The sequence below is a fragment of the Martes martes genome (genome assembly GCF_963455335.1).
Source record: "Martes martes genome assembly, chromosome: 5".
Classification (NCBI taxonomy): Eukaryota; Metazoa; Chordata; class Mammalia; order Carnivora; family Mustelidae; genus Martes; species Martes martes.
In genome coordinates, this window is record NC_137892.1 from 92,459,954 (window position 1) to 92,532,042 (window position 72,089).

The window sequence follows — 72,089 nt, forward strand, 5'->3', positions numbered from 1 at the left end:
GCAATCCATCAACTTCCGTATACCACTCCATCTACTCCTCTCCATCTCCACAACTGCATGAACTCCAGCTTATATTCCAATGGCTTCTCGCTGTCCTCAGGATTTAAAACAAAGACTTAACCTTGGCCTTCAGGACCTAGCACTATGTAGCCCCCACGAACTGCTCCAGCCTCATCTCCTCACACTCCTTTGTACTCCAGACTCTATAGTCACCGTGGCCTTTCAAGCCTTAAGTTCTCCTCCCTGAGCTATTTGTCTCCCATCCCTCGTCTTGCTAGTGCTTTCTCACCCTTCAGGTGTAACTGACCGATCTCCTCCTCAAAAGGACTTGGCTGAGTCCTCAGAGACCAGTTCTCTTTATTCATAGCCCCCAATCAGCTCCCTTATCAAAGCTTTTAAATGACTGTGCAATTCGGAGCCTAATGCTACTCTCTCCCTACTGCCACGTAAGTCGTATGAGGTCAGGGATGGCATCTGCCCTGTTCACTGCTGCTTTCCCAATCCCTAGCAAAGTGTTAAACACAAAAGAGACACTGACTCTTTGTTGAATGAAATAGAGTGGAAAGACAGAGCTAGAGGTTTAAGGTGAATTTGCCTGTGGGTTCTTCATTTGAGCTCTTTGCCTTTGATTTTCTGCCTTAAACTAAACTTGTATCAGATAAAATACTGAGCTGAACTCTCCTTACTGATTGGCCCTTCAAGTGCCCACTTTCCTGGAGGGGGTAATCCACAAAGTTGCTAGCAACCGACACTTCCTGTCTCCATCTAGGTAACACCTCAGTTATTATTGGGTCTCCTGCAGAGACTAAAGAACATGCAATTTAAGTTTGTACACTTAGCTGTTTCTGCTTGAATCACTCTTTTTCCTGCAGGGAAGCAGAGACCTTTGTAGGATCGTTCATGCTTTCTGGACTGTCTTGACTAAGAATCAATTAAACCACTGCTTCACACATGCACTTCCTCACCTCTTCCTGAACCTGGATCAAAGATTTCCTTCTTAATGCAACCTTCTCTGGGTCATTGATCTAAAACTTCAACCATTTTCCCCCCTTCCAACCTTCGATGTTTCAAAACTCCCTTTCCTGCATTTTCTCCTTAAAACTTCCCACTACCTCTATGTTTTATTGTTCTTGTTTTGTGTCTCCATCAACCAGAATCAAGATCCTTAAAGGAAAGAAGTTTTGTTTTATGCAATTTGCCCTAAGCCTGACATCTAATATTAGTTGAATGAATGAGCAAACTACCTGGATCCTCTTCCATACCAAAAACAAAACAAAAACATTCAAGAAAATAAGAGCAAAGTCTATTTCTGCAAGTCTCCTTCATTCTCCATCTCTGCTTCTCCACCTTCCAAACAAACGGGATAGCCCTAACTAGATAGGGGTCGAAAATACTCAACTATTACAGCTTTGCCTTCCGCAAGGACAGCTGACGCCGGTGCTACAGCTCTAGTGCCTGCCTGGCATAAAGCTCGGCCTGTGATAAGAACTCACGGAAGATCTGGTTAGAGTTAAGTGAATGAGTCTGAAGTGTCCTAACAAAAAACTCTCCCCATTCCGAGTTTCATTTTCACCCAACCTTCCTGGTGTAGCACAGCTTTGTCACCCTCATCCCTGGGCTTCCACATACATTTCTAAGTAGCTACTCCAGTTCCTGCCGCCATATTTACATTCTAGCCATTGGGAAGAGGCAAGGGGCAAAAACATTCCCCTTTGGAGCCTTACGCCAAATGGCACCTATTTCTGTTCCTATCCTTAGTCACATGACCATTATCTAGCTGAAAGGGAGGCCAGGAGGTGTGGCGTACTGCTGGACATAGGTGTTCTATAATTAAGGAAGGGGAGGATGGGTACTGGTCAAATTCTAGCAGTTTATTACATAGACAATAAATGCTTTTCATTTCCAGTTTTACCGTCTGTACGTAACTAGTTTCTGTTTGCATTCGGCATCTTCACCCTCACTGCTATCACTAAGTAGGCTGAAGCAAATTTTGTAAAACAGAATTTTATGTGAAAAGAAAGCAATCAGGGAATGTCGACTATTAATCTTAACAAATGTTGGGATAGCCCTTCAAACTCCTCTGTGCTTTTTTTTACCCACAACAATCCCAGACACACTCTTCAGCAAAACTAATCTTGTATTTGGAAGTACAAACATGGCCACTATATTCTGTCTCTCAAAGGTGTTACTAGTGCGGCCCTACCTGAATGCAGTTAAAGTCTTGTCCCTCATGCCCAACTGGGGATGCTGTTAGGAGATTGAAAACCAGGGTGCTGAAGTCCAACTGACTGCAAGGTTCTTCACCACCACCCCTGCAAGCACCCTTCGGTTATTTCTCTGCTCAAATTTATCAAGTAAACTGTGGCCCTTTGAGTTTCTCTGAGGAAAATATTAAACATCAATCAACAGGCTAAATCTCCAACTTGACTGTCAATTTTGTAGGTTCTCTGACCAACAATTCCAGGAACCTGACAACCTCAGGGCAAAGATCTCAAAGTTCAAAGAGAAAGAACAGATACTGATCTCCTAATTTCTTAGTTGAGTCTCCCCTTCTTCTCTGATAAGACATGCAATAAGCAGATCTAATATTTAAAGGGCTGAGCTATAGACCATTCAACTAAGAACTACCATGTTACGTAATTCGAAAGAGGAATTCTAGTATTAAAAAAATCACATCTGACTCTGTCGCCTCATTCATTCCACAAATACTGGCATGCTTACAATTTATCAAGAACTGCCCTAGCAGCGGGAACACAGGTCTGGCCTCAGAGACCTTACATCCCCATGAGACGAGACAGTCAGTAAACAGAGTAAAGAAATAAAATCTACAGTATGTCAGATGGGGATAAATGCCATGAAGAATGAAAATCTTTTCTCTCCTTAATTTCCAATGTCTTCTTTTCCTTCTTTCTGAAAGTCTTCTCAGATTAATCCCAATTGGCTTTGTCACTCCAGCAATCTCATAAAATATCTGGATAGCAAGGCTTGATGTTGTACATTTTGCAAAGTTTGCCATTCAACAAAAGATCCTGAAGAGAGGACAGTGTTCTCTTGGGTATATAAAATTCAAGAAACACTTGGCACCAATTTCTCTGAGTGCTTTCAGAAAAGGAGCTATAACTCTACTCCTCCTAATCAGCTAAATTTTTGTCAGAGAAAGGAAAAGGATTCATGTAGAGCGACTACGCCACCAGGTTAGAAGGGACCACGCTACACACGGAAATGTTTAATGGTTAGCTATGGCTTGGGGTTTTGTTGTTGTTGTTGTTGTTTATCCTTTTCTGTACTGTTAGAATTCTCACCATTTAGCTCAGATAAAACCACTATTTAAAATGTGCTACGGGGGCGCCTGGGTGGCTCAATGAGTTAAAAAGCCTCTGCCTTCAGCTCAGGTCATGATTCCAGGGTCCTTGGGATCAAGCACCACATCGGGCTCTCTGCTTCCTCCTCTCTCTGCCTACATGTGATCTCCGTCTGTCAAATAAATAAATAAAATCTTTAAAAAATAAAACAAATTTTAATAAATAAATAAAATGTGCTACGGTGAGTACTGTGAAATGTGTAAGACTGATGAATCACAGACCTGTACCCCTAAAACAAATCATATATGTTAATAAAAATAATTTAAATTATTAAAAATAAATAAATAAATGCGAATTTAAAAATTAATTAAATAAAATGAAATAACACATGAGGTTTTTATCAGATAGGGAAGGGGGTAAGAGATTAAAACAAAAGTATAAAGATACTTTCAAAATCCAACCCCAAACATCAAAACCCTGCCCCAGAACTGCCTCGCACAGAAATTCTACACATACCCACTTGATATGATATGAATAATACAAGTCTAAAATGCCCCTTCCACCATTCATCCCACATACACAAGGATGATTAAGGAAGCTACCAACAACTCTACCTTATACTTTCCTATAGTCTCATCCTCCTTTCTTTAAACTACAATCACAAAGTGATTTAGATTAGAAGAATACACAACCTTTTTTTAAAAAAAATCAAGTCTTCATTAACGAAAGGTTTACAAATTCAACAAAGAAACAGTAATATTTAACATGTTAAATGGAGGAAATTTTTAAAAAATGCTTCCTTTTTTTGAACCATATATACTACCGAGCTCTCAAGAAGTACCTTCTTAAAAGCCTACCCCAGCCTCCCGACAGCCTTCTTATAAATATGTATAAAATCTGAGCTACATCAAAATTGCTGTGATGTGGAGGAGCATTAGCTACTGAGTCTCTTGTCTAAAAGAAAACCAAAGCAGCTGTCACAGCTGATCCCCTCCTCGCCTGAACTGTTTGGGCTACAGCAATCTGAAAACTAATCACCTTAAATCAGAAAGAAGCCAACACCTCTGTTTACTAAAATCTTGTGCCAGAACAATTTTTTTTTTTTAAATATGCTTCAAAAACAGCCATTGAAGTCACTACTAAATACCTTACACTTAAAATAAAAAGCTGTAAGAAGGAGCTGATTTGCAGAAATGGATTCTTTGGATGACATCTTATCTCCAAAAAGAACAGTAAGAGCTTTTATATTTATTCTTTTGGCTTAAAATGCTTAGTTTGGGTCTTCCTCCCTTCCTAAGGGGGAGCACACAGATTTACACCATCCCTTCCTAATGAGAATGCGTTTGCACTTCTCTACACATCACTCCTCTACTTCTATGACTCCTTTATACAGTGGTAAAAATATGTACTTGGTGGGGCTGTAAAACTAATCTGTGACTTAAAAAAAATTTTTTTTAAGAAGAAAATAAAACTAACCAAGGGTGGACATCCTAAAGTCAAGCAGCATCAGAAATAATTCCTCTCAAAGCAGCAGAAGAAATGCAAGAGACAGTAAGAATAAATACAAGTTCTTGTGTGCCAGGCACTGCTGTTAAGTACTTTATTTGTATGACTTTATTCAATCTCCCCCAAAATACTATGAAGTAGATGGGAAACTGAGGTACAGAGGGGTTAAGCAACTTGCGATAGGGCACAGAGCTGAGAGAGCTATGAAGCCCAGGACCCCCGTGGAGGAAGGCAGAACCCAGAGCCACTTCCGCTAAGAGCTACTCTATCTCCTAATCATCAGGTCAACATCACTCATTTACAGAAAGACAGAGAGAAGGGAAATTAGTATTTAAACAAAATTACCCCAGACTAGATCTAAATACTTCTTCAAAACACAACTAAATTAAACTCAACCAACAAAGAAAAATACATGGATTCCTTTACAAACAGAATGGAAAAACACTGATCATTCTGATTCAATCTCCTGCTGAGTAGAAAGGCATGGTATATCCATTTTCTATTGCCAAAGCACACACAGATAACATAGCCAGTCACAGCAACTGGGGATCTCATACTTTTTATAACTCCACTCAGTGAAACATGTTAAGTTGAAAGAGAGTCCAAAAAACAAACAATAAAAACCCCCCCACACACATTAATCAGGTTTTGAGATTTATTAAAATAAAGTATTAGCAAACAATACACAAAAACAAAGTTCTTAAGAGTTATGGCTTTGAAAAGCACAATATAGTAAAACCTAATACATTTTTATAAGTATCAAAAAGGCAACAGAATTGAAGCATGTTGCTAGAATTTCATTTTCTACAACATAAACAGAAGCAGAACAAGTACAAATAAGAAGCAGATCTATAGTGCAGCCATTGGTTTGGTCTTTATCATCTGCATATGACTATCTTTTTAAGAGAAGATGGGCAGGTGCATACAAACATCCAGTTTTCTTGATTACAATCCTATCCAATTTTAAAATAAGTGATTTTCAAAATGCAATTTTAACCCACCAGATTAAGAAAATCACTTGCCCAACTATTATCTTCAAGAGTCCCTACACATAAAATATTTCATGAATAAATCAAAGCAACATCATCTCCAATGACATGAGAAGGGAAAATCTGATTCTAAAAAATTCCTTATAAAAGTAAGGAATGTGGAACCATCTGGCCTCACTGTAGTTTTATTACAGTTAATACCAGCTCGTAGCAACAAGGCACTACTTACTAATTAGGGAAAAGAACCTACCTGTACACAAAATCCAGAACTTTTTAAGAACACTATCTTCAAATGGATCCTTAAAGGACAACGGTTTACGATGATTTCAAGAATTTTCAGAATTGAATTATTTGGACAAAAACCACACCGACCTTTTTCACTCTGCCATGAACGACAGAAGAATCCTGCTCTTGGATCTTTTCACCAAAACATCCCATCACCTGTTTTACAGCAAATGCTAACCAGCAAGTATTGTATCATAACCTCTTCCTTAAAAAAAAAATCTTTTTTGCTATGTAAAAATCCCTCTTACTGGTTTTTGCACACCATCCAATTTCAGGTTAACACTTCAGTTATAACACAGCTATATTTTAGAAGGTAAGTTTCTATTATGAATAATCCAATTAATAAAGGCTTGATAAATACTGTTACCTCTTGTAACTAGGAAATGCTAAACTGTAATCCAGGGATTCCAAAGAACTGTCCGGCAGGCACACTGCTTATGCAGAAGAAATGCCTTGAATCGTCACTTTCCATACATGCATCTTCTGTAAGCAGAAAACCTCCCCCAAATCCTGCCTGTACCATCGAGGAAAATGGCTGCTGCTCCAGAGGAAACAGGCCTCAAACCTGAGATTACCCCCCAAAAGCTGCCCTATTTAGTATCCCAAGAGACCACCCATAAACCAATGTTCAGGAAAAGTCCCTTCCATGAAAATCACCAAATATGCCTGAAACCACCCTGCTATCTACTACTTTAAAATATCCTTGCTTTTCTAGCTCACTGGCATAATGAGGACACATATTTATACTCCTAGCTGAGAGAGTGAGCGAGGATTTAATAAGACAAAGAAGGACTCAGACCCTCTGAAAAGTTAACAGATCCAAGCTGAAATCATCACTGCAAGATGAGTTCAAAATGATCAGAAGAGCCTTCCTTCTTAAGCATGAAGGATATTAATATATTTTAAGTGGGAAAATGATAACAATCCAAAGTAATACTGAAAAACAACTAAAAAGAGTATAAAGAAATGGATCTAAGCTGACGTACAGATGCTCTCTGTAACATAAAGACAGTACTTAAGCAGGTACTATCAGACTTTTTTGGAGGTTCTCTGCTACTGGTAGGATTTTATTTTTTGTATAAACCTTCTCCTTCAACAGAATACTATTACAGGAGGACTGTTTCCCACAGGTACCCTTGAGGATTTTATAACGTGAGCCCCAGTTCTTACCCTGACAGGAGTTTTCAATCTGAATACTTATTGATCATTTTACATCTTAAACGGATATCTCACTGTCAAATGTTATGAACAGCATAAAGTAGCTACATCCTCTTTCTGTACTATGAGGTATACAGCTCACTGAACTACTTAGTAATCTTACTGTGGATTTCAACTCAGAAACCCAAATTCTATTACCACAGTTTCCTTATTTAACAATAAAATGTGAAAAATGATTTATACTCTGATGTATATGACTTGACATTTTGATTGATGTCTTCTTCAATCTCTAAAGAAAAAGTGTTAGCTTCAGTAGATCAATAACACGCCTACTAGTTGACAATCCATAACTTAAGCCAAGCAATACCAAAAAGACCATAACACTTTATTTTAAAGAGATGCTGATCAAATGCAACTTTTAATTTTTTTCCCCAACCATCTTTCTGTTGCAATAATTCATTCCTCAGATTAATTTTGATTCTATGTCTCTTTCTGCATTTACCAAACCAGTTGTCATTTTATTATTTCCAGACTCCAGTCTTTCCAGCTCACATATGTTAATATGTTGTACACTATAAAACATGATTGTTCCAGTGGTGTTGATGTTTCCATAAATTTGACTATAAGCCATTCTAGAAATCAAATAAAAATTTAAAACTGCATTTTTCTGAAAAGGTTTCTTTCTGAAGTGTCTTCTTTTCATTGGTCACTGGCAATTTTTATTTCCCATCCATAGATTTGGGGCACCCTTGGGAATTAGAGAAGCAGTTACACTGAGTACAATTTTCACTTATAATCCAGGCGTGCAGAGTTAATCACTTTTAGGAAATACAACAAGCTTATACTTTTCCATGAAACTCTCAACAGTTAAGGGCTTCAGTACTGTCCTTCACGAGACAAAATCCCTTGGGGAAAACACAGAAAAGGCCAATCACATGAAACCTTGCCAACTCTAAAGGCTGTGGCATGAATAAAAACAAATTTTAATTAACTCAACTGAAAACATCAATAAAACAATTCAATAGTTTCTACCAGTTCAAACCCACTAAAGTTGACTACATGTATCTGTCATTCAACCAGCGTGCTTTGGTTTTTTTTTTTTTTTCCTTATAAATTTGTTCCAAAGATTGTGCCATATGCCTGGTAAGTAAAAGAATAATGTGGGTAGCTAGGTTCAAATACGGAGCAAGTAATTCTCTTTCCTGATGCACAACTGGAAGATGAAGAATGCATGCCATGTAAAACTTACGTTTAAGCCACAGGTGAGGTTCAGAAAGGATCCTTTTACCCAACAAAGGACCATGAACTGAAACACATATGGCGCCTCACCCAAAGGAACTAAAGCCATCCACTGGCCACACTTTGTAAAAGCAATAAATAATGCCACAGAAAACAAAATGAACCGCATTCTCTTCTCCTCAAAAAATGCATTTTTTCTTCTCTTAAAAGCAGAAAGGGCAAAGTAGAAAGTCAAACCAAACTAACATTTTAAATAGAAGACTGACATGGCTCCATATCCTTTCAAAAGGCACCAGAAAATAGCTTTCTCCCATAGGTACATTAGGTCATTTTTTTTTTTTAATAATGTCTCTGTTCTCATGCCATAACAAAGTGTCCATCTGACTGCTCTCTAGAAAATGAGGTTAAAAGTTCTTTACCCAAAGCCCTCCAGCATGACTGACTCAATGGGTATTTTAGAGTGTTCCTGTCTTTCCTCTCTTGAGGACTGTTCTGAGAGACTAGCATCCACAAAACTACCAAAAAAGGAGTGGGGGGGGAGAACCAGCACACATGTTAACAGAGAGAACAGTCTGCAGTCTTTCATATGTGACTATTTTAAAGTCAACTATCTCCACAACCACTGCTTATTCATTCAAGCACCAGACCAGGAGCCTCAACTCAGGGCCAGACTGAAGAGGCTCTTCTGGCTACAGTACACAGGTCCTTTCCTTGCTCAGGGCAACTGATGCCACTCAGAGCAATGGGATTAAGTGTGTGATTTTCCAACATGAGTAACACCCATAAAGCAGTAGGGAATTAAAAAGGCACCTTAAGTTGGAGCTACAGAATAACAGTCTTATAATCTAGGTTGAAAATACACCAAAAGCTAGAAAAAGTGTAACTTCCTACAACTGTCGTCTATAAACTGCAGTGTTTGTTAATACAAAAGGGGTACCAAGGAAGTTAAGGGTGAGCATCCAAGTCCAAGTCACTTGAGCGTGTTTCACAAAAGGTTACACTAAAAACTTTCACCCATCAAAGTGCAAAATAAAAGATTAATGCATGTCAAAATTAGAGTTCTTGCAACATTGGCCAAAAGCAGCAAAGCTGAACAAGGCCGCGCGTGCACTGTCACTAGCTATAAAGTAGTACTTACGACAGACTCTGGGTAAATGACATATACTGGAGATCTGTTGTTTACAATAATTTTTTTTTAAAAAAGGAAATGTTTTACAAAAGATATACTGAGTGAAGTCACAACAGACTGACAAACATTTAGCTGTATTAAATGTAAATTTTATGACATCACCTAGAAAACTATCACTTTGCTTTCACTGAACACTACCTGTTAAGAGCAGTGCATAGTGTTCCTTCAAATAAAAGGGTGTTGTTGTTTTTTTATAGTTTCTTTTCAGCCCTTACCATATGCTTTTACGAAACAATGAATTACACTTTCTTCACATTGGTAGGACAAAGAAACTGGTAAAAGTAGAGCTTCCGTAGGGTTAAGAGGAGGCGGGAAGACTTTTCATGGCATACCTTCTTATACTATTATAACTTGTCATCATGTGATGTAGTACTTTTTAAAAAAAAAAAAAAAAAAAAAAAGAACAAATAACAAGTCATTTGGGACAAGAAGGCAAAATTATGTCCCAGTTTAAGCTCAATGCCAAACTTGTGAACTGGGGTACAACACTTACTTTGCATTTCTCACAACACTTTTGGGAGTTAATCACACGAACATGACTAACAAACAAATGTAGATTCATCACAAATACAAATGTATTGGTCACAATTATGTAGAAAAAAAAATAAGCTGTAATATCTGTTTTCCATGTAAGCTCACAGTATCTGTACTGAAAGTTTCCCTAAAATTAAAACAAGTCCACTAATAATATAATTGAAAAGACTACTTCTACACTATGAGACAGAAGATATGGGGTTCAGAGGGGAGCCCATCTGAGTCAGGACTTTATCCAGCCATTGAAGAGGCCCATGAAGATGAATCTCAATCCAGCATGGGGTGCTGGTAACATCCTGCCGGTGATATTCGGCGCCCCAGCCCTAGGAAAATGAAAAGATATCATAGCAAATCCCTCTTTAAACTGTCAATCAGCCTGTAACAATTTTAACATACTAACAAAGAGATACTTTAACAGTAGAGACCACAAAACCAATCTCAGAATTTACCATGGAGTTAAAAGCAACAGAGTTACAGTAGTGAAAGAGATAGGATTCCCTTAATAGAAACCCTTGGAGCAAGATATGTTTCAGAATTCTTCCTCTTTTTGAAGTTTGTAAAGTTTGTACTTCAGAAAGTACAGTATCTCATAATTAAAACACTATTATTTCCGCAGTGAGATACATTCTCCCTTAGTGGGATAAATAAAACCCATAAAGAGCCTCATATAAGTTCACATCAGATTTTGCTATGAAAAAATTTTGGGTTTTCAGGTTTGGGACTTTTTTTTTTTTAAGAATAAGGTAAGACACTATAGATCTGATCAATGCATGCAACTGTAATTAAAGTAGCTGGGATGAATTAAACTGGGAACACTTAAGCTTAAAATTCTAAACAGAATTTTTTTCAAGTTTATTTGCCTGGATTCACCAAGCTCTCTGCTTTACAGCTTACGGTAGTGCTGGCCCAGAAAAATAAGGCTTGGGAAGAGGGAAATGGGCAAGTAGAGACTAAACATATAAAAGTTATGTTTCTAGGGCACCTGGGTGGCACGGTTGGTAAGAGTCCTGGGATTGAGGCTCACATCCCTGCCCCGCTTCTTCACATAGTCAGGCTCCCGGCTCAGTGAGGAATCTGCTTCTCATTCTCCCTCTGCTCCTCCCCAACCCTCATACTCTCTCTCTCTCAATCAAATAAATAAATAAATAAAATGTTTTTTTAAAGAAGTTATGCTTCTATGGAGGATTCGGGAATGCCTTTGGGGCTACTGATGCATAAAAAAGACCTATAGCAAAGCAGCAAGGCAACACTGGACTGTGGGTCGGAATGCCAAAAAGAAAAAGCCCACTCAGAGCATTTCACAGTTGTTCTTCTTTGGCTAAATCCTTAAGGACCAAATGGATAGAGTACAAGATGCTTATACGTGTCACTAAAATTCTTCCCTAATTTTACTCACAAACCATCATCTTCAGAAGGTCAGTAAAATCAGGCCAAGAGCAAATGATAAATTTGAAAAGTTCTTTCAACTTTGCAAATCCTTAATAACAGAGGTTAAATGCAAGGAAGATAATTTTAGTCTTCTAAAGAATTTTCTAAGTCACCCCAGTGGGATCTAATAATAATTGAAACTGCTGAAGCTAAGGAACTTCAAAAGCAATTTTAATATTAAATGCTTTCTAGCAATTCAGTCTTTAACCGAAGCTCTTTATAAACTCAGCCCCTATTCAATATCAAAATCAGTATCAGTATCATGGATTATATAATGTCTGGATTATAAAATTAAAACTTAGACCTATCGTGTGGTTTTAAAGCTTTAAATTCAAGAGTATCATTTAAAAACCTATGAAGTCAGGTCAAAAGTAAATGCTTTCATTTTCACAAAGGCATTTTAAAATCATAACCTAGAGAAATATAATATACATATTTACAGTGACTCTAATTAAGCTACAGGCTACAACCCACTCACCTTGACAAAACTCATTCGAATAGTACACATTTTGGTGAGCTCATACACTGCCTCAAATCCGTGGTTGACAGACTGAGCCAGAAGCTGAGCAAACTCTTGGTTGTTAAAAATTTTGAGGCTGCAACTGCTGGGAATCTTACAGACAGTGGTAGGATGAAAGCCGTGATGGAAGTTGCAGTTCCTACTCTGAACAAATATGCTGCTGTCACTGAGGCACTCCGCATACACCTCTCCACCAACATAGTACAGGTGAACACCTTAAAAAGACGAGCATTACAAGACTCACCTTAATACAGCAGTATAATGAAACCAAAGAGATAGTATAAGGTGCAACCAAGAATGCCCACTAACCTACAGCAAATGCCCAGCAGTCTGTAGACAGAAGCTACCACTAGAGGGCCTTACACTGCCGAAGAGAATCAAGAGCTCTACGACGGTCCTTAAATAACTAATAAGACTTAAGCCTCAGGTTTATCAGTTCTTAGGTTATTTTCTCTTTGCCAACAATCATTTAATATCTCTGTGAGAGAAAGCAAAGGCAAAAAGACAAAAAAGCACCTATGATCGTCTTTTCAAAGGAGCACTTGGTGCTAAGTTAATTTAACTATCACGAAGAGTCAACCGGCAAGATGCTCTGCTTTCTTTTTACTAATGGAGTACAGGAGCAATTAAAAAAGACCCTAAGTCACATATGTAATTTCAGGTCACAGAAAAGACTTTAAATGGCAGATTTATTTTATTTCCCTTTAAAAAGAGTGGTTTGGGTATTTTAAAAATATGTATGTAAGTAATATGTGAACACAGTTTCAATATTAAAACTTCAAATTATACAGCTAAAGCTGAAGTTATTTCCAACTTTTCGCCACTACAAACAGTGCTAAAAAGATGATTCCTGTACACTCATACCTCATACACATGTGAGTCAAAGACTTATATTAGGCTATGGTACGAAAAACTATGTTTTGTTTTTGTTCTGAGCAAATAAAATGACCCATGGAGGAAGGGATCCTAGAACTAGATACTAGGAAAAACGGGAAAACAGATTGTAGAATTTAAGGATTCACCAGGTAGATTTCTCTTAAATCATTCTCCTGTAGTGGGAAAACCAATACATAGAAGTGAGGCATTTCACCCACAAAATCAATGCCAAGTTAGCAACAGAGTCAAAAAAGAACAGAAATTTCTTTTCAACTTATTTTTGGCCATAGTATTTTGCTGAATCTCTTCTCTAAGAAATCATATCACAATTATAATTGTACCTCCTGTAGGTACAAATAAAGTTTACTGTTTGTAGGTAAAGGGTGTAAGTGTACCTTTTGTTCTATCTAACCTGGACTAAGACTTTCTCAAATCCAGGAAACAAAACAGAGCTAGAGGCAAAAACTAAACTTACAAGACAGGCAATACACTCTACCTGGGAAAGGTTTCCTTCCTGACCACTTGATACATGAGACTCAGACATTTCACAGAGGTGGGAAAAGTTCCTTGTTTGTTGTGGCAACTGTCTTGTGGGATGAAATGGAAATAAAACCTAGTTACCTGAATTTAAAAGGTAGGAGGGGTGGTGATGAAGCCACTGAAGACTTGCTATCATTCAAACTGGACTTCTTAACTATAACCCAGCTCCTCCAACATAACAGGAGTTGTTACAAGGCACCTCAACTCAAAATACCATAATTAAAAAATTCTAAACCTTCACCAGCATTCATATATTTCACAAATACTTGTCTGTATTTACTATGAGCCAGGCACTGTTCTAGCTGCTGAAAATAATGCTGTGAACAAAGCAAACTTCTGTAAAGCTTATATTCCAGTCAAGAAGGCACTCAAAAAATAAATACAGAAATAGTATGATTTCAGAGACTAAGTACTATGACAATAAGGATAAGGAAAAGAGGACTGATCAGGTCTTGACTTAATACACTCTCAGGCACCTGCAACTTGAGGGCAGAGCCCATGCCTCAGGCTCATGGTATAGACGACTTTACACAACCCACGGTACACAGTGAGCACAACAAATGACTGATTTCAACTGAATGCAGGGAAATGACGAAATTACCTTTTCCAATATGTCGCCTAGTGTTTTCAATTGTTGAATTACGATTAACATTTGACAACAACCCCAAGCAGAATCTACTTTTGTTATTCGAAGGGTCTGTGAATCCATCTACTAACACGCTAGTAGAAGATGCATGAAAAGCCTCCCCAACACGATTGTTTAATTCATAGTAGACAATTGAACACCAATGTTTGGGCTCTTCATAGGCAACAGGCTGAACATCTGTAAACGAACCAGACAGAATAAATGATTAGTGAGTAAATAAGAAACCCAGGATCCTTTGTGTTTCCCTTCAAGTGAACCCAAGCACTCTATGAAAAATACTTTCACATATTTCACTTCAGTCTTGCTGTCCTCTCTGGAGGACAGTCTCTTCACTCAGTAAGTGGTATTGGGAAAAAAGTCTGGATCTTTAAAAAAAAAAGAAAAAGAAAGAAAGAAAACTCAGTAATGCCTTGAATAAGATGATTTTAAAACTTATCTAAATACAAACGTAAGGATGGATATCACATTTATTTTATTTTTTTAAAATTTTTTATTATTAGAGTTGACATACAATAGCATAATGGTTTCAAGTGTACAACAATAGTGACTAGATATTCCTATATCTTACTCAGTGCTCACCATGATAAACATAGTTGCCATCTGTCACCGAACAACATTGTACAATATTATTATATTATTATTCCCTATGCTGTACTTTCCATCTCCATAACTTACTTCATGTGTTAACTGGAATTTTGTACCTTTTAATCCTCTTCTCCTATTTTGTACTCTACCCCCTCGAGTAAACATCAGTTTGTTCTATGTATTTATGAGTCTGTTTCTGATTTTTTATTTGTTCATTTGCTTGGTTTTTTAGATTCTACATATGTGTGAAATCACATGGTATTTGTCTTTCTGTGTCTGACTTCATTTAGCATAATACCCTCTAGGTCCAACCATCTTCTGTAAAATGGCAAGAGCTCATTCATTTTTATAGTTGAGTTGTATTCCATTGTGTATGTATCTCCTTTATTTGCTTATCTATCGAGGGACACTCAGGTTACTCCCATATCTTGACTATTGTATATAATGCTACAACAAAACAGGGGTACATTTATCTTTTCAAATTAGTGTTCTCGGAAAAAAAAAAATAGTGTTTCGCTTTCTTTGGGTAAATACCTGGTAGAATTACTGGATAATATGATATTTCTTTTTTTTTTTTAATATTTTATTTATTTATTTGACAGAGCGAGATCACAAGTAGACAGAGAGGCAGGCAGAGATAGAGAGAGAGGAGGAAGCAGGCTCCCTGCCAAGCAGAGAGCCCGATGCGGGACTCGATCCCAGGACCCTGAGATCATGACCTGAGCCGAAGGCAGAGGCTTAACCCACTGAGCCACCCAGGCACCCTGATATTTCTATTTTTAATTTTCTTAGGAATCTGCATAATGTTTTCCACGGTGGCTGCACCAATATATACTCCCACAAACAGTGCACAAGGATTCTTTTCTCTCCATATCCTTGTCAACACTTACTTAAGTCCTTTGATACTAGCCATTCAGACTGGTGTGAGGTGGCATCTTACTGAGATTTGATTTGCATTTCCCTGATGATTAGTGATGCTGAACATCTTTTCATGTGTCTGTTGGCTCTCTGTACGTCTTCTTCAGAAAAATGTCTATTCAGCTTCTCTGCCTATTTTTCTAATCTAATTTTTATTTGATGTTGGTTTTGGGTTTTTTTGAGTTGTGCAAGTTCTTTATTTATTTTGGATATTACCCCTTATATCAGATATATCATTTATAAATATATTCTCACATCCAGCAGACTGTGTTTTCCTTTTGTTGAAGGTTTCTGTAACTGTTACAAAGCTTTTTATTTTGGTGTAGTCCTAATAGTTAACTTTTGTCTTTGTTTTCCTTGCCTGAGGAGACATATCCCATAAATATGTTGCTAGGCTGATGTCCAAGTGATAACTGCCCTGTTTTTTTAAGAAGTTTCATGGTTTCAGGTCTCACATTTAGGTCCTTAGTCTGAGTTTATTTGGTGGATGGTTTAAGAAAGTGGTCCAGTTTCGTTTTTCATATGTAGCTGCCCAGTTTTCCCAACACCACTTACTGAAGAGACTGTCTTTTCCCTATTGTATATTCTTTCCTCTTCCGTCACAGATTAACTGACCATATAAGCATGAGCTTATTTCTGGGCTCTCTATCCTGTTCAAATGACCTAAAGTTGACCCTGCAACTTTACTGATTTCATTTCTTAGTTCTACTAGTTTTTTTGGTGAAGTCTTCAGGATTTTATACACACACCCCCCACATAATTTGCAAATGACAGTTTTACTTCTTCCTTTCCAGTATGGGTGGCTTTTCTTTCTTTTTCTCGTCTGACTGCGGCAGTTAGGTCTTCTAGTACTATGCCGAATACAAGTAAGTGGCAAAAATGGACATCCTTATCTTGTTCCTCATCTTAAAACTTCCAGCTTTTCACCAATGAGAATGATGTTAGTTGTGGGTTTGTCCTATATCATCTTTACTATATTGAGGTATGTTTCCTCTAAATCCACTTTGTTGCATTTCCGTCATAAACAGATAATGATTTCTGTCAAATGCTTCTGCATCTACTAAGTCAATTATATGGTTTTTATCCTTCATATGTTACGAATGTATTGTAACACATTGGTTGCTTTAAAGATACTAAACCACCCTTATACCTGTGGAATAAATTCCACTTGACTGTGGTGAATGATCCTTTTAATTTACTGTTCAATTTGGTTTAATTTTTTGTTTAGCATTTGTGCATCTCAGTTCATCAGGGATATTGGTTCATAGTTCTCTTTTTTTCTGGTGTCTTAGTCTGGTTTTGGTGTAAGGGAAAGTTTGGCCTTGTTGAATTAATCTGGAAGCTTTCCTTCCTCTTTCACTTTTGTAACAGTTTGAGAATAGGTATTACCTCTTCTTTAAATGTTTGACAGAATTCACCTCCGAAGCCATCTGGCCCTGAGCTTTTGTTTGTTAGAAGAGTTTTTTGATTACTGATTCAATTTCATTACTAGTAATCAGTTTGTTCAGATTTTTCTACTTCCTCCTGATTTAGTTTTGGAAACATGTCATTTACATGTTTCTAGGAATTTAGCTATTTCTTCTAGGTTGTCCAATTTGTTGGCACACCATTTTTCACAGTAGTCTCTCATATTCCTTTGTATTTCTGTGGTTTCAGCTATTACTTCTCTCTTGTTTCTGATTTTATTTATTTGGGCCTTTTCTCTTTTTTTCTTGATGAGTCCAAGGGTTTGTCAATGTTGCTTATCTTTTCAAAGAACCAACTCTTGGTTTCAATGATATTTTCAATTGTGTTTTAAGTCTATATTTCATTTATTTTCACTCTGATCTTTATTATTTCCTTCCTTCTACTAACGTTGAGCTTTGTTTCTTCTTTTACTAGATCTTTTAGGTGTAAGGTTAGACGGTTTATTTCAGATTTTTCTTGTTTCTTAAAGTAGGCCTGCACTACTATAAACTTCCCTCTTAGAACTGCTTATGCTGAGTCCCAAAGTTTTTCAACAGGTGTGTTTTAACATTTTAAATTGTTTTCCTAGCACAATCTAATCAAGATTTATATTTATAAAACAAGCCTGTCTGCATCAGCAACCTGAAAGATTTATATATGAATATTTGTAAAATTACTCTAAACAAAAATATGAACTAAAAAAAATAAGTGAGGCTCTTAGCAAGCTAGGAATAGAAGGTAACTTCTACAATTTGATAAAGAACATTTACAGGAAACTTATACCTAACTTCATACTTAATGGTGAGGAACTAGAAGACTTCCTGCCAAGATCAGTAACAGGATATTCTCACCACTCCTTTTCTAACACTGCACTAGAAGTCCTAGCTAATATAGTAAGAGAAAGGGTAATAAAAGGTATACAAATTGGAGAGGAATAAGTAAAATCATCTTTGTTCACATATGATATGACTGTCTACCTAGAAAACCTGAAAAAACAAAAAAGACAAAAAAAACCCTCCTGGAACTAATTAAGCTATTATAGCAAGATCACAAGATGCAAGGTTAATACACAAAAGTGAATCACTTTGCTATATACCAACAATGAACATGTGAAATTTGAAATTAAAAATTCATCACCACTTATATTAGCATTCAAAACAAGAAATACTTAGGTAAAAATCAAAATAGGTACAAGATCTAGATGAAGAAACTATAAAACCCCAAAGACAAACATCAAAGAGGAACTAAATAAATACACAGCCCACATTCATGAAAAAGACGCCTTAATATTGCCAAGAAGTCAGTTCTTCCCAATATGATCTATAGATAACCAATGCAATCCCAATCAAAATCCCAGCAAATCATTTTGTGGATATCAACAAACCAATCCTAAAGTTTATTTGAGGCAACAAAAGATCCAGAACACCCAATACGATACTGAAGAAGAAAAAAATCAGAAGCCTGATGCTATTCAACTTACATAAAGCTACAGTTATCAAGACAGTATGGTACTGGCAAAAAGAATACACAAACAGATCAAAGGAACAGAAGAGAGAGCAGTTAACTGTTAACAGTTAACTGATTTCTGATGAAGGAACAAAAGGCAATAATGGAGAAAAGACAATCTTCTCAAAAAATACTACAACAACAGATATTCACATGCAAAAAAATTAATCTACACACAGACATTAATCTGCACACAGACATCACATCCTCACAAAAGTTACCTCAAGGCTGGTCACAGACCTAAATGTACAATACAGAACTATAAGAGTTCTAGAAGGTAACATAGCAGAAAATCTGGATGGCCCAGAAATATGGTAATGACAACACCAAGGCATGAAACATGATAGAACTGCTAGGCCAGATTTTACTAAAAATTAAAACTTCTGCTCTGGAAAAGACACTATCAACAGAATAAGAAGACAAGCCATAGACTAGGAGAAAATATGTGCGAAAGACATACCTGGTAAAGGACTATTATCCAAAATATACAAAGAACTCTTAAAATTCAAGAAAATAAGTAACCCAATTTAAAAAATGGGTCAAAGAAAGAACCAGCCACCTCATCAAAGAAGATATATGCATAAGAAATAAGCATATAAAAACATACTCAGCATGTGTCATCAGTAAATGCAAATTAAGATAGCAATAAAATACCATGATACACCCGTAAGAATGGCCAAAATCCAAAACAGTGACAACATCAAAAGATGGAGAGGATGTGGAGCAACAGGAATTCGCATGCACTGCTAGTGGAATATAAAATGGTATAGCCACTCTGGAAGACAGTTTGGTGGTTTCTTACAAAACTAAACATACTCTCACCATACAATCCACAGACACGCTCCTCAGTACTTACACAAAGGAGCTAAAAACTTATGTCCACAGAAAAACCTACAAACAGATGTTTATAGCAGCTTTATCCGTGATTGCCAAAACTTGAAAGCAACCAAGATGTCCTTTTGCAGGTGAATGGATAAACTGTGGTAATTTCCAGATGATGGAATATTACTCAGCTCTACAACGAAATGAGCTAGCAAGGCATGAAAAGGGATGAGAGAACTTAAAATGCATGTTACTAAGTGAAAGAAACCAATCTGACAGGCTACATACTGTATGATTCTAACTAAATGACATCCTGGAAAAGGTAAAACTATGGAGACAGTAAAAACATCAGTGGTTGCAGGTCAGAAGGAGTGAGAAATGAACAGGCAGAGCGCAGAGGATTGTTACAGCAGTAAAACTATTCTGTATACTGTAGATATATTTCTGTATGTTACCAGTACGATAGTAGTACATTCCTCTCATTATTCATTTGTTACAATCCACAAAACATACAACAGCAAAAACGAACCCTAATGTAAACCATCGATTTCAGGTGATGCGTGAAGATAGCTAAGTCTGTAAAAACGTACCAATCCAAGGGCACCTGGCTGGCTCAGTGGGTTAAAGCCTCTGCCTTCGGCTCAGGTCGTGACCCCAGGGTCCTGGGATCAAGCCCCACATCGGGCTCTCTGCTCAGCAGGGAGCCTGCTTCCCTTCCTCTCTCTCTGCCTGCCTCTGCCTACCTATGATCTGTCTGTCAAATAAATAAATAAAATCTTTAAAAAAACAAACAAAAAAAAAGTACCACTCCAGTTTAGGGTTTTGGTAGCTGGTAAGGCTGTGCATGTGTAGAGGCAGGGGGTGTGTGGGAACTCGCTCTACTTTCCACTCTTACTTGCTGTGAACCTAAAACTCATGTGAAAAATAAAGTCTGTTTTATTTTTTTTTAAGATTTTATTTATTAATCAGATAGAGATCACAAGTAGGCAGAGAGGCAGGCGGAGGGGGTGGGGAGCAGGCTCCCTGCTGAGCAGAGAGCCCGATGCGGGGCTCAATCCCAGGATGTTGGGATCATGACCTGAGCCAAAAACAGAGGCTTTAACCCACTGAGCCACCCAGGTGCCCCATAAAGTCTGTTTAAAAAAAAAAAACTAAAAGTGGGGCGCCTAGGTGGCTCAGTGGGTTAAGCCTCTGCCTTCGGCTCAGGTCATGATCTCAGGGTCCTAGGATCGAGTCCCACATGGGGCTCTCTGCTCAGCAGGGAGCCTGCTTCCTCCTCTCTCTCTGCCTGCCTCTCTGCCTACTTGTGATCTCTCTCTCTGTTAGATAAAGAAATAAAAATAAAAATAAAAATCTTAAAGAAAAAAAAACTAAAAGAAAAAAAAAACACAACTAAGTGAGCATGAACTTTGGATAAAAGCTGGTATACAATCTAATGTTAAATGCCAGAACTGCCTATGGAGACAGATATATATACAAAATAAATTACCGGCCAAACTCTTATTACTGTAGAAGTCAACAATTCATAATGGATGTAACGCATGGGAGGGACACATGTAAATTTTTCACCCAGTGCTGGTGGATTATCTTTCTTGGGGCTGAAATCAGAAAGAGAAGTCAAGAACTCTCAAATTCCCTTTCAAAAAAGGCACAAATTAAAAATACCCAAAAAACCCTTAAGAGTGGCTATGTGGCCTAGCTAGGCAATACAAAATAACTGGTTAACTTTTAAGACTCAGTTTTGATTACTGAATTGCAAAGAATTCAGATGAGGAGGAAGAGAAAAAAATAAACCAATGTGGACCCATAAAGAGAAGTCCTAAGGGCTCAGAATATGAAGAAGTTCATATAAAAGATAGAACAGGGAGGGGCCCACAACCAAAGACACATACAAATGAGTTGTAAGCAGTTATAAGAATAGTGTCAGGAAAGCTAGAGCCAAAAATGAACAGAAGCTTGCAAAGAAAAAATTGCTAAGCAAAACTAAAAAGACAATTTTGGTTCAGAGAAAAGAAAAAGAAGAGCTCTGCTCAAGGCAAAGGACATATTGGCAACTGGCAATTCAAGGCGCTGCAGTTTAACTCTGATGTCCCTTCTGCCACCTCTGTCAAAATAAAACAGAGAGAAAAAACATGAAATAGGACTGAAATGACAGGAAACTTTGGTGAAAAAAGACATCAACGAGGGCAAGATGACTTGAGTGCCAAGTCCCCCCTAAGGGGACTCAGCTGTTTGGCTGCGACTAATGATAGTGCAAGGATTTTCCAACAGACAACACCATGGAGCTGCACGCTGATCTCTGGACAGCTAGGACAAAGAAGGGAAGGAAGACGACGATGGAGGTAAATCCAGTCCGAAGTCTCAAAAGAAGAATGAGAACACCATTTACTGGTCATCCCCTGATGCACTATGTTATAGCCATTATACATAGTGTCTAAACCAATCAACAATCAATAATTCCTGTGTAAATATTCTGTTCAATGTACAAATGAGAAAGAGAAGTGGAGAGACTTTAAATGCTACCTGAGGCTAAAAAGCGAGTAAGGAGCGGTACAGGAATTCACCTCAGAGACATTCTGCTCTACATGAAGGTAGACTGTATAAATTACAAGAAAATTAGTATGATATAAGTCCTAGATAAAGGACTATACACCTTGGAAAAGCAAAGACAGTATTCAAGAAATTAAATTACAAGAAAATTAGTATGATATAAGTCCTAGATAAAGGACTATACACCTTGGAAAAGCAAAGACAGTATTCACACATTAACAAGACTACTAGGGAGGGCTGAAATTTAACTGTTCTTAGAAATGTGGGGTTCCCAGAAAAACAAAGTGTGACATACACTCACTCCTTCAGTATCATCACACACACATACAAAGCACACAAAAACATCATTCTTTTAAGAAATGTATAAAATGGCAGTACCGAACTTCTCCCAAACTTGTTACAAACTAAGAAGATTAAAGTCTCAAAACAAAGTGACTTCAGGGGCACCTGGGTGGCTCAGTTAAGCATCCGCCTTCCATGATCTTGGGGTCCTGGGACTGGCCCCAAATCCGGTTCCCTTCTCAGTGGGGAGTCTGCTTCTCCCTCTCCTTCTGCCCCCCCGCATGCTCTCATGGGCATGTGCTCTCTCTCTCTCAAATGAATAAAATCTTTTTTAAAAAGTGGCTTTAGAACAACAATGAGATACCAATTCACATCCATTAGGATGGCTACTGTATTAAAAAAAGATGGAAATTAACAAGTATTGGCAAGAAGGTAGAGAAATGAGCACTCTAAAGCACGGCTAGTGTTAATGTGTAAATGGTATAGCTGCTGTGGAAAACTGTTTGGCAATTCCTCAAAAAGTTAAACAGAATTACCATAAAATCCAGCAATTCTACTCCCAGGCATAGGATACCAAATGATTTAAAAGGCACAGTACAGCAAATACCTGTACAATAATATTCATGACGGCATTATTCACTCTTCTACCAAAAGGCAGAAACAACCCAAATGTCCACCAACTGATAAATGGGTTAACAAAATGTGGGATATGCATCCAAGAGAACATATTCAATCTTGGAAAGAAATGAAATTCTGATACATGCTATAACATGAATAAACCTTGAAAAGATTAAGCTAACTGAAAAAAGCTAGTCACAAAAGGACAAATATTATATGATTCCACTTAGGCAAATTCCTTGAGACAGAAAGTAGAATGGTGGTTACCAAAGGGCTAAGGGGAGAGGGGTTACTGTTTAATGGGTATAGAGTTCTGTCTGAGATGATGAGAAGTTCTGGAAATGGACAGTGGTGATGCTTTGCATGACACTGTGAATATATGTAATGATACTGAGTTGTTTACTTTACCAACAGAGCCCCCAAAGCAATGAAGCAAAAACCAGCATGAATGAAAGCAGAAATAAATGATCCAACAATAACAGCTGGGGATATCCCAATCTGCAATCTCACATTCTCAACAACTAATACAACAATTAGAAAGCAAATATGCAAGGATACAGAAGACTTGAACACCACCACTATCAACCAACCTGATCTAAATAAAATGCACAGAATTTAGGACACCCTACAGTATCAAAATGTATAGGGTTTTTTGTTTTGTTTTGTTTTCTTTTTTCAAATGCACATGGAATAGTCTCTAAAATAGACCACTGCTGTGCCCAGGGTTGGCAAATCTTTCTTGTCCACCAAATCCAGGAACATATAAAAAGGATTAAATACATGACCAAGTGGGATACAAATATTTTAGGTTTCGTAAGTCACATACTATCTTTGTTACATATTCTTCTTCTTTAACAACTCTTTAATAATCTAAAAACCATTCTTAGATCACAGGCTACACAAAACATACATAAAACAATTCTCAATAAATTTTAAAAAGAACTGGAATCATACAAAGTATGTTCAATGCTTTGTAATCCCACATGGAATCAGATTAGGAATCAACAGAAAAAATGGGGAAATCCCAAAATATATGGAAACTGATTAATGTGTTACTAAATAATCCAAGGGTCAAAGTAAAACATCACAAGGGAACTTGAAAAAAATTTTGAACTAAATAGGGGCACCTGGGTGGCTCAGTGGGTTAAAGCCTCTGCCTTTGGCTCAGGTCATGATCCCAGGGTCCTGGGATCGAGCCCCGCATTGGGCTCTCTGCTCAGCAGGGAGCCTGCTTCCTCCTCTCTCTCTCTGCCTGTCTCTCTGCCTACTTGTGATCTCTGTCAAATAAATAAATAAATAAATAAAATCTTTATAAAAAATTTTTTTTTGAACTAAATAAGCATGAAAACAAAACATACCAAAATTATGGGATGCAACTAAAGGAGTGGTCTTGAACTCCTATGCTAAAAATGTAGAAACACTGAAACCAATAACCAAAGATTTCATCTTAAGAAACTATTAAAAAAAAAAAAAGCAAAAAAAGTAGAGTAAGCAGCATAAAGAAAATAATAGCAAAAAAAAAAAAGCAAAAAAAGGAGAGTAAGCAGCATAAAGAAAATAATAGCAAATGAATTTGGAAATCAATGAAAAAAAGAAACCTGGTTCTTTCAAAAGATCAACAAAATTAACAATCCCTTAGCTAAACCAACCAAGACACAAAATACCAAAACCAGGAATGAAGATATCACCACTAACCCCTAAGGAAATTATAACTATTATAAAATACACTATGAAAAACTTTATGCCAACAAATTAGACAATTTAGACAAAATGGAAAAACTCCTAGCAAGACACAAATTATCAAAGCTGACTCAAGAAAAAACAGAGACTCTGAATAGACTGATCCAACTAAAGAAATTGCATCAGTAATTAAAAATTTCCCCATAAAGAAAAGTCTAAGCCCAAATAGCTTCACTGGTAAATTCTATCAAATATTTAAAAAAGAAATAATACAAATAAGCCCTTCCAAAAACACGAGGGAACACTTCCCAACTCATTCCATGAGATCATTATTAACCTGACACCAATGCTAAATAAAGACATCACAATCCCTGCCTCACAAATATACAAGCAAAAATATTCAATAAAATATCAGTAAATCTAATCTAGAAATGTATTAAAAAGAATTATACACCAAGACCACATGAGAATATCCAGGTATAAAAGCCTGGTTTCATATCAGAAAATAAGTTCATGTAATATACATTAAATAGAAAAAAGAAAAAAACCTCATCTGATCATCTCAACAGATGCAGAAAAAGCTTCTGACAAAATCCAACATCCACTCATGGTAAAAATTCTCAGCAAACTAGGAAGAGAACTAATAGTTTATGGCTAGTCCCTCCAGAACAATGGTAAACAGAAGTAGCGAGAACAGGCATCCTTCTCTTGTTTCCAATTATAGGGGAATAGTAATTCAGTCTTTTACCATTAAGGATGATGATAGCTATAGGTTTTTCATACATGCCCTCTAATAATGAGAGAGAGAGAAAAAAAAAATTAAAGGCATCCAGATTGGATAGCGGGGAGAAAAATATGCTGTTTGTCACTGACACATTCTTATATTTAGAAGATCCTACGGGATCCAGATAGATAAGCACACACACACACAAAAATCCCTACCAGAATTTATAAATGAATTCAGCAAGGTTGCAGGTTACAAGATTAATATATGAAAAACCAATTGTATTTCAATATATTTAATTAAGAAGAAACCAAATTCCATTCACTTCAGAATATATCTATAAAGAGACGCTAAAGTAAAAAAATTTATCTTGAATACTGGAAGATCTAAATAAATGACAGGACATACCACATCTATGCACTGGAAGATGAGGGAAAACCTCCCCCACTGATTTGGATTCAACGTGATCTCTATCACAATCCAAGGAGGGGATTTTGGGGGAGGCAGAAATTAACAAACCGGTACTAAAATAATAGGCAAATGCAAAGAATGCAGAACTGCTAAACAATTTTGAAGAACAAAGTTGGAGGATTAACACTTTTTATTTTCAAAACTTACTATGAAGCTTTAGTATGTATTTTAAGACTATGAAGTACAGACATAAAAATCAATGAATAAATTGAGTCCTGTAATAAACTCTTACATTTATTCCACTGATTTCGGAAAAACATGCCAAGGCAATTCAGTGGAGAAATGGTAGATACTCTTTTCAACAAAACAGTGCTAGAACCAAATGGATGCCTACATGCACAAAGATGAATTTAGATCTCTACCATACAGAAAGCTTAACTCAAAATAAATCACAGACCTAAATGTAAAAGCTAAGGCTACAGAACTTCTATAAGACAAAACAAAATTCTCATGACTTTGGGATAGATAAAGATTTCCCAGATGCACACCAAAAACATGAACAAGGGAAGAAAAAAGTGATAAACTAGACCCTGTCAAAATAAAAAACTTTCAGCTCTTTCTGCCATCTTGCAGCCTATAGAGGCCTGCTGGGAACAGAACTCCTAAACTGACAAATATGTTTGGAAGGCTGTGGTCCAGAGACATTTTTGCTAGCTATAAGTGAGGTCTTCTGAACTAGGAGTGCACAGCTCTTCTTAAAATTGAAGGTGTTTATGCTCAAAATGAAATTGAACTCTTATGGAGGCAAGAGATGTGCTTCTGTGTACAAATCAAAGAACAACACAGTGACTCCTGGTGGCAATCTGTACAAAACCAGTGTAATCTGGGGAAAAGTAACTCGTGCTCATGGAAACAGTAGCCTGGTTTGTGCCAAATTCCCAAGCAACCTTCCTGCTAAAGTCATTTGCCACAGAATCCATGTGATATTGTACCCCTCAAGGATTTCAACTTACTGAAGAGAAAATAAAGTTGTGCAAAAAAAAAAAAAAAAAGGTTGGAAACTTTTGTGTTTCAAAAGACATTAAGAAAATGCAACAACAATCCAGAGTAAACAAAAATATCTGCAAATCATACATCTAATGAAGGACTTCTAACCAGAATATATAAAGAACTCTCACATCTCAAAAGTAAAACAAACAACCCAATTAAAACTGGGCAAGAGATTTAAATATGTCATGAAAAAAAAGATACATGAACGGCTAATAAGTACATAAAAAATGCTCATCATCATCACTGATTACAGAAATGATGGAAAATTAAATGCAAATTAAACAGAAGTACACATTAAAACCACAATGAGACACTACCTCATACCCACTAAAATGGGTACATCCAAAATACTGACAGTAACAAGAATCAAGAGCATGTGGAGATGGGGTGCCTGGGGGGCTAAGTTGGTTAAGCATCTGCCTTAAGCTCAGGTCATGACTCCAGAGTCCTGGGATGCAGCTCAGATCAGGACTCCAGGGTCCTGGGATGGAGCACCTCATTGGACTCCTTCTCCCTCTGCTGCTCCCCCTGCTTGTGCTTTCTCTCTTTCTCAAATAAATAAATTAATCTTTAAAAAATAATTAAGGGGGCGCCTGGGTGGCTCAGTGGGTTAAAGCCTCTTCCTTCGGCTCAGGTCATGATCCCGGGGTCCTGGGATTGAGCCCCACATCGGGCTCTCTGCTCAGCGGAGAGCCTGCTTCCTCCTCTCTCTCTCACTCGCTCTCTCTGCCTGCCTGTCTCCCTACTTGAGATCTCTGTCAAATAAATAAATAAAATCTTTAAAAAAATAAAAAAATAATAAGAGCATGTGGAGAAACTGGAACCCTCATATGTTAGTGGTAAGAATATAAAACAGCACTGCTATTTTGGAGAAATTTGGCAGTTTTTCTTAAATAGTCAAATTCACCATACTGACTCAGAAATTCCAGTCTTAGGTATTTACCCAAGAAAAATAAAAACAAAACCCATACAAAAACTTATATGCAAATGTTCCTTAGAGTAGTAGTCATACTAGCCAAAAACTAGAAATAATTCAAATGTCCACCAACTGGTGAACGGCTAAAAAAATATGGTACATCCATACAATGGAAAACAGTTCAGCAATAAAAAGGAAAAAACTACCGATACATGTTTCAACATGAAAGAACCTTGAAAACATTACGCTAAGTGAAAGAAGCCAGATGCAAACAACTACACATTGTGCAATTCTACTTCCATGAAATATTTTAAAAAGGTAAATCTATATACACAGACAACAGATTAGAGGCTGTCTGGAGCTGAGGACAGGAGCAAGGATAGACTGAAAATGCATACAAGGTTATCTTTTTAAAGGATTATGAAAATGTTCTAAAACTAGATTGTGGTGATGGTACAAAACATTATACATTTACTAAAAGTCACTGAATCATACACATGGATAAATGTTATGGTTTATAAACAATACTTCAATAAAGTTTTTAAAAAGTGGTAAGAAGTTAAAAACAAAATAGCAGTAACAACAAATTATGATGAACATTTCTCTTACCTCTGCTGGATATACTGGGCATAATCTGAGGAATCATATTATTGCTTGTATCCATTGGCTGGGAATTATCTTGACCCATTTGATCATCTGGTGGCATATAGGCAGGAGGAGGAGTATCAGCTAAGAAGAAGAATATGAGAAAAGTTAAAGTACCAAAAGAATTGTTAATATCTTCATCCTGCTTAAATGTATTCTAAAAGCATTAAAAAGTTCCTAAGATTAATAACAGGGTTTGTCAAACAAAAATGTAGGATGCTACCTGAGAAAAGAGAAAAGGAGAAAAGACAGCACACCCATTAGTTACTGAAAACCTGCTAAAGGACCACATGTATTTGGTTCAATCCTGGATCGTAGATCAGTGCTGAAATTCACTAAAATAGAATTCAAGGTCAAGAATTTTGTCTTTACGTGCTTAAACCCATGCTGGGAGGAACTGCAACAACTACAGACCAATCTGAAGGACGCAGATTAACCTAGTTTAAGTGTACCTCTACAGAGACACTTTGAAATTACCAAGATCACATACTGTATGTTGTTAATTAATACCAAAAACTAAAACTATACTCTCCACCTGTATGATCGGACTACCAACATGAACAGCAGGTAGACATTTAATTCTTTTCAATATCCTGAAATGGTTGTCATGCCTTACAAAATGATTAGGTAATTCTTAGGACATCTGAATGTGAACTAGATAATCTGAATTCCAGCCCTCGTAGTTAAAAATCTCTGCAGAAGCTACAGCTCTATTTCTGTCTTTCACTCCAAGGTTTGTACAAGATATATTTTGACACAGAACTGTAATCAAACTGAATCTAGGGCAAAGTATGAAAATTAGTTCTGGCGCAAAAACCTAATAGCACATTAAACAGTTGATACTTAATTCTTAAAAAAATAAAAAACCACATCAACCAATGCAACAAAGAAACCAGAAACAACATACTTACCTATGACTCCACCTGCGACAGTAGGCATTCAAATATTTCTTGACAAAGTGACATAATGATGCATCCATATATGACAGGCCATTAACAAAATCTGGGCACTTTATAAAATCTACTTATGAACTTTCCCCAGGCAAACCAGTTTATCAGTTACCTAATTAAAGATAACTGGGGTGCCTTTTTAACTTTCCAAAGTCTATAATCATATGACAACCAGTAAAGTTAAAAAAGCACAGAGTTAAATTCACAGACCTGTACCCCTGAAGCAAGTAATACACTATATGTTTACCAAAAAAAAAAAAAAAAAAGGCAAAAAGCATAGACTTGAGAGCAGAGAAACCTAGGCCGCAAAGCTCAGGCAAGGTACTTAACTCCTGAAGGGAGTATCAATTTCTTTCTCCACCTGTATAATCGGACTACTATCTCACATGGTTGTTCTGAAGATTAAATTTAATGCAGTATCTTCATCACAGTACCAGTTATACAAAAGGCACTCAATAAATGGTACTTCATATTACAAATTACATGAAAATATTTAAGTCAAACAAGGTTACTTCTTTTGGGGGAGGGTAGAACTTTCATTTTTAATTCCTGGAAATACATAATTTGGGTGTTTGGGCCAATAAATGATCCAATGATACCTAAATACACTTCCAGTTTTCTAGAATACCTACTCCACATCATAGTCTTCAAACACATAGTCTTTTTCTGTCTTCAGGTTTTTGATAACCTGTTAGAACACTGCTTTCACGTATATAGACTCCCTATGAAGCCTTTCAAGTTAACACCATTTGGCTTCACTCTCAGGTTGCAGGGGTAGCCACTTTGCATAGCTAGTTATAAATATATATATATATATTTCTGTAAGTTTACCCATTCATTTCACAAATATTTATTGAAGGTCTGCTATATACCAGGCTCTGATATAGGGACTGGGGATGTAGCAATTAAAAAAAAAAAAAAGGCTAAAATTCCCTTTTTCGTAGAGTTTATAGTCAAGAAAGGGAGAGGAGGAAAGGACAGAATATAAATACAAACAATCTGTTGGGCTGTAATATAGGCTATCAAGAAAAATCAAGCAGTGAGAGAAAGAAGACAGGATGAAAGGAGAAAGTGAATTTTTTCATTGTTCTTAAAGGATCATCTCTCCAAAACTCTGTTTGCTTTTTTTACAATGTTCAATTTATTTCAACTAAAAAAAAAAACAAAAGCATTTCATCCATTTCTCCTACCTCTTGCCTCTGACAACTACCAACCTGTTCTCAATATCTATGATCTGGGTTTCTTGTTTTTGTTTTTTTTTAGATTCGACATATAGGAAAAATTATATGATATTTGTCTTTTCCTGACTTACTTCATTAGCTTAATACCCTCAAGGTCCAGCCATGTTGTCACTAATGACAAGATTTCATTCTTCTTTATGGCTGAATATACCACAATTTTCTTTATCCATTCATCCATTGATGGACACTTAGGTTGCTTCTGTGTCCTATTAGAAATCATGCTGCAATGAACCTGGGACTGCATATGTTCTCAAGTCAGCATTTTTGTTTCCTTCAGATAAGTAACAAAAAATGGAATTACTGGATTACATGGCATTTCTATTTTTAATTTTCTGAGGAAATGCCATACTGTTTTTCCTTTTAAATTCAATTAATCAATATATATTATTGGTTCCAGAGGAAGACGTCAGTGATTCATCAGTCCTATATAATATCCAGTGCTCATTACAGCATGTGCCTTCCTTAATGTCCATCACCCAATTACCCCATTCCGCCAACCCCCTCCCCGCCAGCAACCCGCAGTTTGGGAGATTCCATATTGTTTTTCATAGTGGCTGTACCAATCTGCATTCCCACCAACTGCATGAGGTTTTCCTCTTCTCCACATCCTTGCCAAGGCTTGTTATATCTAGTCTTTCTGATAACAGCTACTCTAATAGGTATAAGGTGATAGATATATACTCATTGTGGTTTCAATTTGTACTTCCCTGACAATTCGTGATGCAAAGCACCTTTTCCTGTACCTGTTGATCATGTGTATGTCTTCTTGGGAAGGCCTATTCAGGTTCTCTGCCCGTTTTTCAGTTAGAATGTTTGTTTTTGTGCTAGTGAGCTACAGGAGTTACGTATTTCCCATATTATCCCCTCATCAGATGTATGATTTTCAAGTATCTTCTCCCATTCAGTAGGCTGCCTTTTCATTTTATTAATGGTTTCCTTTGCAGTGCAGAAATTTTTTTGTTTGATGTAGTCCCATTTGTTTATTTTTTGCTTCTTTTGCTTTTGAGGTCAATTTGAAAAATCAGCACCAAGACCAATGTCAAGGAGCTGCCTGCCTCTTTTGTTCTAGGAGTTTTATGATTTTAGGTCTTATGTTCAAGTCTTTAATCTCTTTTGACTTAATTTTGTGTATAGTGTCAGATAGTGGTCCAGCTTCACTCTTTTGCATGTGGCTGTCCAATTTTCCCAAAATCATTTACTGAAGACTCTCCTTTCCCCGCTGCATATTCTTAGCTCCCTTGTCATAAATTAACTATCCATCTAAGTATGGGTTTATTTCTGGGCTCTCCCTTTTGCTCCACTGACCTGCAGGTCTGTTTTGATGCTAATCCCACACTGTTTTAATTATAGTACCTTTAAAACAGTAAGTTAATTATACTTCAATTTTTTAAAAATTTGTTTGAAAAATTATTATAGCTTTGTAATATAGTTTGAAATCAGGCAATGTGATGCCTCCAGCTTGATTCTTCTTTCTTAAGACTGCATTGGCTATTTTTGAGTCTTTTATGGCTGTATATAAATTTTAAGATTTTTTCTATTGCTGTGAAAAATATGGCCACTTCCGTTTTTAAAAAACATACGGCACAGAGCAAAATAAAATCCAAAACTCTTCTGAAATCACATAATTACCACAGAACACAGAGTCAAAAATAGCCACCTCTTAGTATGTAACAATTCACCAGAGGGCCGGCAGTATAAGAACAACCACTGATTCTCAAGGGTCATTGTTTTAATCAATAAAATAAATTCTTACCTGGGAGCTGAAATGGACTTCCTGGTCCAGAACTTGCTGGGGAATTGGGATATGTACTGCTAGCAGGGGAAGGGGGATAAGGGCTATTTGGAGATAAGGGGAAAGGAGTGTTGTTGGGCTGGTGGAAAGAATCTGGAAACGTTGCATTTTGTGGCATGTGCGGCTCGTTGTGGCTCAGGTTTCTAAACTGAACCAAAAGGCTGTGTTGTGGATTGAATTCATTGTGACGAGGCACTAATACTGGAGGTAAGACTGAAAGACAAAAATCAAAAGTCATCTGTCAGCAAAGACTAAAGCAAATATCCCAAACATATTAAAGGATAGACAGAAAGGATTCGGTAGAATTGTAAACCTATTAAAACAATTTACTTTCAGGAATGGCTGCTTTGTAGAACGTTGAATGTATATTTACATAATAATTAAACCAAAAGCACTCTAAGGATTAAGGCCTGCATAAAGAGCTCTGGAAAACAGAAAATCCAGGAAAGATACCACTCCTGTTATAGGAGAGAAGGCATATTTAAAAACAATCCTAACACGAAGAATTTAATGTAATGAGAGTTCAATAGAGGTGAGCACTTCCATCTAGCAATAATCAAACAAAACGTTTTGGAAAAGATTACATCTGACTGGACATTGAAGAACAGGGGGTGCCAGGTGCACGACAGCAGAGAAGGAGATGGGGAGACAGACACCAGAAGGGGGATAAGAAAGCATATTAACAGTTGGCCTAAGCACTGAACTAGGAGTTGAGATTAGAGTGTGATGCTGAGGTCAGCTATTATGATGCCCCGAGAGCCTCTGTGTTTCCAATTTTGAACATCTCAACTTTCTTAGTTGGAGAGATTTCACATTTTATGTTCTTCAGTCAAGTCTTCCCTAGTGAAAATAGTAACATTTCCTAAGTAGAAGTCTTCCATTCAAAATCAGTTTTCTACACATGATCATAATGAAAACATATCCAACAAAGCCTAAATACTTTAAGAGACCTATTTTTTAAAAGCTTAACTTTATTCAAACATTCACTATCTCTGAAGACCCAAATGACCAATCACAAAGAAACGTCTGACTACCCTCCCCCGTAGGAAATCTAAAGAAACATGATTTCTTTAAACTCTATGGTATGAGTTCATTTCTTATACAACTTTCCCATATCTGTCAAAGTAATTTTACTTCCAAAAATCTCACTTTGACTCTGACATCATTCAGCAGCAACAAAATCAATCTGTCTTTAAGTTAACTAGATCATACTTCCCTGCCTGAAGTAGGGATGTACCTGAGGAATGAGAGGCTCTGTAACTCAGTATTCATACTGTTTTTCGTCTCTTCTCTTTGTACTGAATCAGTGTTGTAATTATGTGGTTAACATCTGATTACAATTATTTCGTTCTACTGTGTATTACCAACTGCTGTTCCCTTTACAGAATGATGGGACAGCTGCCACTGGAGAGTAGGGCATTAGACAATAAGAATTTCTATGTTTAGCTGGCCAGCAAGCTGAAAGACTAAGTGAAATAACTAATGAGAAATTCAACCCAGTAAGAATTCTTCTACTTTTTTTTTTCAAGACAGAGCTAAAATCATGGACTTCTCTCTTGTCTATTATCTGTACACATCACTTTTTAAAGACTATTTTCCTCCAAAATACATAGTTTAAAAAGGCAGATGCTACAAGAGATAACAAACACAGCAATTTCTAAGTCTCCTCCTATACAGCTTCCAGAGACAACAAATTTAAACTACCTCTTCTAACATTTATTTTGTGCACTGCTAAACAATATGCTTATATTGCTATTATTAATTTGCCAAAACATCATCTGCTGGTTTGCTATTGTGGCAAATGAAGTAGCTTTCTTACATTATTCTACCCTACTCCCATTCCCCTCAATAAAGTTACATTAAAAATGTTGGTTAAATCAACACTTGGTGTTTATTATCTGTACAAATATTATTCATTCCTGAGCCAAGTATGTACTATGATTATATTTGTTCTTGAACAGAGCTTTAAGTAAAGCTGATTATTGACTTGTTACTGCATTAGCTTAATCTTAATTACACACCACTAATATTTCCAGAAGTCTAGCAGATTTGTTAAATTCCTATCAATACTATTTTCCAGATGCCACAAATAAGTAATCTATTAACTCATTTTTCCCCTGGACTCTTCATCCTTCTACAATCTAGACTGCTAAATCCTTAAGTCTGCTGGAGATCTCAAGTCCTTAGACTTCCCTTCTGTTTTGTTGGAACCCATTTCCTGGACCTCATGCTCTATTAGTTTCCTAAGAAAGGTAAAAGGAAGGGGCGCCTGGGTGGCTCAGATCATTAAGCATCTGCCTTCGGCTCTGGTCATGATCCTGAGGTCCTGGGATCCACCCCCATCGGCTCTCTGCTCAATGGAGAGTCTGCTTCTCCCTCTCAATCTGCCTCTCCCCCTGCTCATTCTCTCTCTCTCTCTCAAATAATTAAGAATTTTTTAAAAAGGTAAAAAGAAGATAAATTTTTAGTCCTTGCATATATGAAAATGTCTTGTCTTTTGTTTGTCTGCAGATTCCAGAATAAACAACTTTTTCTCTCTGAATTTTAGGGGCACTGCTTCACTATCTTCTGGAATCCAGAACTGCTCTAAGAAACCCAACATTCTCACTTCCAGTCCTTTCTATATGTCCCATCTTTTCTCTCTGGGAGTTTTCAGAATCTTCTTTTTTAACCATGATATACTAAAATTTCATACGTGGGTCTTTAACCCTAACAGCACTATCACTGCCATTCTTTTAGCTAGTCTCCATGCCCAGTGTTATTTCCATACCAGGCTTTTATTATCTCCATGTGAAATCCAGCACGGAAGACAGACTCTAAGATGGCCACCATGATTCCTGCCTCTCGGCAGGCAGGTATTCCTCTCCCTTTCAAGGTATTATCTCTGACTTGCTGCTCACCAATAGAATATGGCAAAGGTGATAGGATGTTATGTGTGACACAATATAAGAATATAATGCCCTTCTATCAAGAAAACCCTCTCTCTTCTTACTGTCTTTGAAGAAGTAAGCTGCCATAAATGCGAGCTACCTATGAAAAAGGTGGCAAACAAATGAAGGCAGCCTCTAGTCAACAACCAGCAAGAAGAGTCCAACAGCCCACAAGGAACTGAACCCCATCAACAATCATGTGAGCTGGGAAGCAGATCTTTCCCTAGCTGAGCCGTACATTGAGACCCAATACCTTAAACAGAGCCTAGCAAAGGACTCAAGGTAAACCATGTCTGGACTCCTGTCCTACAGAAACTGTGAGGTAATAAATGTGTATTAAGCCACTTAATCTGTTATGCAGCAAAAGATAATTAATGCACCCAACTAGTATCTCAGCTTATATAATTCACTCATTAAAAAATATATTTATTGTGCACCACCTACTAAGTGCCAGGTACTACAACCATTCTAGGCACTGGTGATGCCGTACAGAATGAGACAGAGAAAATTCCTGCTTATATCAGTCAGTAAATAAAATATCTAACACAGCATCAAGTAGTGATGGTGGTACATGAGTAAGGACTGAACGGAGGGAGAAAATGTATCATGAAAAGATCATGTTCTCTGAGAGTTAAGTAGGAGAAATAGAGAAGGGAAAAAAAGTCTAGATGCAGGAATAGGCCAAGTCCATGGAACAGAGGAAGTCTGAAGAGAGGTTACACAGGGTCTTGTAGAAATCTGTTCTAAGTGTAATAAAAGTCTTAAGTGTTTTAAGCATGCACAGATGTGATTTGGTACTTTTTTTTAATAACTAACTTTAGATATATATAGAGGGAATCTCAAGCAGACTCCCCACCAAGCATGGACAAGAACACAGGGCTCAGTTTCATGACTCTGAGATCATGACCTGAGCCGAAACCAAAAGTTGGACACAACTGACTAAGCCACCCAAATGCCCCATGATTTGCTATTTTTTAAAGATCACTTTGGCTGCTGTGCAAAAAACAGAACAGGTTGGGGGAAAGAACAGAGGCAGAGACCAATTAGGACACTGCTTAAGGTAGAAGATGATGATGGTCTGTCCTGGAGTAGTGGTGTTGAGAGATGGTGTAAAAGGGGACATTATTAAGATATATTCCGAAGGTACAGCAAATAGCATTTGTTCATAACTTAAATGAGGACTTCAGAGAAGAGAAAAAAAAAATGACTTCTAGGTAGCAATTACATGAATGCTGGTACCATTTACTTTGACCAGGAAAACTAGAGGTAAAAAGGACTCGGTGGGGGAAAAAATCAAAAGTCCTATTTAGATATATTATATCTGACATGTTTAGAGACATTCAAGTGGAGATGTCAAGTGGGCAACTGAATACAGAAGTCTAAAACTCAAAGGAGAAGTTCACTCTGGAGTTCAAAACATGAGAATGAGCTTATGGTTTTATGACACGTGACCACATGAGAGCCCACAGAGGAAAAATATGGACAAAGAAAAGGTCTAGGGACTGAGTCATGTGAAAATAGTAAAATAAGCCAATAACGCAACTAAGCAAAAAGAGCCAGTGAAGTAGAACTAAAAGAATGTCATGTTTCAGAAGCCAATAATGAAAAAGTTGTGAGTGGGAAAGAAGGAAAGCAAGCGCCTCTGTTGAGGCACTTCTCAAATGACGCTGAAAAGGCAAGTGAGATGAGGTCGGAGAAAGACCCCTCCAACCAGAAGGCAGTCACCAGTGATCTTGACAAGTCAAATGGTAAGGAAGACAGACTAAGCAGAGGGAGTGTCCAAAAAGAATGGGAAGAAAGTAATGTAGAGATTTAAAAAAAAAAAAAAAAAAAAGGAGACTCCTATAAAAGGACTCAAAGTAACAGTACAGGAGACTAGGGGTGAGGGGATGTGAATGAAGTTGGGACCAAAATTCTTTTTTAACTTCTGTCTAGGATGGGCAGTAGCATGACATGCTTATGTGCTGACAGAAATAGTCTAACAGAGAGGGAAAATGTAATCCTGGGGAGAGGGGTGACAACTGTATGAACAAAGTTCTTGAGTAGACAAAAGGAATGGGATGTAGTACACATATGGACTTGGGTTTTAGATAAAACAGAGACATGCTGGGGTGCCTGGGTGGCTCAGTGGGTTAAGCCTCTGCCTTCAGCTCAGGTCATGATCTCAGGGTCCTGGGTTCGAGCCCCCCATCGGGCTCTCTGCTTAGCGGGGAGCCTGCTTCCCCCTTTCTCTCTCTGCCTGCCTCTCTCCCTACTTGTGATCTCTGTCTGTCAAATAAATAAATAAAATCTTAAAAAAAAAGAGAGAGAGAGACATGTCATCCACAGGAAAGGCAGGGCATGCAAATGACTGACTCCAACTGATTCATGTACATATGACTGACTACTTACAGTGAACATGAATTAGAATTAGCTACTTGGGAGCTATTTTATCTATACACAAAAAGCTAAATTCAAAATCCACCATTTCTTCCAAGATTAAAATCTTTAGGAAGGAAACACAAGGCTAATATGGCCTTTTAATTACTAAATCCACTGAACTAGAAATCGGAAAAAGACAAGTTTTCATAAAAGTTCTCAAGGTAAAACCTACCTGGACTCTCCACTCTCTTATAGTGGTATGGGTTGATACAAACTTCTTTCTGCTTAGATCCAAAAGGAAACTCACAAATATCCAATGGCTTTAGCTCATGATGACTCTGCAAATCGGGCCAGCGCCAAACACGACAATATATGACATGGGGTAAGCCTTTTCTGTGGGAAACCTGCAGGCGTCCATCTAAAGATCTGGGAATAGTGACACATTTGCTTGGCTGTCCTGGACTGCTCAAGGCTTTCTCCAGTTCTTCCATGGCACCCTTTTTCTTTTTTAGCTTTTTCACCAAAGCATCGACTGCCTTTTCTGCCCATTTCTCCTCTTCATCACCTTGCTTCCAGCCCAACAATCGCTTTACTGCTGGACTAGTAAAGGAAAACAAGCTGGCCATTGACGTCATTTGATATAAATCTTCAGAGACCTTCCTGCAACTCAAAGTCAGGGGCTACTCAAAGAACAGTTCACAGATGAAAAATCACATAGAGGTTCTAAGCAGAAGTTCCAATTAAAAAGGGAGGAGTGACATTTATCTTCATAAGTGCCATAAGATTCTTTCATTGGTTCAAGTCCTGAAAGAGAAAGAGGGAAAAGGATAAGATCCCTAACTTAAATGCATGTAATTAACATACACCTAAATCAATATAATTAGAAAGTATGTTATTTTTAAATATGAGCAGAAAAGCATTATTACAAAAAACCCAAGTCTAAAAAGAGAAATTTTTCCTTAAGTCCTGTGACCACTCATTTCCTTTCTTCACAACATGAACAAATAACTCACTGGCAATGCCAAATAACAACCAAAAGCAAAACCGATTGCTCTACCTTCTCTCCTATATATTTTCCAAACAAGTAAGCTCTCGACTTTCATTTCCTTTCCTCAGGCCAATAAGCCCCCAAATACCCTTCTAAGGTCTGATTCTGAAGTACTTCCCTTCACTGAAACCCATGTCATGCCATGTCAATTTTGAACACATTATGTCCTAATGTCTACAAGTCTTCAGAGAAATCTCTTTCCTAAGGTCATTATTGTTCGTAAAGTGTTTCATAGACTTATATAAGGTTTGGGCAAAAGCTATAGTCCTATTTAAGTCACATTATTAGATGGAAATTTTATCAAATTTTATATTAGTTTTTTCATAAGAGATAACAAATCCTCAGATAAATCGTAACACACATAACTGCCAGAAAAATGCGAGTATCTATTTTTAAAACTAAAAACGTTGAATAGATGTAAAGAGAATAAACTCAAAGTTTAACCCAGAAAAGGACAGTTTATAATTATGTGATTCCTACTGCCTTCTGTGATATTTTAGGCATGCTAAGTTAAAGAACCTGCTCTAGGCAGACTGCCCCGCTGTACCTTTATGAAGTTCTTGGAGATAATGACAAGAGGAAGTGATGTGCAGCGGCACTGCACCGATAAGAATGGGTACAATTCCCTGTGGTCACTACACAGCCAACTACAGACAATGAGTAGCTAGTGAAACAGCAGGAGTAATGTTTGGAAAAAGGACGTCAGTAACAAATTGGAAGCCAAGAGGCTCCTTTTCTTGTGCCTAAAATTGGAAATAATGCTGCAGCTCTGTCTTTGACAATATCTACCAAACTCTGGCATCAAGACCATTCTGGATTGGGACCCATCTTCCCAGAAAAGAATACATGTGTTCAGTTAAAACCCAGGCAAACATAAACTAAAATAAAACTGAGTTGAATTCAACAAATAATATCTAATCGCTTGCTATGTGCCATACACTATGAACTGCCATGATGGTGCTTAAAAAAGAAAAAAAGACACACCAAATTATGTTTCATCTTAAGAGCCAACTGATTCATTCATTCAACATACACTTACTGAGATGTAGTAAGTGCCAAGATGATCAACCAGCACTGGCTATCCAGACTGCCATGAACCATGGTTAGAACCTAGAACAATGGGTGCAAAGGTGCACAAAGGTAAAGTAAATACTCCTCCTGTGTGGATGGACTTCCCAACCCTACATGGGGTAATTTTTGCCAGGTAGGCAAACTGACCATATTAAACCAAAGAAATATAAGGAAAGACTAAAAGTGTCAGTAACGGGTCACAGACTGTGAAGGGTTATGTGCTAAAAGAGCTGAGCTCAGCTGTAGCTACATCAAGAATACAGGATAAAAGCCATCTGGACCAGAGAGTAAAGGTAACAGAGTAAGCCAAAGTATCATTGGCCTAAGACAAAAGAAACTTCAAAGGCATAGGGACACAAACAACAACAAAAAAATCTGTGGGCAAACATGAATAGAGCATTTCCTAAAGTAGACAATAGATAGGTCTGGCTAAATGAGATCTTACCCAGTAACACTGGAACATAATGGAGACCAGACGGGGTAGTGCATGTGTGTGGAGAGAGAATATATTAACAATGTAGAGATTAAGTTGACAAGAGGGGACAAGAGGAGAGAAGCTTGAAGACCAGATAACATATTACAGTTAACCACTAGAAGGTGCTTAATAAATTTTAACTACTAATCTTACTATCATCGTCATCATCATCATCAAATACTAACCATATTATGTATTAACCAAAAAAAAAAGGAAAAGTTACTTCTGTGTGTACACAGAGAACAAGGACTAGAAGGCTACATACTAAATTCATCATTGCAGTTAACTTTGGGGAGAGGCATGAAATGGGGGAAGGGCAAGAGAGAGAAAGGGGTCCTTGTGATTTGTTTTATGTATTTCTGTATCGTTTAAAGCTTTACACAAAGGGAATCTATTAACACATAACTTGCATAATACTAAAACAAATTGTTGTGAAGAAAACAGAGTTACAAGTGCCAGTACAATGAGGAGGTAAAACTAATGCACGCTTTATTAGAGGTCAGGCAGGTAGTTTCCCTTTGAAAGGAAGGGTATTAACTAGAAGAAAATCTGAGTTTCGGCTATCCTGGTGAAGTTCTGGTTCTGCTATGGGTGATTATATGGGAGAGCTCAGTTTGTGAGAATCCAGCTAGTGGGATACTTAAGATGTGTATACACTTCTGTATGATTTTTTAAAATTTTCTGGACATACAAAAAAGTATAGAGTGCTCAGTTTCTTTCTCATTTTTCTCCCCATCATCAATCAATTCCCCTTCTCACAGGTAATCCTTTTGTATCTGTCTTTCATGCCCTTACAGAGAAATTTAACACAAATACAAATATATACAGAAAATCTTTTTTTACATAGTGGTAGTCTAAAAAGAAACAGGTACAGAGAAACATATGAACAGTTTATGTTCAAGATCTTCCCATTCCAATATAGAAAGTGCTTCCACATTCTTTTCTACTACACAGAATTCTAGTATAAAAGTAATCTTATAAGTATGTCAAACTATGTCATTCCTCTGCTCAAAGATTATTCAGTGGCTTGCCATTACACTTGGTATCCAAACTCCTTAACATCACTTTATAGGGCCTACATAATCTGGCCTTTAGCCTTTGCTCCAAAGTCATTTTGTACATTCTCCTACCTAAGTTTGCACTTAACCACTCCTTTCCATTTCTCAAGTGCTACAAAGTTATTTCTACCTTAAGGCCTTTGCTCTTGATGTTTCCTTCCCTGGAATTCTCCCTGATCTTATTTTTATTCTTTCAATTAATTCAGCTGTTCAAATGTCACTTCTTGAAAAAGGACTTCCCTGGCCACTTTTTCTAAAATAGCATATATCACACTCCTACATCATTCTCTACTTCCTACCGGGCTCACTTTTCATTGTATTTATCCTAACCTAATCAACATATTAATTTTATTTACTTATTATACGTCTTCCTCACTGAAATGTTAGTAGGCAGGTAGCTTCATCTTCCTTATCCATCATCAAACTCCCCTAGACTGAGAATAGTGCCAATTTATTAAATGAATGAGCAAGCAAGTAGTGAGTGAGTGAGCTAAAGAAAAGAACTTGGAAAAATATACATTTCTTTACCAGAGCAACCGTGTGAAGGTTAAAACAAAACACGGTATTTACGGATATGGACAGATACGGTAAGAGAAAAAAAGCATGGATAAAAATGATACACACCAGTTTCAGGACAATGAGTACTAGTTGCCACTGCTAAAAGGAAAAAAGGACAAAGAATGGAAAAGCTTCAGCTGTTTTAAAACCAGATTAAAAAACAGTTTGGCAAGTCATGAGATGTTATATTCTCTCTTCTTCTCTATGTTAAAATACTTCATAACTCAAAATATTCACAATTTTTAAATTTTTATAAAGTAGTGTGATAAAAAACAGAATTATCAGATTCTGTCCCTGACAAGATATAAGACCATGACCGGGTATCACTCTTTCTAATTCTACTAATTCTTCTATAAAAAGGGATGATGATTCCTAAGTGACTGAAGTGTTCAAGTAATAAAATATGTAGGGTTGCCTGGGTGGCTCAGTCAACACCCAACTTTTGCTTTCACAGCTCAGGTCATAATCTCAGGGTCATGGGATGGGTTCATGGGATGGAGACCCATGTCGGGCTCCACGCCGAGCATGGAGCCTACTTAAGATTCTCTCTCCCTCTGCCCCACCAACATTGAACACATGCACATCCTCTCTAAAATAAATAAAATCTTTTAAAAAATAATAAAATATGTGTGCACATATGTATAAACACAAACACAACAGATGCACTAAAAAGTGCCCTTCAAACATGAATTATGATCATGAGTTTTAAAAGGAAGAATCAAGACTCAAAAAAATGGCTGGATCTGGGGCACCTGGGTGGGTTAAGCATCCAACTCTTATTTTTGGCTCAAGTCCTCATCTCAGGATTATGAAATCAAGCCCCATGTTGGGCTCTGTGTTGGGCTCCATGCTGGGCATGGAGCCGGTTTAACATTCTCTCTTTCTCCCCCACTCCCTCTCTTAAAAAAAAAAAAAGGCTGGATCTAGTACCAACCTAACATACCCACCACTTTATACACCAGCCCAAATTCCTATACTTTTGCCCATCTGGGTTTTCCAAGAGAAATCTCAGCCATCCTTAATCAGGAGCCCAGGGCCATCCCCTTTGGTGAAAAATTTCTTTGCCACCCGATTCTAAAGAGGCTATTGACTATCATAAAAATTAATAGGACAGTGATAAGAACAGATCTTAACTTTCCAGATGGAATACAAAATCCTTCCAGGAGGAAGTCTTCAGTACCTGGCACTATTCCATGCATCATACCACATATTAAAGGAATATTTAATGAATGGTCATTGATTTTTCTATCAACTGTACCTTGAAATTAACGAAAACTTCAAATTTTAACCCAGGTGACTAAAATAATGATAACTCCATTAGCAGAATTAAGGACACTCAGAAAGTAGTTTAGTCAGTAGAGAAAACGGTTAACTCTACTGGAAAAGGGTCATGAGTAGACATACAGGTTTGGCAAGGAAAAGATGAGAAAGAGATTTAAGATTTTGCACAAACATCTGAAACAGTAACAAAAAACAGGTTTTTTTGGGTGGCATAGAGAACACTGACTGGTAGGGAAGAGAAAAAAATTACCAATGAAGTATCATTAAAAGGAGGAGCTCAGAATTAGATACAATGGTACTGCAGAATATCATACACAAGGCAGAGTTTAAAAAAAAAAAGAGAACAAGAGGAGAAAAGCTTGAAGATCAGATAACATATTGTAGTTAACCACTAGAAGGTGCTTAATAAATTTTAACTACTAATCTTACTATCATCGTCATCATCATCATCAAATACTAAACATATTATGTATTAACCGAAAAAAAAAAAAAAAAAGAAAAGTTACTTCTGCGTGTACACATAGAACAAGGACTAGAAGGCTACATACTAAATTCATCATTGCAGTTACCTTTGGGGAAAGGCATGGAATGGGGAAAGGGCAAGAGAGAGAATGACTGGTAAATGAGGATGTCATTAGCTCAACTTCAAGACAGGTTTCAGAAAAACAAATGGGTGTCAGATTCCAAAAACCTAAGACTCAATATTAGTGTTTTCTTAAAACTAGCACTGGGAAAGGAGTAGGCGCAAACCACGTACTCAAATCTTTAAATATTAAATGATTAAAAATTTTAGAAACGTCTCACACGGTGTTCTTTCCAAAAAGATTTTGTAACTTTGCAAACTGTGTGAGTGGTATGAGCAAGTAATCTAAGTACTCATTATCTAAGTCTCACAAAGTTAAAAAGAGGGGGCAACTGGGTGGCTCAGTGGGTTAAAGCCTCTGCCTTCCGCTCAGGTCATGATCCCAGGCTCCAGGGTCCTGGGATTGAGCCCTGCACTGGGTTCTCTGCTCAGCTGGGAGCCTGCTTCCTCCTCTCTCTGCCTGCCTCTCCGCCTACTTGTGATTTCTGTCAAATAAATAAAATCTTAAAAAAGAAAAAAAAAAGAGGAACAAAATTCATCATAAAAATTCACTGACGAATAAGCAAAAGAACTGATCAGGCATTTCACATAAGAAAATATTATAGTGGCCATTAAATGGTAAAATAGGCTCAACATTATTAGTTATCAGAAAAAAAAATTTTTTTAAGAAAAAAATTTTAAAGAAAACAGTGAAATATCACTCTATGTTACACATAAATCTCTATGACCCAGCAATTCCATCCCTAGGTATATATCTAAAAAAAAAAACAGGTGCTATTGTCATCAAAAGACAAGTACATGTTCAAACCAACTTTATTTTTACTTTTATTTGCCCCAAATTGGAAATAACCCAAATATCCATCAACAGTGGAATGGGGCAGTAAATCATAGTAATAACTTCAAGGAATAGACTACTTCGCAGCAATGTCAAAGAACAAACTAACATATGAGAAACACGGATGAATCACACAGACATGCTATACAGAGATATAATTATACAGAAATCAGATATAAAAGATTACACAGTATATCATTTCTTCTCAAAAACAGGCAAAACTAACCTATGTCATCAAAGACAAGAAGGTTACTAAGTGGGGACAAGAGAGCCTTGTAGGGAGAAAGAAATATTCTACAACTTGATTTGGGTGATGATGACACAGATGTACACTTAAGTAAAAGTTCACTAAGCTATACACCTTAAGATTTATAAAAAAGTCTTCAAAAAACTTGTTAGTGAACTGATCACTTAAAAACTGGTTCCCATTCACTACCACCTCCTTCACCATAAAATGACTTAAAAACCACCAGTGAAAGTGCGAAGTTTGCAAAATACAGTAAGTTTTCACAAAGTTTATTCAAATAGTGCCCAACAATGTAGGATCTGGGATTTAATTTTGCCCTACCAGTACCCCAAGCAAGTAAGTTAATTTGTTAACTGTTTCATGGATGCTGACAAAAGCCACAAGACTCCTAAGCCAGAGACAAAGGACTTTATCACTCATGGCACAGCAAGCAGCATAAGCCTCAGATTTGCAGTTCCCTTTACCTCCAAGAGACCCACAGGCATGGGAGTGAAGAAATATGACCAAGATGGACAGTACTCCTACAGTGAGTTTGCACTGATGAGGAACAATGAACTTGGGGAATTCAACTCTTTTACAGTTACATTAAGCAAGCCTCTCTTTCTGGAAAGAGAGTACCTTCACTCTAAAAGGATTAACCTTGGTCCTTAGTAAAACCAAGGTTTATTTTTTATGGATATATTTGTAAAAAAATAAAAACGCTCTTTATGTTAATAGCACAAATGACAAACACAAAGGATGCCGTATCATGCTGTTAAATTATTGTGAGAAAAATTACACCTATTAGGGGTGCCTGGGTGGTTCAACGAGTTCGGCTCAGGTCATGACCTCAGGGTCCTGAGATCAAGCCCCATGTCAGCAACCGCACGGTGCATGAAACATGCCTGCTTAGGACTGACTCTCTCCCTCTGTCCACCACCTCCCTACTGCCTCCAACTCCAGTTCATGCACTCTCTCTTAAAAAAAAATTTAAAAATAAGCCTATCCATCAAACTTGACTCATTCTTTGTTCATTTTAAGAATACATGCTTACAATTATAACCTAATGTTTTTCTAAAATTTTAATTTTTGAAGATAAAGTCCCAATCAGACCTGTAATTTACAATTTAGTTTAAAATATGGATCAAATTTTAAATGGTTTCCTTTTTTAAAAGATTTTATTTATTTATTTGAGAGAGAGAGTAGAGTGAGCATAAGAGAGAGAGACAGAGAGAACCAGTGGGAGGAGAGGCAGAGGGAGAGGGAGAAGCAGGCTCCCCACTGAACAGAGAGCCTGACAAGGGACTTGATCCCAGGATCCTGTGATCATGACCTTAGCAAAAGGCATCTGCTTACCCAAGCCACTCAGATGCCCCTTCGTTTTAAATAGGCTTTTTAAGAACCAATTATTCAGGAAAATCTACATGTGGCATGAGCTGCTCTTGATGAATTAAATTACCCTTATGAACCTCTCTTCCACTGTGGTATGCTGGAAATTCTCTGCACAAAGCAGGGGACATGGTCTGCATTGTTACCAACTAAACAGACAAAACCACATCAATGATCTTGAAAAGTTACTTACAGAGATAGACTTTTGGATATCCAGCTTTCTTAAAAGAATGTAGCTATTTCAACGAATCCAACAGCTTCCTTTCTAGAAAATCAGTTCCTTCAATGATGATGACGATAATGATGGTAATAGTAATAAACTACTAACATTTACTGAACACTACATCAAGCACAGTTAAGGACCTTACACTGAGAGACCAAAAATGATTAAAATCTCAAGACAGACACATCAGGTAAATTACATTATTCTCATTTTACAGATGAGAGAACAGGCAAAGAGAAATTAAATGTGACTTGCTTATTTCAATAGATAAGAAACAGAGCCAGGAACTGAACCCTGGCAGTCCAGCTCCACCCACACTCCTAAACACTGTACATACTTCCTCCTAAAAAGAAAGCCTCCCACCAAGGAATATCCTTCCCTTAAAGATCTTTGCCATTATTTTCCATATCTCTGACTTCTCTAAATTATTCCAATCATTATATTATCACAAGATTATACAGTTTCAGAGACCAGGGATAATCCTGTTCAATATGTTCATTTTCAAACTGATTTTTTCTGCCACTTAATATATCTTATTAACTTCATCTATGTTTAACCCTCTCCTCTCTTCTCTCAATTGAGCTAAGTCAAGTGAATAGGTATGAAAGACTAAGAGTTTACTACTACTGTAAAAAAACTTACGTTTATTATGGCAGCCTTACTCAGCTTCAAAGCTTTTTAAATTTTCATTAGGACATTTTTGCCACACTAAACACTAGAACACTGTGTGTGTGTGTGTATATGTCTGTGTGTGTGTGTGTGTGTATGTAGGTATACACCATTACGCAGATTTTAACCAGCCCAACTCTATTTCACACATCCACTTCCTTAATATTTAACATTTAGATTTCTAAATAAAATTGTTATGTTGGGATTAAAACTGTTTTATTGTATCCATATGACAGACAGATCAATTTTCTCCTGTAAACTTTGCTGTAGAATGTATCAGATTCAAAATCACACCTTGATCCACACTGAAATGAAAGCATCAGAGTGCTTGGGATACAGCAATAGATTCATTTCACTATCTTCACTTTAGTCCTTGTATAAAAGAATTTCTCACCACATACACAAAAAAACAGAGTAAGATACTATACTTTTTCCCGTTCACATATATTAGTGTATGTTCTGTGAATTCAGAGAAAACATGCAATACCTTTGAAAACAGGTTTTCTAGTGACCAAAGGTTTCATTTTGAATCTCTTATCAAAAGTTGGTTGAATTTCTCATACCCCTTTTGCCTTTCGCTATATAAAATACCCATTCTCAGTTCAGTCAGCTGTGTACATAACCATTCATATGATTCTTTCCATAGTATCTGTGAACTTATCCTAGTAATAAAGAAAAGTCCCAAAAGGCTATATTTAGTAACTTCAGTCTTTAGAGGTTATATATCGCTGGGCAGTTAAATGCGGTCCTCCTCTGTGCTCCCTTTGTACAATGCTTTGAGAGTATACTGAGGCACATATATAACCAGTGTTAAACTTCATCTTGGACTCAGAGTCATACAACACACACTTACTGGGTGCACCTAAAAAAGGGTAAACCACTAGGCCAGAAGCTAAAAGGTTAAAAAAAAAAAAAATCAATCAGGTCCAGACCCAAACTTAAAAGAATTACAAATTGATAATTAAAACATGCCATATGCATCTACAATACACAGTGGAGAATGGCAGATGCCCTAAGGGTGTATATGTGCTAAAAGAAATTCAGGGGATGGCTCTTTGGGGAAGGGAGGAGGGGGAAAGACAAGATGGATGAAGTAGCTTTATCACAGGCATAAAAGCTATGGTGGATAAAGCACAAAATCTGGGTTTTTAAGCTACCAGAATGAGAAAATACTAAATTCAGTTTGCTAAAACATAGGCAGTAGAATTAAAGAACTGTCTAGAAACATACAGTAAGGCTAATCTATACAGGGATAATAATATATGCATTGTAACACATAAAAACACCAGATTTGAAGTCTAATCACATTTTGCATCTACCATTTACACCTAAACCTCTATTTTTTTCTATTTTATATAATAAATATCCGTTCTGAAAATTAAATGAGATAAACACCTAACTCAGTGCCTGGCATGGTGTGGTTACTATTGTAATAATCATGAACATCTTGCTGTTAGGCCAAGGATTTTAAAAATATAGCTGAGCTACTTTATTTCAACAAATACACAAAGCCATCTATTTAAATGGTATTCTATTCTATTAACCTTGAAGGAAGAACAAGCTGCAAATTATACTATCACGCAGTGCTTTCTTATCACTTAAAATTTTTCTTCACGTTATCATCCTTCTGGCCTCAAGACTGTAGGTATGAAGAGTGCTCCAATATTACTCCAGGACTGTCACTCAAGGAAGACACCCATCCTGCAAGTTCTGATACTGGTGTCTGCTTCACCTTCCCAAAGGTTGTAAATGGAAGAAATGACAACAACATAAAGAGAAAGGCAGAGTTCATGCCGGAGCAATGACAACTACATCACAACTATCACCTGGCCAAAACCAACAATCAAATACCATCAAACGTAAGACACATCCCAATTTCAGAGATGTTACAAGGTGAAAAAAATGTAACTACACCTTAGAAGAAATAAGGAAATAATGCAGCTTTTTTTGTCCTCTCCCAAAGTCCCTTCTCACATTCCCCATCACTTCTGCTGCCCTCCTTTCTCTCTTGTTCTCATTCCTTTGACTCTTCTTTCCTGCCTCCTCTTTCTTCATTCCTCATAGCTTCTCCCACATTCTTCACTGCTTCCCTCCATGCTCTCCTCTAAGTGGAAAGGACAATGCATTTGATAGTCCATGTATGTGAGCCAGTGCTCTACATGAAAACCTGGCTTCTGAGCAGATTCCATCTGTGCGTCTGCCATCTTCATCCTGGGCCATCTAACACACTAAAGCTACCCTAAAGTACACCACTGGGAATCATACATATTTGTTATTTTTTAAAGATGATATATTTAATTCCTAAGAAAACAAGGGCACTTCAAGGAACTTAAGAAGAAATTATTTTCTTTTGCAATAAACATCCTAAAAAGCTATTTCAAATTTGTAACATGTAATATTTAACATGTTTAACATTTTAATATTTACTTATAAATAGTGAAGCCTTATTTCAATAGCATAATCAGGGACAGAAGACAAAGTCTGTTTTCTCTTTTTTTGCTCTTACTGAGGTCATACTAAACCAATCTTTTACAATTCTAAGTGTCAAAGTGAGCCTTTTCCTTAAAAGCCATGCTTTGTTACAGTAACACAGAGTGGCTAACCAAGTTTTTTTTTTTTTTTTAAGATTTTATTTATTTATTTGACAGAAAGAGATCACAAGTAGGCAGAGAGGAAAGCAGAGAGAGAGAGAGAGAGAGAGAAGAGGAGGAAGCAGGCTCCCTGCTACGCAGAGAGCCTGATGCGGGGCTCGATCCCAGGACCCTGGGATCATGACCCGAGCTGAAGGCAGAGGCTTTAACCCACTGAGCCACCCTGGCACCCCTAACCAAGTTAATAAAACAAAAAATACAAACTAAACTGAACAGGCCCAAGATAACTTCCAGCGAATTTCTATTTCTAGCTTGAAAACCAGAGAATCCCCCAAAATCTAAAATCCCATTAGGAAATATACAAGACAACCTGTGTAAGGTGAGCCAGTTAATTCTCATCAATATTACAGTTTGAGTGAATATAATTAAATCTAGTGATCAAACACTTTCAAACTGAGATTTAGGGGATCATAAATAGAAAAGAAGAGGAATTATCCCAAAGTAACTGGAAAACAGGGAGTAAAAGGGGAAAGGTAAAAAAATTACATACTTGTGAATAAGATTGCTGAAGAAAAAAATAACTGGGCTGTAAAAGGCTAGAGACAGACAAAGTGGAAGGCTTAGCCGGTGTACAAAAAAACAGAGCTTGGCCTAGCTCACAGTTCCTCCCCCGCAACCACAGGCACTGCACTAAGGTAAAGAAAAGCCTTAAAGATGAGGTGTGGATAACTGCTCATCATTTTAGCACAAACTTTGGGAACAATTATCACAAGCTCAAAATAGAATTTGACAATTTATAATTCGCAATACAGTTGTAAGATAGGGCGAGAATAAGGAAAAGCAAGGATCATTAAGCCCAATGAGGCAAGAAGACACTTAGCCAGTTTGTGAAACAAAGGGGAAAGGCGCCACCACAGAATGGATGCTGAACAGGGAAGAATGAACAAGAGACTACAGTCAGGCTGCTAGAAGAAACACTATGTGCAGTGCAGACTTCTAAGCAGAAAGACATGTTCCAAGAGGAATTTCAAAAAGTCAGAAATAACCAAGGAAGAGACTTAACTCGGGGGGCAGAGAAGGTAGAGGGAAAACACAGTAGAAATCCAACTATGATGGGAAGACACACCAGCTGAGGGGTATGAAGACCATGACAGCGATGGCAGGAGAGACAAAAAGTGAAGTGCTGTGACGGGCATTACAAATAATCACAGGACTTGGTGACCACCTACATGAGAAACAAGGACAACCAAGAAAGGTCAAAGTTTAAAAGCTAAAAAGTAAAGACATCACTTACCTAAAAAGGGCAATTCTAGTTATAGCCAAGACAAGGCAAGAAAGGGCTGGTGAAGGGCTGGCTTTAAGGGAGTAAAAGCACTGACACACTGCCAAGGAGATGTGAAATTAAAGCTCAAGAGAGACAGAATATGTAGATTTGGAGGATCATACGAATAGAAGTGAGGTGAATCTTGACAGTAGATGTTTCATTTATTCACAATTTACTGGGTCTTTTCAGACTAGGAACTCGGGCTGAAAAAACACTATCTGTAATCTCAAAGATCTTAAAGATAACAGGAAAAGAGAAGGTGCTACAAAGAACTTCATATGCTAGCTAGCATACCACTTAATTTAGATCTGTTTCCATATGATAACCAACAAAGATGGGGCATTAAAATAGACTGGGGAAAAAAAGGGGTGCCTGGGTGGCTCAGTCGGTTAAGTTAAGTTAAGTCGGTTAAGTCAGTTAAGACTCTTGATTTCGGCTCAGGTCATGATCTCAGAGTCATGAGATCGAACCCTGTGCTGGGCTCCATGCTGGAACCTGCTTCAGATTCTCTCTCCCTTTGCGCCCCATCCCCCACTACCCCATGTGTGCTCTCTCTCAAAATAAAAAATAAAATAATTAATTTAAATAGAGTAAAATACATATACAGCAAGCATGGAAGGCCAGTAATTGAGCAGGCAGAAATGTGGGCTACTTCTTATGTCAGAACCTGGAGGTACTTAAGAATATAACTACGAACCTATTATCTGCTATCCCCTTGGCCTTTTATAGTCTACCTCTGGTTTATGAAGACATGACTATATAACCCTCTCAATTAAAGTATTTTGTCATTTCTTAGGGAAATGACCTCAGAGCTAGAAAGAAAATCAGGATAACAATAAGACCAAGAAATCCTTGTGTATTAAATTCCCTGAAATTCTTCCAACAGACTGCAAACTATCAATCAGACAATAATGCAGAGTACCTAATAAATACAAAGAAAAGCAGCAGTATCTAGCTATAAATTAAAACAGTGTAAAACTAAGAAACATCATGCATTACAAAATACACACACACACACATTAATTCTATTTCAGCCCAAGTGTCCCTTCTTCAGGGAAGCCTTCCTAGACGCTGCTGTGTAGATAAAATCCCCCTATTATATACTCTTAATGCATGCATCACATACCTCTACTTTGTAGCACTTAACACACCTGTATTTTTACATCTAACTGTCCAATTCTGAAAGAGAACAAATTCTGCAAGACTATAAATGAGAGGAACCATACCTATTTTCACTTACCACACCGTTAAGTCCTGTGATATATATGCTCAAGAAATACTTATTTTAATGAATGAAAGAGAATGTGCTAAAAAGCTTTTGAAAGGACCTTAGCTGAAGGGTTGGGGTATTTCTCACTTTCTGCTTCATACAATTCTGTACTCCTTTTTTATTTTTTTTTTAAGTTATTTATTTGACAGACAGAGATCACAAGTAGGCAGAGAGGTAGGCAGAGAGAGTGGGGAAGCAGGCTCCCTGCCAAGCAAAGAGCCCGATGCAGGGCTTGATCCCAGGACCCTGAGATCGTGACCTGAGCTGAAGGCAGAGACTTTAACCCACTGAGGCACCCAGGCACCCCAATTCTGTACTTCTTAAAGTAAATGTACTTCTTGTACAGTCAGGGGGAAAAAACGAATTTCAAACCAAAGTCCAGCTGTACTTCAGCCATATTAAAATTCTTACTAAAGAGGGGATTTACAGGGGCACCTGGGTGGCTCAGTGGGTTAAAGCCTCTGCCTTCTGCTCAGGTCATGATCCCAGCCAGGGTCCTGGGATGGAGTCCCACATCGGGCTCTCTGCTCAGCAGGGAGCCTGCTTCCTCCTCTCTCTCTGCCTGCCTCTCTGCCTACTTGTGATCTCTCTCTGTCAAATAAATAAATAAAATCTTTAAAAAAAAAAAAAAGAGGGTATTTACATTTCAAGAGGCATTCGTATTTCAAAAGAATTCTCTCCACTGTACCTAGAATTATACAAATTTGGAGGCTGAAATTAAAGAAAAATCAATGAGAAACTAGGGCAAACAACTTCTGCTCCCAATTCATCTTTCAAAAGCACTTATCTTCCTACACCGGAATGTCTTTTGTACCTCAGAGATTTTACAAATGCCATTCTCTGCCTGAACTGCTTTCCTCAAGCCTCAGTCACTGATTTCTAAGCTCTCTCTTCATTCAGGCTTCAGCTTCAGCTGTCATCCCAGAGACCTTCCCCTGACATCACCCCCATAATCCTATATAAAATCAGTTTCCCCCAATCCCAATACCGTGTTCATTTTCTTCACTCTATGAACCAATATGTAATTATTTGTTGACTTACCTGATTTTCTTCCTCTCCCACTAGAATGTAATCTTTAAGAAACAATACTAAGCATATTCAGAGAACTTCTTAAATGTATTCAAGTAATTCATTCAAAAGTATATCTTGGGGCGCCTGGGTGGCTCAGTGGGTTAAAGCCTCTGCCTTCGGCTCAGGTCATGGTCTCAGGTCCTGGGATCGAGTCCCCGCATCGGGCTCTCTGCTTGGCAGGGAGCCTGCTTCCTCCTCTATCTCCGCCTGCCTCTCTGCCTACTTGCGACCTCTCTCCCTCTGTCAAACAAATAAATAAAATCTTAAAAAAAAGTGTATCTTTTGAGGTAGCATTCTAGGAGCTGGGAATACACACGTGAATAAAGGGGACCAAAACCTCTGTCCTCATGTAGTGTTACACTCTAGTGGAGGGAGATACACAAAAGACAATAAACAAGTGATTATTATAGTTTGTTAGGTGAAAAGTGCCATGGAGAAAAATAAAGCAGAGGAAGGGAAATGGGAAATGGTGTATGGGAGAGGTGTGATTTTAAATAGGATGGCTGAGCTGGGCCTCACTTGAGTGGGCACCAATAGAGTCAAAACTTGAAGGAAATAGGAATAAGCCAGGCAGGTATTTGTGGAAAATCACTTCAAGCAAAGGCAGCAGGCAATGTTAAAGTTCCAAGGCGGAAGCATGTCTGGCAGGCTCTGGGAACTGCAAGACCAGTGCAGTCTGAGAATAAAGTGAACAAGGAGGAGAAAATAAGAAATGGGGTTAAATAGGTAAGAGACTTGCATTTAAGGGCACTGGTTGTAAGTCAAATGAGAACACATTTGCCAGCACTCTGATGGAGACATGACAGTTTCTGACCAACATCATTAAAGAGTTACTCTGGCTGATCTGTTGAGAATAAATAGCAGAGGTAAAAGCTGGAGACCAGTTCAGAGTTACAGTCAGCTATATGAGAGATGATAATGGCTTAGACCGGAGTGATGGCAGTTGGGTGGTGAGAAGTAGATAACTTCACATACATTTTAGGGAATAGTAAGTTTCCTGATGGAAGAGATACTGGGAATGTGAGAACAGAAGAGTCAACAATGATTCCAAGGTGTCAGTACTGACTACTGGAAGAACAGGATTTGCCATCAACTGATCTGGGGGAAGGCTGATAGCAGAGCTAAAGGAAGATCAGGAGTTACATTTTACATACATTAAATGTATGAATGAAATGTTATTAAGCTTTACCAGGCTTCCATTTCCAATGAAATCATACTAACATCAAACACCCAAAGATCCTGTTCTTACCTTAAGTTACTTGAGTGGGACCTCTTAACCAACTCCCATAAAGATATATACAAACCGCCTTCCACACTCATCACCAGATACACATGCACACACAGGGCTCATGCCCAGACTTGACAAAACAATTCACAGAAACAGCTCCCTCACTTTCTGCTCCAACACCTAACGCTTCAATCCAAAATAAAAGGCAAGCAACCAATCCAAAAATTTCACCCAACACTGTTAGCCAAAACAGAACCTGCTGAGCATATCAACCCACACAAATAAATGCCCATATGGGTCACAACCCGGCATAATCTCAGCCAAACCTATAGAAAAGAATTACAGGGGCGCCTGGGTGGCTCAGTGGTTTAAGCCTCTGCCTTCGGCTCGGGTCATGATCCCAGCGTCCTGGGATCGAGCCCCACATCGGGCTCTCTGCTCAGTGGGGAGCCTGTTTCCTCCTCTCTCTCTGCCTGCCTCTCTGCCTACTTGTGATCTGTCTGTCAAATAAGTAAATAAAAAATTAAAAAAAAAAAAGAATTACAGATGGGGATTCTAAAGAAATTTCTCATAACCACAAAATTTCCACAAAATTCAGATTCATGAGGTCTGAGATTAGGGGCCTACCTCCCACTATTTTAACAAGAGTCCCAGATTTGCAGGAGGTTTGAGAACCAAGGCCCTCAGGATCATCTGCAACAGAAGAAAGTCATTTTCTTCCAAAGGTAAACTTTTCTGTGGCTGGTGGAGGTAAAGTTTAAAAAATATCCTTCCCTATGGTTCTAATACCAATAACAGTCACCAAGTATCAGCACCACTAGCATCAAACCAAGCCCAGATCCAGTCACACAATTACTAAAACATGTAAGCCACATACATGGCAGCAGGCAGAGAAGAGAAACCAAGAGCAAGCTTGCCTACAAGCTTTCCTAGATTCAGAAATCCCATTCCTTATGGGAACATCTATAAGAAAGTGGGGCTACAATCACATGGGCACTGAAATAACTTTTGGTAGAGAAACACTTCAATCTCCACTTTTCCCAATTGTGGTTCTCAATTTCCAAGATATCAAAGTTCTCATAGTGGATTTCAAGGCCATTCAGGAGCTGAACTCATGTTCCCTGACACTTCTCACAGAATAATCTTACATAGTCTCTCTTTGTGCCCACATAAGTCTCTATTTTTTTTTTATCTCCCACATCCAGACTTTTGTTTCCCAGTTTTTAATCACTCTTTAAACTTCACCTGCTCCTCTAAGTCCTCTAATTAAGCAGAGCCTGATCTAGATGTATACTCAGCCCCATAGAGCCTGCAAGATTTCCTATATTGCTACCAGATGTGTTGGAGTATACTTGTACAGGCTTGTAGACACAGGAATAGACACAGAGCTGGTCAATCATTATAGTGCTTTCCTTTAAATTATAAAATCGTCAAAGGCAGACACCAAATCATTACACTCTAAAATGTGTCTCGGGAGCACAAAGCACTAACCTGTGTACACAATGCTTTAGGAAGATGTTCTCCAGATACCTCATGTGCACCCCAGAGTTCAAGTCACATAGAAGAAAAGGGAGCAAATATGGCTCTGGGTACCTTTTCGGCTCCTGTCATCATTCATTTAATTTACACTTCCACCTCCAAAGAGTGGAAATGGTCAGTGAGTTAAGCAGGCACTCGCTTAAGTGGGCACAGAGATGTAAATAAAGGGAAAGAAAAACAGAAGACTAGCTTTGAAGTATCTCTGCAGTACCCCCTTTCCTAGGAACATACAAACCAGAATAACGAGATCTCAAGTTATACAGCCTACCAGATAGGATGCAAGACAGATCCTAACACATCATGCAAACAGAACTGAACAAAACAAAACTTGCCTTGAAAGCACCAGCTGTATTGAGATCACAGTTAAATTTGAAAAGTGTAAGACACTTCTCAGAACTCCAGGTGCTATGCTCAGAGAAAGGAGGGATGGTGACACCACTTTCTTTCTTACTGTTATTTTCAGCAATAACAAAACATACACAGAAGTCAAAAGGAAAAATCTAGTTAGACTCTCACAACACATCAAACCACTGCCAAATTTTCAGAGTATACTAGTCTGTAAATTGTATATACCTTATAGACAGAGACTGGTACACCACAGAACTCAACAGCAAAACCTGTTTACAAAATGTACTTTAACATCAGCTTCCAAAGTCAATTATAATTACAGTACTATCCATACAGAATGGTCTAATAAAGAATTCTTTCTTCTAAAATACTATCACAACCAAGTTTGGGAATACTACAATAAAAAAAGGAAGAAAACTCACTGAAACCACCTCTCTACTATGATAGGGCCAAAATTTTCTCCACCTAGCTGCCCAAAGCAAAACAAAAGCAAAAAACAAAAAAACCACCAAAACTAAAAAGCTAGGAACTAGATGACTATTTCTGAAAAACCTACTATGCAATTATCCCATCTTTTCAAACTTTTTAAAACAATAAAATTTTAGAATATGAAAGTGACATATGAAAATGGGAGATGTTGTCCTAACAACAATCTAAATTTTAACAATTCTTCCAAAAGAACAGTCTATCTTCAACTTCCAACTAGTAAACAAACCTCTCAGATTCACAGTTCTAGACAATGGCAATAAACTGGATAATGCAGCACTAAAAATTCCAATTCTATTATTCTGTTAGCTTTGGAAGTACACAAACAAGGTGTGAGAAGACATGGACAGCCTTCCTGGGGTTGTGCATCACCTTTTTTGGTGGGAAAGCACCCTACCTCTGTGCAGCCTTCCTGGGTCCTATTCTTCCAGATAACTCTCTTGTCCAGAATATTCAGACTGGTAAAGACAAAAATCATCTCTCAGGCTGAGACTGTCCTTTGTAAGAAGAAATTTTCTTCAACATCTTTGACAGGCAAACCTACTGGATGGAAGGCAGTGGTAACATCTAAAGAAATAAACTATTTTGGCTTCTTCTTTGTGGTTAGTATGAAACACACACACATACACACACACACAACAGGGAACACTGACAGTCCAGAAGAAAACACTGAAGAATGATAAACCAAAGGAATAAAGGTGGCTATATCTTAAAATATACTCAAGGAGGCTGTTAAATTCACCCAAATGCGTGGCTCAGTGCCTAAACCAACATATACATCTGGTAATAATAAACACAGATAAGTCATAAACAAAAAGGGCTTTCTTAATTCAAAAACTCTACAAGCTACTGGTAATATTAAAATTTACATAAAATACTATCAAACAGTATATGCAAAATTGATTTTTTTAAGATAGTATTAGTATTTCAATTTACATTACTAAGATGAAAAACTGGTATTTTACTGCCTAGTCTTCAAAACACTAAGAAGCCAGTATCTTTGATTTGACCAAGTTACAAATCTGTTTTCAGTAAACAGAGAAAACATACTGCCTCTGTTTAATGCAAAGGACAAAAAAGATCATCACTGCAAATCATAATGTTTGGGTTCATGATGAAAACAGGAAACAGACAGGCTGCCCAGGTATAATTATGGTTATAGTGTAATGTGCCTTCAGGTTCAGCCAAGAATTAAAACCCAGTGAAGAGTAAGCAGAATTTACTTGCCTCTACCTTGCTGCAGAAGGAAACTTTTAATAATACTTCCAGCAACATGTTACATAATCAACAGTAAACAACAATCTGATTCAAACCTCATTAGTAACAACATTCTGCCACTGTCTCCCGTTGAAATTAATAGCTGACTTTGCCAGAGGGGAAAGAAATGCAACACATATCAATCTACCCATTTCTGTGGCGCCTACCTATGTGAACCAGACAAGTAGATAATACCACCAAATCTGCACAGAATCTACAAAAATATTTTATTCTTCTCTTTTCCCGCAGTTCACCACTGGCTTTCCTTCTTTTTATCAGACTATATCATATGGATGCATATAAAATCTAAGAGGAAGTGAGCTGAGGAGGTTCACCTAACTTTTCCTGCCTATTTGAGCTCTTTCAGATCTCAAAAATGGAAGGATAAATGAGTAAATCTTTGTAACAAAGAGACACAGAAACATTTATGCAATAAAAACAGCTATGTGAAAAAGAAAGGCACACTGACTGAGGGATCCGCAATATAGAGGGAAAGGAGGATGTAATCATGCAAACAATCAAAACAAAAATTAAATTTTAAAAATCTAAAACATATTATGTACCACCTTTGTGAAGGTAACTTTTGTTTAATTTTCTGAGTTGTTCTGTATTCTTATAATCTCAGGGTTCACCGCAGAGGGAAAGAAATAGCTACCAAAGAAGGAGTAAAAGAGAAAAAAAAAAGGAATTTGTACAAATGTGTAAATAATCCATTACTTACTAAATTTGGAACACACTAATTTCCTAACAGTATTCTGATCAATACATGTTAAACTGTCACATTATGTCTAAGTACTGTTTTCCTTACAACACCCACTATGGCATTGACATCTAGCAGAAATTTTACCCTATGTGCAATGTCACTAAATCTACTGGGACTAGGGTTTTTGAGCCTTTCAGATTTCAAATTAAATCTGAAAACTCACTCTGGGCAATTTGGGTACTCTATGGAAATTCAAGTACTCTAGTTTTTGATAACTTAAATCTAATTTTTTTTTTTAAACAGCAACTCAAGGACACTTTCCTCTCAACTTCTGTGAAGCCAAGCCACAACCTCCACCTATCCAGCCTTTGTTGCTAGATAAGAACACTTTTGAGAGTGCTAGGCAACACGCATGATGTGACAAACCCAACCAGACTTCAAAACTTTTTCCACAGAAAGATAAGGTAAACAAGATATACTTAGCACCACACCCATTTACACGCACAAGCAGCCAGGAATGTTTCCCCCAACCCCCCTTCTAGACCTCCAGCTGGTCAGGAAACAATGTCTCTGCAATCAAGATAGTGATCTGGCCCAGGGTGTTCAGGCATTCCTCACCTCCAGGATGGCCTACAGCTCCATTCTCCAATGCCATCAAAAAACCAGAATTGGAACATTTTGTTAGAAATCGGGCACACGTCCAAATACCCGGGCTATCCTCGCCCCAGTTCTTTTTGCAACCAAAATCTGTTTTGGGCTACTGAGCATGCTCCGACTTAAGACAGGCGCCACATGGGAGTTTTCAAAGCTTAGGCTCCAAACTCCACGTAATAACACCAGCTGAAAGGGGAAGAGAGGGGGAAAGGAGGGGGAGGGGGAGAGGCCAGAGTATGAATTTGACTACTGATAACAAAAAGTGAAAGACCCGGCAGAGACCGAATACGATGAAGGCAAACAGGCAGCTCGGCTGGGCATTCTCCTTGCACCAATGCAGAAGTTTACAAGAAGGACAAATAAGTCTTTGCAGTGCTGAAAACGGGCACGGCAAGTGGCAGAAACCAGGTCTAACTACCAGCTGAGTGCAGCAGCAGGTCACAAGTGCCCCGAGTGTAATTCCCACCGATAAGCGTGGATCCTTATCTCTGAAACACAAAGCAACGGCGGCACAGATTCATCAAGCCACTGGACAGCTTTGCAGGGTAGCAGATCAGACGGCTCGACCGAGCTCGGCGATCCTACCAGGGGTGTGACTGAGGGTGGTGCTTAGAAGAGGTACAACAAACCGCTCCTCAGGACCCAAGCGGGGCCTGGGATCCCCCAGGGGGCGTCCGGAGCGCCTCGCTCCACACTCCCGGCAGCAACGGCGACGCACGGACCAAGGCCAGCCTACCAGCCTAGGGACGCCCCCGGCCGCAGCAAGGCCTCCGCAGCCCGACGGGCCGCCCCATCCTCGGCCGCTCGAGCCTCTGCAGGCCGGGACTCGGCCTACCTCCCGCCCCGCAGGCCCGGGCGGCTTCCGTTCCGCCCGCGGCCCAACGCGCCCGCCTCGGCCTGACTCCAGCCCTGAGGGCGAGCCGCGTCCTGGAAGAAGCTGCAGCCCCCAGCCCCGCTCGCCCGCCCGCCCCGGGGCCCCGCACTCACTCACCCGCCGGCTGGACGCACTCCCCCGACGCCGTCGCCGCGCTTCCCCTCAGTGCAACTTTATTAGCAGCTCGGCCGCGGGACACGCGCACGGCGCCCGCTCGCCCAGGACCCGGATGAGGGAGGGAAGGAGCCGGGGAGGACTCCGCTGGGGTCCGCGCATGCGCGCTAGAGCCCGAGTGACCGCTGCGAGGCCAGAGGGAAGGAAGCCTCTGAGTTTGGCTCACTGAGGCCAAGCCTGGCTTCAAGATCCGCCCGAAGCTCATATGGCTATGGCCAGGCCCAGGCGTTGGAGTCGGTGAGCTCCCACCGCCACAATGGCCACTAGTAGTCTCCATTAACCAAAGCAACCCACACTTTAATAAATAAATAAAACCCACAGTTTTATTTTAAGAAAATAAAACTATTGCCCTGGATAGGGACAATTGCAGATTTTCTCAGTCATATAAAACTGTAGAAAAATCTTAAGACACAAGTTTGCTACTTTTATTGATTTTTTTAAAGTAACTGTATAAAACTAAGTGAAGAGAATCCTCTTTCTATGAAAACTAGCTTCAAAATAAACTTCTGAGCAGCAGCCCTAGAACCCCTCCCATAGAGAAATCCTGGAGCCTCTGCTGTCCCCCAACACCTCTAGCAGGGCCTGAACTTGGCGTTCTCCAAATTAGGGCTGTCCACGGATTGGGAAATCAACCCCAATAGTGCAAGATACACACACCCTTCTGGACAGGTGAGGCCACTGAGGTGCCCAAAGGTCACCTGTGGGCTGGCATCCCTCCACTCCACCTCCCTGGGCAAGAACCTAAGTCTCTCCCTTAGTAATTGGGCTCTTCTCCTTGCTCTTTTCCTCAAAATTCCGCCAAAGCGTCATCCTTTCCCGGAATATGATAGTGGCACCACCTAGGGTGTCCAGTGTGAAGAGTACTAGTGAAGGAAAACTTTTAAATAATTTTGTTCTCGTTTTAAAAGTTCAACCAGGGTTTTCCAGTACTCTGCCGTAGGTTTCCTTTTTCAGTCAATTAATCTAAGTAAAAATCAAAATTGGAGTCATTTCCAAATCTTCTCCCTCATAGCCTAATTCTATCCATCATGAAATCTTATTAATTCTACTTTCAAAATATATGCCAAATCCGATTTCTCACTGCTTTCTGTTATCACCTCCATGGCCTGAGCCAGCACCCTCTTGCACAAATGGGCAGCTGCTATTTTGTCCAGGGCTTCCGCGGTTTGTTCCCACGGTGAAAAGACTAAGTAAATGTTGTAAAAAGTCTCTGCAAGAGAAGTGGCCATCTTGAATGGGACAGGGGCCTGGTGAGGAAGTGCAATGGGCCAGGGTGGGGGACCCAACAGTGCACATTCTGATCAAAGGGGCAGCAGCTGCTCCAGTCCAGCCAATTGCCACCATGGGGAAATGGAATAAGGGCCTATGTTGGCAGATCTTCTGATTTTTCAAAAACAGCTGGAAATCTGGATGTTAATGCAAAAAAAAAAAAAAAATCTCACTTTTATATGCTTAGCCACTTCTTTCATTCTTTCTCACTTTTTCTCCCTTTCTCAGACATTCAGGAGGCTGATCCTCTACAAGCCACGCCAGACAAAGCCATGGTCCCGATTTAGCCTACTGACCGTTGGTGTGCAGTCTTAGGTCTACATCTTAAACCTCTTTACTACATCATAAATTTGGTGAAAGTAAAGTCTGTGTACTTTAACTCTTTGTCAGGCTCACTGATTATTTGTTGGTAATTCAGAAGTTTCCAGTCCTTGAAAGGCACATACTTCTGGAGCCTGCATGAGTTTACAGCTCCCAGAAGTGCCCATAACCCTGCCTTGGAGGGTGCCTTTTATTTTTTTTTCTTCCAGAACTAATGTTTGCAGAGTGTTTTGTTGAACATTGTAAGACATAACAATTTGGTTTAAATATTTTGTGTACTAGAGCCATTCCACACTTCAAACAGCCAGTAAAATCCTCCCCAAAACCATTTGCTGTCTCACAGTCACCGCATATCATGTAAGGAACAATTTGTGATTGCAGGATTCCTTTGAACGCTCACATCGGTAATCTCAAAGCCAACAGTTTTGTTTCCTGCACTATGTGTTCCCGTACTGATCACAGCAAGAAGAGACTCCAACCTCTCCAAGTGGCTATGTGGGCTCAACTTAGGTCTGAAGTTGGAAGAGATGATAACATAGAAGGAGGAATAGAAACTTTAAGAGCCCAAAAAATGCCTCCCCCAAAATGAAGAAATTACCCAGACTCATAGGATATAGAAAATCAGACAGATCACTAAAGGTCTAGATAGTCAAAAAGATTATCAAACAGTCAATGAGATGGCATGCTGAAGCCCTAGGAATGGAGTAAGGAAGTTCCTGTTTTTAACAATTGAATGGATTCTAAAAACAAATGTAGAATGGGCTAATCTGAGCAAGTAGATACAGTCTCTGTGGGACATCAAAATAGATAAACTGATTTTTCAGTTTCGCATTCTCCCATGAGGACCAGAAAAAAGGAGCTTCAATTCTCAATCTTACTTTATTTGTAAAGAAATCCATTTCTGGATAATATAGGCCAGTGCTTCTCAACCAGGGGTGACTGTGCCCTCCTCCCCAGGGGAATATTTGGGAATGTTTGAAAACAATCATGACTGTCGCATCTAGGAGGGTGGTGCTAATAGCCTCTACCCGGTAGAGGTCCGAGAAGCTGCTAAGTCCTGCGCAATATACAGGACAGCCCTGTTCTACCAAGAGTTATCTACCCAAAATGTCAATTGTGCTGAGGTTGAGAAAACCTGTTTGAAGTCCCAAATAGGTTTTCTTTAATTGAATTGATGTTTAGGGAAAAAATGAGCCTTTTCTTTTTATTTCTAAAAATAAATAAAAATAATTGTTTTAGCTGTTCATTGGGTGGAACAAATCGGCCTTAATGTTTAGCCCATGACCTACTCCCACCTTGATTTTTCCAGAACCAAAAAGAAGGTAATTTTCAGGAAAGATGAAACCATCTATGCAACACAAAGAATTGGAATAGTTAACTCAGTCTTTCCATATTCTTAACTTTTAATTTAAGATTTAGGGTAATTGAGGCAAATTGGTTTTGGTGTCAGTATCCTTAATAAATATGACAATTCCATCCTTTGCTCTAGCTCTGAAGATTCTCCCTTAACAGCCAGTGCACACTCAGTAAAACTGGAAGAATGCGATGATGTCTGGAGAAGTCACCCAGTATAGACGGATCGGTGACCACAGAGATCTATAAAGGGTTCTACCTAGTAGCCACCTCAAAGACTCCCACTTCCTGAGACAGTCAGGGCAAGTGGACATAAGAGGAAGAAATGTCTGAGTTGGAGTGACTCCTCTGGACAGTGTCTTGGAAACAAAAAAGGTAACTTCCCAAGTTCTAAACATTCTGTATATCTTCTTAAACTTGACAGACTAGCCCCGCCTCCAATCTTAATATCAGAAACAGTGCAGGAGGCACAGCTAAATGCAGAAAAGTGTGAGAAGAGTGAGCTTCCAAAGAAATGGTATACAAAAAAATCCGAGATAGGGGCACCTGGGTGGCTCAGTCCATTAAGTGTCCATTTTTTATTTCAGCTCAGGTCATGATCTCATGGGTTGTGGGATTGAGCCCCACGTCAGGCTCCTCACCCAACGTGGAGTGTCCTTATCCCTTTCCTCCTGCCCCTCCCCTGCTCATGCTCCTTCTCTCTCTCTCAAATAAATAAAATCTTTAAAAAAAGAAAATCTGAGAGAAAAAAATCATTATGTTAAAATTCTCCAAAGAAACTTCACGTTACTGTTTAACAGAACAAGCCACGCGGTTCTGTGCAAACCAGAGAGTACACTAAACTGATTTTATGCAACATTTGAAAGGTTACTCCCCCCCCCATAAAATCTGAGTGTTCTGGTAGGAAATTATCCCCTAATAGTCCACAGACCCTTTATTTTCATAACTCAGATGTTGAGAATCTTAATATATTCAAAAAGAAAGAAAGAAAGAAACATAAGATAAAAGAATGACAGCTGCCTCTCCTGGAGGCTCAGGACTCTCCAGGCCATGGACCCCTTGAAGCTCCAGGGACAGATATGAGAGACCCTGTGACCCCCTCAACCGCTGGAATGAATATGCACATTTTTGCGTATATATCTATGTACACACTTTCTGCAGAAAAAAAATCCAAACCTTTCATCAGCTACTCAAAGGTTTGCCTGACCCCCCAAATGTTTGCAGATGCTTAAAGCAGTGGTAACTTTCCGTGTGGTGTAAATTTAATGTGTCCATTTTAAGTCCTCTTCTCTTCTTTCTTTCAGAGCAACATAATTGGGAGATTCCTCTCAAGGGAGGGCTGCTGGATGCAGAATTCAGGAACCTGGCTTGCCTGCCTGCAGCCATCTGCTACATTAAAGAAGGCCTCCTATGGCTGGAATCCAAAACACAAAATTAAAAGGGTCGCTTGCACCCAGAGTCATAAAACAAAGAGGCTTTCTAAAGCAGGGCTTGGAGTGAACGCTCATTTCTTCCTGACTTAAACAGCATCTGTTCCTCCTGACAGCAAACACCCTCCGAGTTAATTCAACTGAGCTCCCCAGTTCTACATTCTCACTTTTCATCCTCAGAGACGTGGTCTCAGATGAGCCAGACCACATGTGCCCCCTGCCCCAAATCCAGAGCAGCAGGTAAAAATCTGGGAATGCTATAGAATTGGGGAGAGGGGAAGGAGGCAGAAGTTCACGTTCTCTAGAATGCCTTTTAAGCGCCTAAAATGTTGGTCACCTGAACTCTGAAGCCAGACTTCCTGGTTTGAACACCAACTGTCTCCCTTACTCCCTGTGTGACCTTGCACAAGTTCCATAGCCAATCTGTCCCTTAGTTTCCTCATCTGTAAAATGGGGATAAGAGAAGGATCCAATTAACAGAACTGTTACGAGGATTAAATGAATAGAAACTTGATAGACACTTAGAACCAAACCTGGCACACAGTCAGCACAATAGAAGGCTTGTGTTTTCACCGCTACACCAGCAACCTCTACAACACTCTTAGCAAACTCATTTGTTGCATAAAATCCACGTGCATTTTATCCAACAGTAGACCCTCTTCCCTTCTTACTTGAATAGGTGATTTCATTCCCCCACAAGCCTACGGTACTATCTATTGCAGACAATTCCCAAATTTCCATTTCCATCTTGTACTTGCTAATGAACCCCAGGTCCTTGAACTCCCCTCTGATGTCTCTGCTGGACTATACTAATTGTGGATTTTGGCTGCCTGCCTTACTCTCAAAACCCCTTTCTCTTGTTTCCTTTGTGGTACCATTCCTCTTTGGTATTAAGCGTGGTCCCAGACACCTGACCCCATGGAGATGGGCACATGACCCAGGAAGGTTATCATAGTTCCCCCCTACCCAGGCCACCATGATTGGTTCATAGACAGTCATATAATCCAAGGAAAGAACATGTATTATCCCTTAGACTGATGTATGGATGTTGAGAGAGGGAAATCCTTTACCATACTGTTGTTGCTAAGCTAGGGGTGAGTCTGAGGCTGCCATATGCCATCTAGCCACTATGTAGAGGGAATCTGCTTGGCAATGAAGCCAAGAGAGTGAAGCAGAGCTTAGACACAGAGGAGAAGCCATGACAAAAATCCATCAATCAGGCTGTGCGTAGGGCTCTAAAGATCTTCCTTAGACATCCCAAAGACACGAGCCTATACATTCTGCTTTTATTTAAGTTAGTTATGCTTCCATTACTTGTAACCTCTGCCCTTGGTAGTCTTGCTGGATTTATCAGGTGCAAATGTGAACTCCTGATACTTGTCATTCTTCCTTCCCAGACTGGTCCCCTTCTAATCTCCCCCACATTAATACATGGCAGCTTCATCTACATAGTTGCCCATACCAGGCAGTCTTCTGTGGTGGATTGGATTACTGCCCTAAATTTTTTTTTCCTTCCCTTTTGTGGAATTATACATCTGCACCCTTTGCCATGTGACTTTGCACTAACATTTTCTAGAGGAGGTGGGATATATTTACTTCTTTGTCCCTTTGATGTTGGCTTTGGCCAGTCGATATGACATGGACATCATCTTAGGACGTGTTTGGTAGTGACTTGCTGTTCCGTGCTTTTGCCATCTATCATTGAAAAAATAGACCCCAGGTGGCCATTGGTCCAAGGGGGATGAAAATACAGACAGAGCAGAGCTGATCCCAACCCACAGCCTCAAGCCTAGCTCAGCGGGCCTGCAGCCTGATGCATAGCCACCCAAGCCACCAAGCCACCAATTCACAGACCCATGAGTGAAAAATTAATGTTTGCTCTTTTATACCACTGAGATTCTGGCGTTGTTTGTTATGCAGCAATAGCCAGCTGAAACATTCTTCACTTACCCCTACTTCTCACCCTCATTTATTTATTCATTTATTCACTGCCTCATTCAATAATGTGACAAATATTTATGGAGCACCAACTACATATCAAGCATATTTCGGGCACTAGGCAAAGGCATTTTAAAAAACAGGCAAAAATCCCAGCTTTAATACAACATTAAAGGAATTTTTTTTAAATAGGAAAAGTAAAATATAGTATGTCACCTGGTAGTAACTACCTGGTTAAAAAAAAAATAAAATCATAAATGGGGTACGAAGTGGGTGCCAGGAGGAGGAGGGGCGATGACTGCTGTGTTGATGGCATATTAAGGGTTAAATAGATAGGGCTGCACTTCCACTTCCAATCCAGTCTAAAGTCTTACCATTTCTACCTTCAAACTGTCTCCAAAATCTCTCCATTTCTCTCCAGGTCTAATATCTACAGACCGTCAGATCCAGTCACTACCATCTCTCCCCAAACTCTCTTCTGCTTCCATCAGCCTTGCTCCAGCCCCTTGACCACCCAACAGGTATTACACGGTAAAAATGCAAATCGGGTTCTGGTCACTCTGGAACTTAAGCTCTTCAAGGTCTTCAAAGTGTCCCCATGGCATTTAGCATAAAATTCAAACTCTCTACCATGGCCCTGCCCTGACCAACCCAGTCCCCGCCATCACCAACATTCTTGCACTTGCCTGGCACCCACTGGCCGCCTTTCTGTTCCTCGCGTGTCACAAATTCTTCCCAACTTCTGGTTGTGTACCTGTAGGTCCTGCAGCTTATTTTCACCCTTCACCTTGGACAGATCTGAAACACTTGCCTACTGCTCCCCATCTCTCTTGCTCCTTCTCATCAACCTTGGGTCTCAGCTTGAACGTCAGTTTCTTACAAAAGGCTTCCCTGGCCACCTCTGCTCCACTGAACCCCACTATCCCATCTAGATTGGTTCCCCCCATTATACACCACCCCAGCTCCAGCTCTCGCCCTCTTCTCATATATCATGATTTGATCAAATTCTATCTACCCCTTGGAGTGACACCAGCCTTCACAACAGAATCCTCAACACTTACATCAGTGCCTGGACTGCTGTATACCCTCAGCAGAGGGTCCCTGAATTTTCTGCTTCCATTTTGGTTTTATGCATGCTTCTAATACAAGCACTTTGTTTCCACTTAATTTTTTGAAGTTCTTAATGAAACATTATTGTGTAATAGGGTGTCACTCCCCTTGTCTCCCAAACAGAAACTTAGCCCTTAGATTTAACATTTGTTCATTCGCTTATACATTCAACGTATATGTTTACATAGTACCTACCATGTGCCTGACAGTAGGCCTGCTACTGGGCTTCAGAGATGACTGCTCTATTGAAGCTCACAGTCTCCTGGGGGATGTTTGCTTCTTTTCTGTCTCCAAGGTCCTTGAACACTTGGCACAAGAGTCAGGAACTAGAAAATAAAAATCTGTCATTTCAAAGGTGTAAGCCCAAGTATTCTCAGGGAAGGTCACTCTTTTGACCCTGGAAGAGCCCCTCATTTTATAAAAAATCTCCCACATGTAATAGGCCAATTATGCCAATGTCAAACAAAGATTACGTTCTGAACAGGAGTACTTAGCCCTAAAGTTTAAAGGATTCGGTACTCTCATTGGAAAGCTTGTTACAGGAAGAGCTACATCTCTTTAGACTGTATTTCCTGAGATGTTTCATTCCTAAGTATGATTTTTAAATATAGCTTACAGTTTTAAAAAATAATGCATGTTTATTGGCAAAATTCAAATTATAGAGAAAAGGCAAAAAAAAAAAAGTAAAAATTACTTGAAATCACACCTTTAACATCTTGCCAGATATCTTTCCATGTGTATAACAATAGCTATTATTGATCAAGGATATACTTTGTGCTAAGTACAATGTGCTTTACTTATTTTATTAAATGCCATTCGAACCGCACAATGGAGTTCCTACTGCTAACTTGATGATGCTCTTCTTTGTAAATGAAGAAATTAAAGGTAGAAGCATGTCTTTCTACAGCCTCCTTGGGCTTATGACACCCAGAAATGTCTCTAACCTTGGAGGACACCTTTTTCTTTTTTCTTTTTTTTTTTTTTTAGAATTGGTGTTTGTCATTGCTTTGCTGGTCATGGAAGGATATCACAGAACATGGTTAAAATATTGTGTACGCTAAGCTCATTCCTCATTTCATGTATTCTGTGAAATCTCGCATTCTCTGCTTTCCACAACTCAGTCTCCTCCATCTTCTCCCACCACTCCCTTTTCCCCTTTCCTCTGTCAGTGAACTGGCCTCTTTGCTGTCCCCCGTCCTCCCAATCTGCCATCACACTCCATCAATACACCTCTGCTTTCAATGAACCTCTGTACGAGTGTCCCTTCCTGCAGCCAGCCTGGACCTGGAGCATGGCATCATGGGAGGGGCTAAGAAGGAAAAGAGATACACCATGTACAGGTGGTGAGGGATGAGGGGCCTCCCGGGGAATTTGGCAGATAAGGAAGGAGAGGCTCAAAAGAAATGAAATCACTTCCAGAGTGTATACAGACAGTCAGTGATGGAACTAGAATTCAAACCCAGTGAGTCTGATGCCCAAACTCCCGCTCTAACCACTACGCACACTGCCTGCTCTCTTGAGACCATTCACTGAGTCGTCTAACCTCCTGTGCCCCAACCAAACAATTCTTACAAATCCTCTGCTAATAGTCAAGGAACTGCAGCTCCGTGAACGAGCTGGAAAAACAATAGATTACTGAGCAAGAGAAGGGATGATGGAACGGGCTTGTTAAAACACACAAACACCATTTCTAAAGCAAATGTGTACCATTTGGTGATGGTGAAGTCACCCAGAACAAGCACGCCGTAAAACTTGGTATTTATTCTAACAGACAGGTAAGGACCCTGAGCAAGTTCCAAAGGCCCGGGATGAATGGAGGTACTGTTCCAACATGTTTATCTTGAAGTGTAGTGAAACCTATTGGTTCTATTTGTGTAATGACTAATGACTCTGTGGCTGTATCATTTACAATACGATGGCATCACTAATGCGCCACATTAAAGGTGATTTGAACTGATGAATCAAATCCGTTAAGTTCCTCTAAGTCAACGCGGGCTCCCCAAGTCACGTGTTGTAACGTTCCCATTGCAGAGACCATCCGGCCTGCTGCTCTCATCGCTGTTAACTTCCACAAACCTGATTTTCCAAGAGCACGATCACACAATGCATCAAAACCTAGCGTTCAAACATCTCAAAAACGAAGTAAGAAGTCAACACAGAGTCGCCTGCCCTGAATGTGTCACAGATGGGGAAGGAGGAGCCCCCTGTCAGATCGTGCTGCCAGAAATGAGAATTTATATGAGGTCTGAGCTCCAGTGTTCTGGCTGTGATGTCTCAGAGGTCTTAGCAAAAACCATCTGGGGACTGCTACTGGTTTTCAGGACCACAGGAAAGAACCTCATATTCTTTTACTTGCCTATGATTGCTGGATGAGTTTCTCTTATCAGCCAGGCACCATAATGATAAGGAAACTTTATTTATTCATTCTTATTTTGCATTCCTCTATTTTCTCTATTTACTCAAAGACACAGTTGTCCGTGGACAAAAGCACCCACCTCTCTGCTTGAATCTCTCTCCTGGTCTCTTCCTGAAGTCAGGTCTCTCTTCCGATCTCCGGCTTTGCGACTGAAATCTGACTCATTTATTCACTCAGCCAAAATCTGTTGAGTGCTTGCTCTGCATCAAGACTTGAGCTCCACACGGGGAATGCCTACAAATCCAAAAGCAGGCAGGACCCCTGCTCACAGAGAATACAGTCAAGTCAGGAAGACAGATGTGAATCCTCCATCTAGAATCTGCATACTTACGATGTTCCCCAAACACCCCCTTTCTTCTTTTGATCAGTGTTGGGTGAGCTCAACTTTTTAAGCTACCTGGCTTTTTTCCCTGCCTCTACTTACCTCATTAGCACATGGCAGGAAATTCATTTTGAGGTCCATAAGCAACATCACAGAAAGAGATATATATACTCACACCTCACTTGCTTTTGTCGTTTTTGCAACATGGACAGAGCCGAAAAAAACTGGAGTCACCAAGGGCCCTCGGACACTCAAGCAGCCCCACCTGCCTTGCCTCCCAGGGGAGTTAGGAGCTGGGATGCCGGGGACTACTGCTGATTCACAGACAGGCCAGGTCTTCACCGGGCTGCTGGAATGCACCTTAAGGACCCAACAGTTCTGGAGCTGCTAGGGTGCTAGAAAAATTTCACCAGTAGGCTAAGGCCCCACCACTATATAGCCAAACAGACACTAGACCCAGATTTTTGTGCTGAGTGGTTTCTAGCAACTACCTTTAGAGATTCTTAGCAGCCTTAAGAAGGAACCAAAAAGGTCAATTTTTTTAAAAAACAAATTTAAAAAAAAATTTTTTTTTTTTTAAATAAGAACAAACACACAGCAACAAACCCGTTCCTCATTCTCACGCTTGGGTTATTCTTACTCCTTCATATTGGAAGAAAGAGGGTCAGCCCTTCCATTAGGACCCACCTAATGGTAGAGGAGACCAGCATATGTGGCCAAAAACGTGATTTTGTTGGCAAGGAAGTCATGTGGGTCCCAGAGCTACCAAGAGTAGGTTGCCCGGCAGACTTCTAGAACCACATTCTGGGTGCAGCGAGGGATTCAGCCAGTCCTAGAGTGACCCTTCTCCTCTTCCTTTACTTTTCCAGAATTCCCGGCCACTAGATTTCTCAAGAGACACTTCCAAGTTCACCACCACCCAAAATGAACTTTATTGGTCGATTCATACCGAGCCTCCTCAAGAATGATTGGTTTTTCTCACAGACAGCAGCTCATCTGCAGTCTGGCAAGGACTCCACTCCCCTCATCTCGGCAGTTGTGGCCAGAACTATAGGGTTGCTCCCACTCAAACCACATGGGCAAGTCACAACCACTTCTCCAGGAATGAAGTGGTTCAGGTTGCTTTCCCGACAAGCTTGCTGTGGGCACGGCAGACACCATGTGCTTTCTGTCAGTCAGCCCAGCACACAGGGCGAGGGTCGGGGCATCTGCTCAGGCTTGGTGGCTTCCCCCACGCAGGGCCCGCACTGATTTGTTTTCTCCATCCAAGTATTTGGCATCCTTCCTCTGATGGCCTGCTCCGCGCAGGCTCTGTGACAGAGGCCAGATGCAATGGATTGTAGAACCAGACCCAGT

At 38.9% G+C, this 72,089-nt stretch overlaps 1 protein-coding gene and 1 pseudogene across 2 annotated transcripts; one reads left to right on the top strand and one right to left on the bottom strand.

Annotated features, from left to right (window-relative positions):
- Positions 1 to 8,345: 8,345 nt before the first annotated feature.
- Positions 8,346 to 60,620, bottom strand: SMAD5 (SMAD family member 5). Its single transcript, XM_080803885.1, has 7 exons — positions 60,518 to 60,620; positions 37,872 to 38,443; positions 32,310 to 32,561; positions 28,330 to 28,449; positions 14,168 to 14,389; positions 12,109 to 12,365; positions 8,346 to 10,525 (listed from the first exon to the last, which is right to left on the bottom strand). The coding sequence occupies exons 2-7, from the start codon at positions 38,272 to 38,274 to the stop codon at positions 10,382 to 10,384; spliced, it is 1,398 nt and encodes a 465-aa protein (XP_080660011.1). The 5' UTR covers positions 38,275 to 38,443; positions 60,518 to 60,620; the 3' UTR covers positions 8,346 to 10,381.
- Positions 26,431 to 26,770, top strand: LOC308342625 (large ribosomal subunit protein eL33-like; annotated as a pseudogene). Its single transcript has one exon. The product of its transcript is annotated as a large ribosomal subunit protein eL33-like (transcript).
- Positions 60,621 to 72,089: the final 11,469 nt, after the last annotated feature.

Bases quoted from the DNA above. Each gene is read 5' to 3' on its own strand.
- SMAD5 (XM_080803885.1), bottom strand. From the start codon at position 38,274: ATGACGTCAATGGCCAGCTTGTTTTCCTTTACTAGTCCAGCAGTAAAG. The intron at 28,450-32,309 runs GTAAGAATTTAT...TCTTCTTCTTAG, and splicing joins AAGTCCATTTCAGCTCCCAG to CTGATACTCCTCCTCCTGCC. The intron at 10,526-12,108 runs GTGAGTGGGTTG...TCATTTTCCTAG, and splicing joins TTCGAATGAGTTTTGTCAAG to GGCTGGGGCGCCGAATATCA.